General features: G+C 38.8%; 3 protein-coding genes, 1 non-coding gene and 1 pseudogene across 5 annotated transcripts; 2 read left to right on the forward strand and 3 right to left on the reverse strand.

The window, feature by feature from the left end:
- Positions 1–12,331: 12,331 nt before the first annotated feature.
- On the reverse strand, positions 12,332–13,882 carry LOC107786511 (zinc finger protein ZAT9-like). The gene has a single exon (XM_016608000.2). The coding sequence runs from the start codon at positions 13,768–13,770 to the stop codon at positions 12,460–12,462; it is 1,311 nt and encodes a 436-aa protein (XP_016463486.1). The 5' UTR covers positions 13,771–13,882; the 3' UTR covers positions 12,332–12,459.
- A 4,022-nt stretch (positions 13,883–17,904) lies between these two features.
- LOC142162154 (uncharacterized) lies at positions 17,905–18,966 on the forward strand. The gene has a single exon (XM_075218476.1). It carries the CDS (start codon positions 17,905–17,907, stop codon positions 18,964–18,966), a length of 1,062 nt encoding a protein of 353 aa, XP_075074577.1.
- A 3,265-nt stretch (positions 18,967–22,231) lies between these two features.
- Positions 22,232–25,501, reverse strand: LOC107784155 (WAT1-related protein At5g47470-like). 2 transcript variants are annotated; one of them, XM_016605233.2, is made up of 8 exons: positions 24,804–25,501; positions 24,646–24,711; positions 24,428–24,544; positions 23,908–24,139; positions 23,591–23,752; positions 23,101–23,252; positions 22,707–22,807; positions 22,232–22,423 (listed from the first exon to the last, which is right to left on the reverse strand). In XM_016605233.2, exons 1-8 carry the CDS (start codon positions 25,001–25,003, stop codon positions 22,416–22,418), a joined length of 1,038 nt encoding a protein of 345 aa, XP_016460719.1. In that variant the 5' UTR covers positions 25,004–25,501; the 3' UTR covers positions 22,232–22,415. The 2 variants fall into 2 exon arrangements, with proteins under 2 accessions (XP_016460719.1, XP_016460718.1); XM_016605232.2 differs by lacking the exon at positions 22,232–22,423 and having other exon boundaries at positions 22,478–22,807.
- LOC142165031 (U6 spliceosomal RNA) lies at positions 23,774–23,867 on the reverse strand (annotated as a pseudogene).
- On the forward strand, positions 24,187–24,258 carry TRNAK-UUU (transfer RNA lysine (anticodon UUU)). The gene has a single exon. It is a non-coding gene; the product is annotated as a tRNA-Lys (tRNA).
- Positions 25,502–52,847: the final 27,346 nt, after the last annotated feature.

A 52,847-nucleotide genomic window follows, 5' to 3' on the forward strand; every position in this document is an offset into this window, starting at 1 on the left:
AATTTAATTTCTGGTTTCCATGAATTAAAGAATTTCATTGTGAAAAAATCTTCAATCTTCTCTTATAATTTTATTAATTCTCATGAAATGCGAAAAACTATTCCTTTTTATCTAGTTAAAAATTGGATGTTTTGGTAAATTTTAATAGTAGAAAAAGAAGTAAGACAATTTTGGAAAGGCAAGAGACGAAATGGAAGGTTTAATTTCTGCTATTCTTTGAATTCTTTATCATGAGTTTTGATGGATTTTTTTAAGCTACAAGGAGAAGAGACGACACAAAGGGAAATTTGGGGAAGACAAGTGAGGAAAGGGGTGGGGAGGAGGACCTGGTAGTTTTGGGAAGATGGCATATTTTCATTTGATAAAAAGGAAAAATAAGAAAAATGTTATTACTTTGACACGTGGCACTAAATACGGAATTAGACAAAATATTTTTCAAATTTTACGTGCTCAATCTTTTTGTTAAGCACGCACGTGCCACGTAGTAAAAGTGGTGTGTACTAGATACAATTTTGAAAGGTTGCTTGTGTAAAGTGATATTGGTCCTCAGAAAGTGTGTAACAGGGATTTGGTGTATAGTTTGGGTGGCTACTTATGTATTTTGCCTTCTATTTATATGTTGAAGTGCAGAATCATGTTTCTTTCTTGATTGATATTGATTTCCTCAATCTCATGACTAATTGCAAAAGGTTCCCTTATAAACCCTAAATTTTTTACTCATTTGTTTAAATTAATTGATTCCTCTCCTTTACTGTGATGTTTGATCTTGCTGAACCCTTTCCCAAAACTAAGCATATTTTGTACTTAGTCTCAATTATTTACTTCATACTTTTACTGCCCCCCTTATATGGCAATAATCAATCTGTCCCAAAACTAATTTCTTTCCTTAATTAACCCTATTAGTATCCGTTAAGCAGAATTCCTTAATTAAAGGGAATCACTTGTGTTAATTGATTCTGATTGTGATTATTTTCCATGTTTGTGTTAAGATTTTACTTATTACCTTATTCTTCACTCGTTTTCAAAACTATAAATACCCTACCCCCTCTTCTTTCAAAGGAACAAACAATTTGAGTTCAGAACACACTTACACTCAAAAACTCTCTCCTTCTTTACTACTACTTGTGTTATTGCTTTGTCTACCTGGCTGAAAGCCAAGGCTAGACTGTGGAATCTTGCTTGCTTTACCTTTCTACACTTTGCTTCTTTACTGGTATGTCCTAGTTAATTTTTTAAGCCTCAACAACAACTTTTAGTTGCTTCAGTTTCTTTCACTCTTGCTACTTCTGCTCATGTTTCTGCAGTAGTTACATTATTAGCATGTTGTAATATGTTCCCTTTTCCCTTAGATTAATGCTTCCCCTATGTGTGTTTTAAAGCATATTCTGTCTTATGAACCCCCAAACCCCCATATCCCCTCTATGTGTTTGTGTTCCTTTAACTGGTTTGTGGCCATGCCAGTATCAGCTATTGCTGTGCATGACCAAACCAGACCCCTGCTGCATTCATGTGCTTACAGACAAATGTATCCACAAAACCCCTTGACCCATTTGAATGACTACTGATTCTATGTAGTTTTGAGTTTTACTACTACTATTGATTTAAATCGCTTCTGTCACTAACTGCTTTCAAAATGGACTGTTAGTCCAACTTTTAAAGAATAAATCTCTTTTTCAAACTATGTTCTGCACTTCCACTATATTCTTAGAATCTAGGTTCTGCCCCTCTTGTGTGAGCCTTGCCTTGGGACCCTTGAGCTCCTTCTAAACTTGGACATATAAGGGCTGACCCTTCCACACTGCACTCATTCTGTTTGGTTATGCAAATCTGGATGTGAGCACTGCCTGGGATCCCTTGAGGTCCTTAGGGAACTCTGACACACCCAGATATGACTAAGGCTTTGGGAATAATACTGGCATTGAAGTGGTTCATTACAAAAACCAAAGAGGAAGTCAAGATCAGGCTTCCTTTGGTTGTAATTTCTTATTTCTGCATTTCTTTTGTAATTCAATCATTTGGTCTGCAATAATTTATAAACGATTATGGGGTGATTAGTGAAAAAGGGTGATGTTGTGGGTAAATTGGGTAGATAACATGCCTATAGGGTTTATTTTGATTCCAAACATGGCCTGTTAGATATCATGCATATAGGATCTATTTTGGTTTAAAATAAATTATGCATGCTTTACTTTCACAATTAGAAATCATGTATATAGGGTCTAAATGGTTTTAATAGTAGAGATCATGTCTATAGGGTTAAAAATCCGCTTTATAATTAGATATCATGCCTATAGGATGTAAAGTAATTGAAGTTCAATTTTTCATTACAGTTGTATCCAGATTCGTTTCCCTTAGAGATCATGCCTATAGGGTTAAAAATACACTTTTAATAATTAGATATCATGCCTATATGATTTAAAATCAGTTGTAATAGAAATCATGCCTATAAGGTCTTAAACCAGTTTAGTCAAAAATCAGTTTGACTCTTGTCTGTCTGAATCAGATTAAATAACCTACTCTTTTTGTGTTAATCAATATCATTAGAAAGCATGCCTATAGGATCCAAATCGCATGTTTAAAATTAACCACTACTCTACTGCATTCTTAATCAATATAGATGTCATGCTCATAGGACATCACCATTACGCCTAGGCAAGCCTTAGGTAATTACTTAAATAAAACTGGAACTGCCTTTGTTAATTACCAACTGCTACAACCAACATGCAAACCTGATTCGAACTTATTTTCTGAGTTATACAATGAATCTGGTTCTGACTCAAACTCTGCTTTAGGATTTTTTTAATTCAGATCTTAACTGTGTTTAAGTCATGCTATTTATATGAATTGTTTGAAGAGGTATATATGAGCCCTCTAATTGTTTATATGCTCCCCTCAAAATGCAGTCCTACGTGTTTTGTATGTCGCCTTAGCATTTTACTTTTAAACCTAAGAGTCAGCCTAAAATCCTCCCTCTTATAGGAATAGTAGTCCTAAATTCCTCCGGGACTGATAGGAATGGGACGGGTAATAGCATGCAATAGAGGTCGAGACCAATCCACAATTTCATACCTTAATGGGTGGGAAGGGTAGATAGGGATATGATGACCAGTGCGCTAATACCACGTGTATCCCCTTTTCTGAGGAGTGTCATACCGGGTGTTGCATTGAGGTGATCCATATTATAAACAAACCTAGGACCCCCTTTCATTTTTTACAAGCATGTCTAGCTTATAACTATTTTTCCAAAACCCTGCCTTTTAATTATTGTTTGCACTTGTGTATTTAAGCTTAAATCCCTTATTACTTGAGCCTTTTATTTGATTACTTGCTAATTGCACAAATTTACAAAAAAACTATCTGTCCGGGAACCACACTAGTGGATCCTGAGGGGTGCCTAACACATTTCCCTTAGGATAATTTCAAGCCCTTACCCAATCTCTGGTTATCAAACCTAGTTGTAAATGAATTATGTGGGTGTCCTAATGCGCCTTAAATCATTAGGTGGCGACTCTTCAAATACCCAATTCCCAAAAGGAACGAGTCATTATACCCCATAAATATCGAAACCCAGACTCCTCTCCATTGTTTACTTTGGAACTAAGTGTCCCATTTCACTCCGAACCTCACCCGAAACCAAACTAACTATCTGACAAGGCACATAACCACAATATAACATAAAAGAGGTAATAAATAGGGGAACAAGGCTAAAATACTCAAAACGATCGACCGGATCGTTACATCCCCATATTAAAACAAATGTTTGTCCTCGAACGAGTATAGAGACATACCTAAAGTGATGAAAAGGTGAGGATAAAGGCTACACATATCATGCTTGGTCTCCCAAGTCGCCTTCTTGACTGGTTGACCCCTCTACTGTGCCCTCACTGAAGCAATATTCTTTTACCTCAACTTTTGGACCTGCTTGTCCAAGATGGCCACTGGCTCCTTGACAAATTGGACTGAGCTGAAATCTAAAACATGGGCAGATCACTGTGATACTTTTGGAGCATGGAAATATAGAACACTGGATGAATTATAGATTGATTAGGTGGCAATGCAAGCTTGTAGACCACCTTACAAATCCTCCCAAGAATCTTAAAAGGTCCAATATACCTAGGGCTCAACTTTCCCTTCTTCTCGAACCTCATCACACCCTTCATGGGTGAAACTCGGAGCAAGACTCGCTCTCCAACTATGAATGCAACATCATGAACCTTCTGATCTGTATAACTCTTCTATCTAGATTGGGTTGTACAAAGCCAAACCTATATCAACTTGACCTTCTCCAGGACATCTCAAACCGAATATGTGCCTAATAACTTAGCCTCTCCGGGATCAAAACAATCTGTGCCTAACTCACATTGTATGGCCCTCCAGAAGTGTGATGTAAACTGTGTACCCTGGTTAGAGATTATAGATACTGGCACTCCATGAAGCCAGACATTCTCACAAATATAGATCTAAGCTAGTTGCTCTAAAGAATAGGTAGTCATCGCCGAAATAAAATGAGCCGACTTGGTCAACATATCCACAATCACCCATATAATATCAAACTTCTTCTGAATCTGTGGGAGCCCAAAAATGAAGTTCATGGTAACACGCTCCCATTTAAACTCGAGGATCTCAAGTTTCTAAAGCAACCCACCTGGCCTTTGATGCTCATACTTCACATGCTGACAATTTAGGCACCAAGCTACATAGTCCACTATGTCTTTCTTCATTATCCTCCACCAATAATGTTGCATCTAATCGTGTTACATCTTAGCGGCACCCAAATGAATGGAGTACCGTGAACTGTGGGCCTCCTGAAGAATCAACTCACGTAACCCATCCACACTAGGCACACATAACCAGCCCTACATCCGCAACACACTGTCATCTCCGAAAGAAACCTCCTTGACATCATTGTGTTGTATTGTGTCCTTAAGGACAAGCAAATGGGGGTCATCATATTGATGCTATCTAATGCAATCATATAAAGAGGACCGAGAATCCACACAAGATAGAACTCGAGTGGGCTCCAAAACATCCAATCTAACAAACTAGTCGGCCAAGTCCTGAACATCTAGGGCTAGCAGACTCTCTACAACTGGTAGATATGCTAAATTGCTCAATCTCTCTGTCTTTCGACTTAAGGCATCAGCTACCACATTGTCCCTCCTTCCCGGGATGATATAGAATAGTGATATCATAGTCCTTCAGTAACTCTAACTACCTCACAAGGGATAACGTATAAATAGTGTCATCAAATCTTCAAGGCATGAACAATAGTTGCCAATTCCAAGACGTGGACATGATAATTCTTCTAATGAACCTTTAGCTTCCTAGACGTGTAGTCAATCAACCTATTGTCTTGTATCAATACCGCGCCAAGGCCAACACATGACGCATCACAGTACATAGTGTAAGATCTGAACCTGTAGGCAATACCAATATTAGGGTTGTAGTTAGAGTAGTCTTAAGCTTTTGAAAGCTCTCCTCATACTCCTCAAACCATCTGAAAGGAGCACCCTTCTGGGTCAATCTGGTCATAGGTGCAGCAATGGATGAGAAACCCTCTACGAAACGATGATAATATCCGGCCAAACCAAGAAAACTCCGGATATTAGTGGCTGAAGACAGTCTAGGCCAACTCTACATTGCTTCAATCTTCTTAGGATCTACCTTGATCCCCTCACTCGACACTATATGACCCAAAAAAGCCACTGAATCAAGCCAGAATTTACACTTTGAGAATTTTACATACAACTTCTTTTCTCTCAAGGTCTGGAGAACGATCCTCACGTGTTGCTCATGATCTTTCCGACTATAGGAGTACACCAAGATATCATTAATAAACACAATGATGAATGAATCAAGATATGGCTGAAATACACTATTCATCAGATGCATAAATATTGCTGGGGCATTGGTCAGCCCAAATGACTATACCGACTCTTAAAGGTAGTCTTCGGGATATCCAAATTTCCGGCTCCCGAATCTTCAGCTGATGATACTGTGGCCGCAAATCAATCTTTGAGAACACTCTAGCACCCTTTAGCTGATCAAATAAGTCATCAATGCACGACAATGGGTACATGTTCTTCACTGTAACATTGTTCAACTATCGATAATCAATACAGATGCGCACAGAACCATCCTTTTTTTCTTCACAAACAAAACCGGAGCACCCCAAGGTGACACACTATGCCGAATGAAACCCATATCAAGTAACTCTTGCAACTACTCGTTTAACTCTTTCAACTTCACTAGGGCCATATAATATGATGGAATAGAAACGGGTTGAGTCCCCGATAACAATCCAATACCAAAATCGATATCTTTGTCGGGTGGCATGCCCGAAAGATCTGCCAAAAATACATCTAGATAGACCTACACTACTGGAACCGACTCAATGGTAGGAATATCAACACTGACATCTCTCACAAAGGATAGGTATGCATCACACCCCAACCATCCATTGTGCCTTAGGGAAGGACACAACCCTGCTAGGAATATAATCCAATACCCTTCCACTGCAACCGCGGTAAACCTGGCATAGCTAATGTCACTGTCTTGTTATGACAATCAAGAATTGAATGATAGGGTGACAACTAGTCCATGCCTAAGATAACATCAAAGTCTACTATATTGAGCAGCAATATATTAACTCTGATTTCAAAACTACCAATAATAACTAAACACGACCGATATACACGGTCAACAATAATAGAATCTCTCACAAGTGTGGACATATAAACAAGAGAACTCAAAAAATCATGAGATATACCTAAATACGGAGCAAAGTAAGATGATACATATGAGTAAGTGGAACCTGATCAAATAAGACTGTTGCATCTCTATGACAAATCGGAACAATACATAAGATAACTGCGTTTGATGTAACTGCCTTCGTCCTACCTGGAAAAGCATAACATTTGGCCTGACCTCTCCCTCTAGGGCGACCCCTTCCCGCCTGACCTCCACCCCTAGATGATTGTGCAGGTGGACCGGCAACTGGAGCATAACCATGGCCTAAGAAGTGTGCGGACCCCGTGAAATATGTGGAGACTAAGTAGTTGGTGGAGGTGCACCGTTCCTGAGTCTAGGGCAGTCCCTCACCATATGACAGGTATCACCATACTCAAAATGAGCTCTCGATAGTCATGGATGCTAAAACTAGCTCGAGCTTGATCAGTTGGACTGATCGCTAAAAGCACCCCGTGCAGGAGGTGCACTAGACAGTGGCGATGCATAATTGGCTACCTGAAACCTGGAAGTAGCCGAAGTACTACTAGAAGTTGGAAGTGTCGAATGAATTGGATAGATCACATAGCCTCTACCATGATGGGCTGCTATAAGGGCACGGGTACCACTATATCCACTAGAATTTTGGGGTCTCTTGGCCTCTCTGTCATCTCTCTTATGGCCCTGCATACCCTCCAATCTTTGTGCGATCTCTACCACCTACTAATAAAGAGTATCTATCTCCAACTCTCAAGCCATGCTGAATCTAATACCATTGTGGATCTCCTCGATAAATCGACGGACCCACTCTCTGACTGTGGAAGATATCAAGGCAGATGCATGTCTGGACAACTCACTAAATTCGACAGCATATTCTAACACTATCATAGTATCCTGGCGCAACTGCTCAAACTCCGCACGCCATGCATCCTAAAGGCTTTGGGGAATAAACGCTCTCAAGAATATCTCTAAAAATGATCATATGTGAGTGAAGCTGCATCGGCTGGGCTACCCTCCTCATAAGCCCGCCACCACTGATATGATGGTACCGACAGCTAAAATGTAGTAAAACTAATCCTGCTCGTCTTCGCAATACCCATGGTACGGAGAATACAATGAGATTTCTCTAGAAAACCTGGTGCATCCTATATATCTAGGCCACTAAAAATAGGAGGATGGTACTTCCTGTACCTCTCAAGTTTAAGCTACTCCTCCTCAGATGTTGTTGCCCTGACCTCAAGGTGGTATGAGTGGAATCAACCCCGCCTAAGCCAGAGTACCAAACATACTCAAGAACTGTGTGAGGGTTTCCTGAAATGCAGGGATAGAAACAGGCACCTCAGGTGTCTGCCCCCCAGCTGCATCTACTGGTGGCTCCCGTGTCGCAGCTCGGGCAGGTGCTCTAGCTGCACCACGTGCGCCTCCTTGACCTCTACCCCGACCTTGACTTCTCGCAGCTCTAGCAAGGGGCGCGGGTTTCATATCATCGAATCCAGCAATACGTGTCCTTACCATTTGAGAGAGACTAGAAAGACAAAGTTTTAGAATTTTGAAGTCAACAAATTCGCACGATAAGGAATCAAAGAAGTGAAGTTTCCTAATAGTTCCATAGCCTCTCGAAGATAAGTACCAACGTCTCCGTACCGATCCGCAAGACTCTACTAAACTTGTTTATGACTCGTAACTCCTATGAACCTAGAGTTCTGGTACCAACTTGTCACGACCCCAATCTCCCTCCGTAGGATGTCGTGATGGAACCTGGTTTCTAAGACTAGGTAAGCTTAACATACATAAAGAAATAACAAAAATAATAATAAAACTTCAAATTTAAACAAACCAGCTATCATAAAAGAACCCACAATACAGCTGACAATAACTCCCAAATCTGGTTAGACTGAGTCATAAACTCTACACGAATAAACTGAACCAATCTCTAATACATCAGTGTCTAAGTAAAGAGTAAGCAGTAGAAACGAAACAAGGACAGAGGATGTCTGTGAGGCTTGTGAACGCCGACATGTATACCTTCAAGTCTCTGATCTGAATGCGCTACTCATTGGTGTCTAGCCTGATATGAGGTAGTTGGATCCGTACAAAAAGATAGACAGAAGCGTAGTATGAGTACACTACAATAGTACCTAGTGAGTATCAAGCCTAACCTCGGTAGAGTGGTGACGAGGTCAGGTCAAGACACCTACCAGGATAAGAATAAGAAATTGAACAAATATAATACAGTCTAAGAATGTACGCGCAGAAAAATAAAGAAATATAAAAAGATAGAATACAACTAAATGTAAAGTAAAAATGCAACAAGAAAGGATCACATAATAAGAACATCAAAGAAACAATGCAAACAAAATGCAAGTGAGTTTAATAAGAGATAACAACAAGAATCATAACTGATGTACTGCCTCATATTCTCATTTCACAATTACAATCACAATCTTTCTTATATCACCGCGAGAGCCTTACCTTTTTTCGAAAATTATTTTTTCCGAAATAGCTTTCCGCGTTTTAGACCACCTTATCACACCGTGTGGCTTCAAGTAGTTTCCCTGCTAGAAACACACGTATCAAACCCACCTTATTTTACCGCATGTGTATCAACCCCTATTCTTATACCACCACACACGTATCATTATCACAACTCGCACCTCAAGTACCCAAATAACACAACTTGCTAAAAGAATCAACAATAATGTTATTTTACAACAAATAGCCCATGGCTCTACCAACATATGTGCAAGTATCTCAATAATAGCAACTAAAATTGAATAGATTAACAAGAATAGTATTTCAACAATTTACAACTCCTCCTCAATGTGATCCCAGCTTTTACACCTTCAACACTAAAACTTAACGATAAGATATTCCAAGAAATAACAATTTCAAGTAAGGTAACTCAACAGTCAAATAATTAACAAGGCAATAAGGAAACAGTAACTTCAACTAAGCATGTAAGGGCAGATAACAAGTATAAGATGGTACAAGTATTAACAATGTCAAATAAAGCATGTATAGATTAACGATGATGCATATAAAATGTTATAATAATTCGATTAAAGGTATGAAAATAATCTGCATGCTTAAACCGGTCAACTGCCACATATAACCCATGTACCCACTCGTTACCTTGCGTAAACAGCTTTCACATACCACAAATGACACAAAACAACTCCAATCCTAAGGGGTAATTCCCCCACTTAAAGTTAGGTAAGACATTTTCCTCCAACACGCTAACTCAATTCACTAGTAAGTTTTTCGTGAATATCTTACTCCGAACGGCTCTAATCTAGCCAAATAACTTTATACCATAAATACAAACCATAGAAAACTATTCCGGATAATAAAGTTGCAATCTTTAAGGAAAATTAAAAAGTCAACTCAAAAGGTTAACTTTGAGCCCACGTCTCGAAACCCGATCAAACTTATAAAATCCGAACATCCATTTAATAACAAGTACAGCCATACTAAAATTATTCAATTCCGACCTTCAAATCCTCAAAATATAGCTTATGAAGTTTTTCCCAATTTATCCAGCTCAAAACACTAATTAAATGGTAAAAACAATGATGGATTCATGTAAAATAATCAAATTCAAGTCAAAATCACTTACCATGATTATCTCCTTGAAAAACTCACTCAAAATCGCCCAAAATCGAGGTCTCTAACTCAAAAATGAAGAATGGGAACAAACCCTCTATCTGCCCCCTTTTAACCCAGTGGTTCTGCTTCTGCAGACCAATAACAGCATCTACGGCTCCGCACCTACGAAAAATCCATCGCACGTGCGGCTTTTCATTAAGCCAGGGAATATCGCATCTACGGACTATCGAGTGTATGTGTGCTTGCGCTTCTACGGAACCCAGCCGCTTTTGCACATCCACTTCTGTGGAGAAACGACCGCTACTACGGTCACAACTTGCCAGTCCAACCCTTGCTTCTGCAGCTCACAAGTGCGCAAGTGCGATTGCACCAGAACCTTAGCTGCAAAGAATTCTTCCAAGTAAAAAATAATTTCCAGATTCAATCTGAATCACATCTAGGGGCCCCGGGACCCCGTTCAAGCATACTATCAAGTTCTAAAACACATAAAGAACCTACTCGAGACCTAAAATCACATCAAACAATATCAATTCGACGAATCGCATCCCAATTCAAACCTATTGAAACCATGAAAATCCAACTTCCAAAACTAACGTCGATTCATACCAAACAAAGTTCGATTGACCTCAAATTTTGCACACAAGTCATAAATGATACAGCGAACCTATTCCAACTTTTAAAATTAGAATCCGACCCCAATATCAATAAAGTCAACTCCCGGTAAAACTTCTCAACCTTCCAAACCTTCAACTTTCTAACTTTCGCCAATTCAAGCCAAAACAACCTGCGGACCTCCAAATCAATATCCGAACACACTCCTAAGTCCAAAATCACCATACAAAATTATCAGAACCGTCAAAACTCTATTCCCGAGTCGTCTACACAAATGTCAAAATCTGGTCAACTCTTTCAACTTAAGCTTCTAACTTTGGAACTAAGAATTCCACTTTACTCTGAACCTCACCCAAAATCAAACTAACTACCTCGACAAGTCACATAACTATAATATAACATAGAGGAAGCAATAAATAGAAGAACGGGGCTAAAGTACTCAAAACGGCCAGCCGGATCGTTACACTAAACTTTTCCAATTTCAACATCCGTCGACATAACTTCATTGCCTCCAATTAAATTTCCGTGTTTACTTACACCAACTAAATACACATAAATCTATATTAGCACAGCTTGTAGTATAAAATATGTAATTACTTAATTTTGAAAAGTAAAGTACGAATTTTTTGAGAGAGAAATTAAAGTTACTTCATTTTTGCTTCTTCTAGAAGCCTTGTGAACACCCAATAAATTAAGGAACAAAAAGGAAAAAGAAAAAAAAATATGTGAACTTATTCTGATTATGTCAAATAGACAGTCCATTTACTAGATATAAAAGAGCTTCAAGGCTTTATTTAAGACATGGGAATAGCTTAAAGAGTAGGGAACTCTTGTAGGATCCATTGACTAGCTAGAAAATGTAAAGAAAATTATTATTTGGAATTTTGGGTCATTATTTCCTGCTTTTTGTGTTCATTATTTCTAACGTAACATTCATCTAGTATATTTCCTCTCTTATGATGCTTGTAAAAATTTAGCAAGCCTAGGTAATCAAAGTGTCCTATGCAACACTAACTATAAAAGTCATGTACTGCATGTTCTTTAACCTTTAATATATATATTTCCTGTTTGCTCAAAAACAAATAGTATGTTATGAAAAATGTAACATCACATTTGACATCGTTAACACCCAGAAAATAAAATAAAAAAGAGGAAGAGTCACTAAGACAAGAAAGCTAACGATTCAACCTTCATGCAGGCGAGTTGCAGCCTGAAATTCGTTGTGGACAGATTTTTTTTTTTTTTAATTTAGCTCAATCAAAAGAATACTACTTAAGCCGATCATTAATGACTAACAAGCGCATGTGGTGCAGGACACAGGAGCATGGGGGATAAATTCAGTTGCAAGATCGTGAATCAATAATATTATAAAAGATGTATAGGGTATTATTATTAGTGTAAATATTTTAAACATTTTGGGACATCCCACAGGAAAAAATTGTCTATAAATTGGGACTGAGTGTATAATATATTAACTATTTTGTAGCTTACAAAACAATGACTATGATACTAACCTTAGAGGGTTGCTACTATATCTGGAGTTGGACCAATTCCAACTTGTAACCAAGAAGATCCTCCATCCAAATTCACATCTTTAAGGTTACTCAACTTTGCTTCCTTAGCCTTATAATTTTCTTCCCTACTCAAATCTTCTGTTGAAACTTTGGACTTCTGATTTAGACTCAGATTTAGATTATTAGTATCAACTTCTTGGTCTGTCCATAGCTGGAGATAGCTTCTTGGGCCTTCATGTTCAAATGGATTGCATTGCTGCCCAACTTCAGCAGCATTGCCTAGTTGTGCTGGGAAATTTAGGTCTAGTGGTTGATCAGAGTTGGTAAACATTGGCTTGTTGAATAGTTGTTCTTGGTTGTGATATTGGATTTCTTGAAAAGTTGGTATGAATGTAGTCTCTGGCAAACTTGATGTTAGCCAGTGACATCTTTTGTGTCCGCCCAAGGCTTGTCCAGATGAAAAAACTCGATGACAAATCGAGCATTGATGAACCCTTGATCTCTTTCTTGAAAACGAGCCCGATGATGATGGAAAGTGGGATTGAAAAGAGTTAGATTCTTGATGTAAAATTAAATCAGTAGGAGAGATTGAGTCTTCATCGATATCAGTATCATTATTGTTGTTGTTATTATTGTCGTCAAGTTTAGCAGCATAACATCCTTTAACTTTCTTGTGACTCGCTCTATGTCCTCCCAAAGCTTGGTGGGAATTAAAGATTTTCATACATGCTTTACATTGGAATAACCCTTTTTCAACTTCTTTAGCCTTGTTTTTGACCTCCTTGTTGTTATCGGACAAATCATAAGATTTGTTCGACAACATGACCAAACAATTCGCTAGATCTTCATCTTCATCTTCTCTCAAATCACATTGATCCTTATCATGACCATAGTACTCCGATTTTGCATTATATGATAGAACATTTCTTTCAACATCTGATGATCCAGGCGATGACATTGGTGATAAAGTTAAAGTTTCATCTGTGACATATTTCCCACGATCATTAGGAGGCCACATCGAGGACTTTCTATCACGATCTTCACTAGCTCGATTACCAAATAATCGATTAGAATTAGCACGAAGATTATACGAATGTTTTTGTCCCTCTTGTTTATTATCCCTTCTAAAGTTGTTGTTGATCATAAATCTTTGTTCACTAATGTCTTCCCCATAGTTTCTACTAGTATCCCCTACTCCATGAGATCTCATGTGCCCACCAAGAGCTCCAGCAGAACTAAACCCCCTCTTACATACTCTACAATAATGTACAACACTTGATATTGTTTCATTTTTCTCACTATTGTCCACCATTTTCACTCTCTAAAAAGTAATAAAAGAAAATTTTAAAGAATGAAAAGTTTACTATGGGAGTATGTTTTGTAGTATAGTTGAAGATAGGGTTGGTATATATAAAGAATTAGATAGTGACAGTAGTGAAGGTTGTGGTGTATAAGTAAATGGATTATTGTAGCAAATTAAAGTGAGGGAAGTCCTAGTTTTTAGTTGAAGTTAGTTGATTGTGGATGAGAGGAAGAGAGAGTTTGTTATGAGTAAAGGGAGGGGAGTGAAAATGAGTGTATGACAAGTGGAAGGTTCAGTTTATGTGGTTGGCAGACTATTTCTAACTCTCGTGGTTATAGCAATGTTTTTCATCAGTCAAATCTACTGACACAAAATCGTATATATTGTACGTAATGTTGTACTAAGAAATTTGTAAAGGTTGGTGGACTACTTTACTTGTGACTTCTATCTAAATACTGTACTTATAGTCTAACAGAAAATAATTAAACAAAGTAAACACATGCACGTACAGTAAGTGGCATTATTAGTTTTACGAATATAGTAGACTTAAGACACTAGTTTCTATTTCTTTGTTGATTAAATTCTCATCGCATGCTCTTTAATTCTGTGTCCTTTACAAGGGCTCTTATAATTTCTCTATCAACTTCTTATTGGGGAGAGGTGATCAGGCAAGACATGATATGGCTTCAGATTTTCGAGAACATGGTTGATAGGAAGTTATGGAGGTCGAGTATTATGGTTGTAGGGTAGGGTCGTAACTATGTGAGGCTAGTCTTATAAAACTTTTGTCTTAGACTGCTAATGGTTAATATTGTGTTCTCACTCCTCTTGTCGTTTTGTAGTGTCGGGTCTATTTATAGGTTATTGCTATTGTTTTCATCTATTTTCTGGTTTTTATGATGTTGTTATTATTCCTTTAGTTCCTGTTGATGGTACTAATATATTATCTATTTTCGTCTTCTTGAGCTGACGGTCTTTCGGAAACAACTTTTCTACTCCCTCGAGGTAGAAGTGAGATCTACGTACACACTACCCTCTTCAGACCCCACTAATGAAATTTAACTGAGTCGTTGTTATTATTGTCTTCTTAAATAGTTAAGCCACTTAAGGATGCAACAGAATTTAACTTCGTAGGACTAGGAGGTAACTGAATACTAGATGGTTATACTGAAAATATCCACTTGAGGAGGAGATCTAAACCTTAGCTTCAATAACAATAATAACATACTCAGTGTATTCCTACAAGTAGAGTTTGGGAAGGGTAGAGTATACATAGACCTTGCTCCTGCCTTTAAAAGGCAGAGAGGTTATTTCATTTCAATGATATAATCTAACTTAGATGTGTACAAAGAAAATCGATAAACAGCACCAAACTGATAATCCGAGTCAAACTGGAAAAAAAATCCGATTATGATTTGGTTTGGTATTGGAAAAAAAATTCCGGCCATAACTGGTTTGATTTGTTTTAACTAAAAAAAGTCAAATCGAAACCAAACCAGCCCGACATTATATTTATACAATTTTTAAATATAATTTTAAGTATATATATATTGTAATATAATTTATAAATATTTCTTAAACTTGTTCACAATTTTATCTTTAAACGTATTTTTTAAGGGAATTTTTACATTTCCATACACTATATGAAATTATATTACCCTCTCTACTCAAGTTTTACTATAATTACATTTTATATACCCAATTACCATTTATGTACATTTTAAGGGAATTAATGATAATAATTAGTGTCTTAAAATCACTCTAACGTATCTTCCACTCCCCCCCCGTTTCTCTCTCCATATCCCACCCCCCTTCCCCAATGTATCTTGCACAAGAGAGCAGCAATTCTACCATTGACAACCATTAAAAAGCTTTGAAGCTTTGAATTCGAATTTGGATTTTCAAAAAATATCATTTGTTTGAATTAGATGTTGTTGCAAAGAATTGAGAATTTTCTCTACATCTCTCTCTATCTCTCAATCCCTAATTTCAGTAATGTAAAGCAAAGGAAAATAGAGCAGCAATTCCACCATTGACGCCATTAAAAAACTTTGAAGCTTTGAATTCGAATTTGGGTTTTCAAAAATCATTATTTGTTTGGATTGGGTGTTGTTGCAAACAATTGGGAATATAATTTGGAGTTTATATCTCAATTTTGAGGGGTTTTGGTGAAGATTAGACTTGGTTTTGGCTGAATTTCAGATTGAAATTCGAAGAAGAAGACGACGTGATATACATTATATTTACGAAATTGTAGTAAAATTGTAAAAAAATTATAGAAAATTTATATTCTGTTGTTTATATATTTTTCTTTTATTTATTTAACTATTATATGAAAGTTTAGCAACATTATATAAAAATTATATTTAAGTTGTATGATATTGTAGTTGTATATAATTGAGTAGAAATAATGTATGAAAATTGTAGATAAGTTGTATAATATATAATTAGTTGTATAAAATTTATTTTTACTATGTATAAATCAGATACCAAATATACAAAAGACATATTGTATAAAATTTATATTTAAGTTGTATGTTATTGTAGTTGTATTTAACTAGGTAGAAATAATGTGTGAAAGTTGTAGATAAATTGTATAATATATAATTAGTTGTATGAAATTTGTTTTTACTATGTATAAATCAGATATATAATATAGAAAAGACGTATTGTATAAAATTTGTATAAAATTTGCATTCAAGTTGTATGTTATTGTAGTTGTATTTAACTGGATATCTTTAAAAACTTGCATAGAAACACTTTTCCCTTAGGAAAAACTTCTACTGTACAAATTGATTGGATCACCAAAATTCGGATTTTCACCAAAATTTAGAGAAGTAAACACACAAAGAAGTCTAGGCAATTCAACACATATAGTATATTTACATTAAAGACAGTGAAATTTGGACATAAGTTTAAAATAGTTGAACTAGAGACACTAAACTTGGCAGTACAAACTGTTTCACCATTATTTTTATACCAAGTATGTCTTCTTCTTATGTTCCTCATCATGTCTTTCTCCACCACCAAACTTCCTCTTCATATTTTTCATTGTAATTCGTTGTTCAGTATATCAAAATTAGGCAGAAAATAGCTGAAGTTAATTAAAAGCTTCTATATATCGTCGTCAACACAATACAACCAAGAGATTAGGGGATACAATAGTCTAATAACCTGTTTGACTGAACTTTTCAAATCTTATAAGCACTTTGTTATTTAAAAAAAAAGTACTTTTTCTTGAAATTGAACTGTTTAGCCAAACTTTTGGAAGAAAAAAAATGTTTTTGAGGAGAAGTAGAAGTAGTTTTGGAGAAGCAGAAAAAAATAGTTTTTTTCCAAAACCACTTTTGAGAAATGCTTTTTAAATTAATTAGTCAAACACAAATTGCTTCTCTACAAAAATACTTTTGAAAAAAATATTTTTGAGAAAAAGTACTTCTCAAAATAAGCGTATAGCTTGGCCAAATATGCTGTAAAGAGATACGGAAAAGTGGACCTTGCTTTAGAACCAATGATGTTATATTTGGAAGAAGACTAGAAATGCATCGAAAGAAGAAGTGCAACAGTCGAAGCAGAGCAGAATGACTAAAATTTAAATATGGTGTAAACTATGAGTATATTTTAATTGAAGACACTAATAATGGATTAAAAGCCTTTTAAGGTGGAATGTATATATTTTGTAAATAAAACTTGTGTAGGTAGGGTAATTTACTAAATATGAACATTTAGGGTAATAAAGTTTCCAATAGTGTATAGGAATGAAAAAATTTCTTTTTTAAGTTTGGACTTAACATTCAATGGTCCAATTAATTTTATAGCCCATAAAGGCAGTAAGCACCCAGAGGGTGTAATACTGGAGGATACAAATATTGAAACTAATAATGGTTTTACACCATTGGCTGAACACACTCTTCAACAGATGATACAAGCAGTTTTGGCTGTGGTGGAAAAGGGACAATGTAGTAAGAGTAGGGTGGTGAAAGAACCTTATCTCTGAGTTAGATCTAAACGATAATAGTTACATGGAATGTTAGGGGGCTGAATAAGTTGTATAAGTAAAAGGAGTTGAGGAGATTAATAACGAAGGAAAGCTTGACAATTCTAGCTATTATTGAACATAGAGTTAAGAAACAAAACACTGCAATGATTATCAATAAAATTGTTCCAGGATGGAATTGGTATGACAATACTTGTCTTAATAGTAAAGGAAGAATTTGGCTGGTTTGGAATCCAAGGGTGTTGATGTTACAGTCTTCTTTACAATGTATTCATTGTTGTGTTAGAGATCCTGCTAAAAATATGAAGTTCAAATTTACTGCAGTTTATGGACTTCACACTGTAGATGATAGAAAAGGATTGTGGGATGATTTGAAATCACTTGAAACTGGCATTCAAGATCCCTGGCTAGTTATGGGGAATTTTAATGCAGTACTCAAACTGGAAGATAGGAAAAATGGCAGCCAAATTCAAGATGGGGAAGTAAGGGATTTTGAAAATTTCCTAAATAGCACGAGCTTAGCTGAAATGAAATATGTGGGGAGGAATTATACATGGACCAATAATCATGTATATAGCAAGATCGATAGGGCACTTGTTAATCACGTGTGGTTATCATTGTGGCCCCATCTAGAGGTTGTTGTGAGGGATCCATACTTCTCAAATCATGCCCTATTGTGTATTACTTTGACAGAACAACAGAATAAGTGCGTTGAGCCTTTTAAATTCCTAAACTACTTAGCAGATCATCATGAGTTCTTGCAAATTGTTGAGAGGACATGGAACACACCTGTACAAGGTATCCCCATGGAGAGATTATGGTTAAAATTGAAGATGATGAAGCAACAAATGAAGATGTTGAATGCAACAAATTTCTCCAAAGTTGATGTGAGAGTGCAGATAGCTAGGCAACAACTAACTGAATTACAGGAGCAAATGAGAGACAGTTTACCAGCACATGAGTTGTACATCAAGGAAAAAGAGCTTAAGGAAAATCTAGAGAAATGGATATTGGTTGAAGAAAGCATATTGAGGCAGAAATCTAGAGTACAATGGTTAAAACTAGGAGACACAAATTTTGCTTACTTTCATGCTAATATAAAAAATATAATAACTCAGAATAAGATCAGAAGCTTAGTATCAGACAGGGGTGAGATGATACAGTCCGAAAAAGGTATTGAAGATGAAATTTTAGGTTTCTATAAGTAATTGTTGGGTGTCAATGCCACACAGTTGCCCCCCATCCATCCTAGCATAATGGCAGAAGGCCCTATACTAAATAGAGAATAACAAATCCAACTTATTGAACCTATTACAAAGGAGGAGATCTGTCAAGCTTTGAAGAGTATCTCTGACTTAAAGGCCCCAGGTTGTGATGGGTTCAATGCATGCTTCTTTAAAAAAAAAGCTTGGTCCATCATTGGTGATGAATTTTCCGATGCGATCCAGCAGTTCTTTAGCTCAACAAAAATGTTCAAAGCTATCAATTGCACCATTGTCACATTGATACCAAAGGTACAACTCCCCTCTTCAATTAAGGAATTCAGGCCTATTTCCTGTTGTACTATGCTCTATAAGTTGATATCAAAAGTAATTACAAGGAGGCTACAAAAAGTAATGGACACCTTGGTTGATACAAGCCAAGCAGCTTTTGTTCCTGGGAGGGTGATAACTGATAACATCTTACTGAGTCATGAATTAGTAAAGGGGTATGGTAGAAAAGGAATCTCTCCTAGATGCATGCTAAGAATTGATATGCAGAAAGCCTATGACTCAGTTGAGTGGGTTTTCTAGAGCAAATTCTAGTTAGTCCAAATTTTCCGGATATTTTTGTAAAATGGATTATGGGGTGTGTTAGAACTATTTCTTATTCTGTACTCATTAATGGGAAGCCTACTAAACCGTTTGAGGCTAGGAAGGGATTGAGGCAAGGAGATATCCTTTTTCCTTTCTTATTTGTCATGGCAATGGAATATCTCAGTAGGCTACTCAAGCAATTAGGAAAACTGTCTGATTTCAATTTCCATCCTAAATGTGCTAAAATGAATCTGATCCAGTTGGGTTTGCAGATGATTTACTCTTATTTTGTAGAGGGGATGTTATGTCTGTTCATATGCTATTTGATAGGTTTCAAAGTTTTTCTAAGGCCTCTGTTTTGGTTGCAAATTTGAGCAAAACCTCTGTTTACTGTGGAGGTATTATACATGAGGTCCAAAATGAAATCCATAATCTCTTGGGATTTAGCAAAGGGGAACTCCATATTAGATACTTAGGGATCCTTCTAAGCACCAAGAGAGTATCTGGTGTTCAATGCCAACCTCTTTTGGATAAAATATTGGGAAGGATTAAATCCTAGACTACTAGATTCTTATCCTATGCTGGTAGATCCCAATTGATAAAGTCAGTGTTGTTCTCTATACAAATCTTCTGGGCGCAGATTTTCATCTTGCCTAAGAAAGTTGTTAAAGTCATTGAAGCTACTTGTAGAAATTTCCTTTGGTCTGGTGGTACTGAGTTGTCAAAAAAGCGTTGTTAGCTTGGGATAGGTTCTGTTATCCAAGGTCGGCAGGTGGTTTAAATATTCTAGACATTGCAGTTTGGAATAAAAACGGCAATTAGTAAACTGTTGTTGAATATTTGTAGGAAAAAAGATAAACTTTGGGTGAAGTGGATTCATTGCTACTATGGGAGACACAAAAATATGTTTGAAGATGTCCCGAAGCAAGCATCTTGGATTGTTCAGAAGATTTTGAAAGCCACAAAATACTTTAATGAAGCAGGCTATATATTGAATGAGGTACAGAGCATGGAGAAGTTCTCTACAAAGCAATTTTACTTGAAGTTAAAAGGTACATTCCAGAAAGTAGCATGGAGGAAGCTTGTGTGTAACAACCAAGGTCTACCCAAATGGATTTTCATATTGAGATTGGCTGCACTTAGGAGATTATATACAAGAGATAGATTATTCAAGTGGGGTGTGACTCAAGATCAATTTTGTCCCTTATGTGAGCAAGATCATGAAAGCTTTTCCCATTTGTTCTTTACTTGTGAGACCACTGCACAACTCTGGAAGAAGATGCTCAACTGGATAGGTGTCACTATAAATCCAATGGCCTGGGAAGATGAACTACAGTGGGCAATACAAGATGCTAGTGGGAGCACTCCAAGAGCTGAGGTATACAGAATGCTACTAGCGGTTGTTGTTTACCATGTGTGGATGGAAAGAAATTATAGAGTGTTTCAAGGCAAACAACAGAGTATTGAGGTACTGGCTAGACTGATAGTTCAGGAAATCCACTTTAGATGTTCAATGAAGGTGAAGATTGCAAAGTGACGGGAGAACTTAAATTACTTCCCAGCCTAATTACTTTTGTTATTGAGATGATCTTTTTGCTATTTAGTTTCTAAGCTTAGACTGAAGGTTGGGACTTGATGTCCAATATAAAGTGTTTGTATTTTGTACATAACTCCAATTTTGGTAATAAAAATCTAACTAATTACCAAAAAAAAAAAGGTAGTGAGTCAAATAAAGCTCAATGTTAATAAAGGAAATTCAATTCATCACTAGGAATGACAATAGTGTTAGATATCTATTTTTTTTTGTTTTACATTGGTTTATAATGAAAATGTATAACCTAATTTATCTTTTTCTTTAGTGCTTAGTTCTATAATTAATAAATTATCTAAGGGTGTCAAATGAGTTGATTAGACAAAATCTAGACGAGTTAAAATCAATGAATAGGTTAGATCATAATTCGTCCATACTTAATTTGGATCAAGATAGGCCGATCCATTTTATGTTTGATACGTATTTCTATTGGTAAATATGGACTACATAGGTTATTCGAAGAGGGATTTTCATAAAGCACTATAGTTTAGTGCTTAATTATCATTCGTAGCTACAATTTGCCTAATTATCATTTGTAGTTAATCAATTTTGATACATCAACACATACAGTCGCGCTGGATAAAGTCATGGTAAATTATATGCGTTCGATCAATTTTGATGGGCTAACTTAAGTTAGGCGCAATTGACCGTCAATGGAATATATATATATGCCCAACATAGTTCCGGGGCAAGTGCACAAACAACCATTTTTAGGGTTGTTATTTAGAAATTAGCCAGTATTTATTTTGACCTTAAAACTTGAACTAAAAATCTTAACTTCAGGTCAATTCAGGACATTTGGGTCCCGAAATATTGAACTGAAAAATTAAAATTCAGGACACACTAGCTAATTCATAAATATCAACCCATTAGAGCAGCTACGTGGTGTCATTTCTACTATATTTCCATAGGCTAAATTTGACACCACCTATATCATAATCTAAACGAGAAAAAACAATCCTAGTATTGAAGCAATATGATTTAGTATGTATTTCTGCCATAAGAGAGCTAAAGGCACTAGGTGCTTGGGAATTCTCAAACCACAAATTCAAAAGGAAGAACAAAAATGTATTACTACATGATTGTGAGCTTATGGTCATTAATTCAATCCCCTTTTCCAGAGGTTATATTATATATATAATTTTAAGTTTTTACAAAAAAGATCATTTGCATATGTGGTCTAAATCTTAAATCTTAACTCTTTCTGCTTCCAAAAGTGAATGAAAACAAAACGCCAGAAATACAGCAACATGTTGATTCCCATATTCCATCATGCTACTGCAAAAATAAAACACATTACTAGGATTGTAACTTGCAAATTTTTTTTAATCGTCTTTCTTTTTCTTTTCTTTTTTTCTATTTTGATTTTTATATATTTTGAGCTCCAAGTCTAGATTAATGAGTACATATTATCTATTTATACTACTATAAATTACAACTTACAAGCTCGCTCTTTGTCTAAGTTGGTTTCAAATTATATGTACAAACTAATTAATCTACAAAATACAAGGAGAATAGGAATAAATTTAATGTAAAAGAGGCTTCTCCACATCGTACTCACTTTCTGAAGAGTTGATATCATCGTTATTAAGAAATCCTTCTTTCCTTTTTGCCCATAGCACGAAATACAGACCCGTAAACATCAAAAACATACCAGCAAGGCTGCAAAAAAAAAAAATTATAACATTTAAAAGATAATTACATATAATCGTCTATAAAAAAAAAAGTGAGATTAATAGCCTCGAAAATAGTAAAAGGCATCCCGCTGCACTAAGCTCCCGCTATGCGCGGGATTCAAGGTAGGGCCGGACCACAAGAATTTATTGTACGTAGTCTTACCCTGCATACCCCTGACCTTCTGGTCACATTGCAGTAACTTTACTAGTTACGCCAAGGCTGAAGGAAAATAGTGTATAAATTAAATCCAAGTGAAAATAGATAAGGTGTTTAATTACCTTCCCATAGTAATTGTGTCACTCAAGGTGACAGCAGAAAGAACCACAGTTAACACAGTGCCAACAGGACTAAATACAGAAACCAAAACTGGCCCTCTTTTCTTCATTGCCCAATTATTGAAGCTTACACATGCTCCACTAACAATACCTGCCTATGATCATAACCACAAACAGTAGACAAAACTCAAAAAATTGAAACTTTAAAAGAATTTTCCATTGCTAATAAGCTCTTCCGGTCCACTTTTATTGGTTTTTAGTATTTTTTTTGTGATCCACAATATTTAATTTTCCAGATATCAAGAAGGAATTAATTTCTTTAGCCAAAGTTGTCATCGAAGTAAAGAGCCTTAGAGTATTTATTATTTTTTCAGTTAACAAATTAAGGTTCCATTATCAATTAATGCTAAAAGGTGAATTCTTTAATATAAGTGAAAACAGCCAAAAAATCAATTAAAGTGCACCGGAGAGATTAAGTGATTTGATGAATTACCAATAAGGAGTAGCCAATCAAGTCGCGGATATTTAATAGGGGCAATCCAATCTCCAAACTCCCTTGTTGTATCAATTGTATAATTCCAGTCAATACCATTCCTATAAGTGAAGTTATAGCACATAAGGAAATTGGTGCTGGAAAATCTCCTAGGGTTGCTGCCTGCAAGTTAAATATTTGATCAAAACTCGGTACTATGTATCGACTTATATGTATCATTCTAGTGTAGTTATCTTCTCTGTATCGTTTTAATTTTATCAAATGCCCCTGACGGGACATAGTAAAGTTGGTACGATTAGTTAATACTAGACTTGTACCTGCAAGACGATATTGCTTGATAACACGACGATAGCTGCCATGAGATACATTGAACCTTTGATTTTTTCTGGATCAAAAAAGTTTTCTTTGTGATCAGGAGGTGAAGAAGGCATCTCTTTAGGATTTGAGCTACTTTGCATTAGGCTCATAAGTATAGCCCCTGTAACACACAATAATGTTCCTGCTATTTTAGCTCTGCTGTATTTGCATCTTAACTCCACTTTCTCTAATCTGCACATCACATACTTAGATATCAGAACACACACAAAGTTGTACAAGCCGTCTTAGCTCAGTGGTAGAGCGCGTGGCTTTTAACCACGTGGTCGTGGGTTCGATCCCCACAGACGGCGTATAATGAAGCTATAAGATATGTTTTTTTACTAGGTCTGCGTACACACTACGCTCCCCAAATCCCAGCTTCTTTCTTTATTCTATTTCATATATATTTTGTTATACTACTATTTCCAAGAGAAAAATCATCTCTCAAAGAGAAAAAAACGAAATTGGAAGGTATAATACCCAAAAGCCCAAGCAATGAGAAAGATAAGTCCTGGGGCAAGGTTTGGCATGGCTGTTGCCATTGCAGGTGAAGTAAGTTTGATTCCCTTCATGAACAAAGATTGGAACAATGTAACCCTGCCAAATAAGCAAAAAATTTAAAGAAGTATTTAATATTTAGCCATACTAAAACTTTGAAATAATCTAAATTACTAGCTCATAAAATCATCTTTACTTACCCTCCAAATGAAATTAAAAAAAGTTGAACCAATAACTTCAAACTCATGCCCCTAGGCCATTGACTCCTGCAAGATCAACATGCAAACATATATATAAGAAACTTCCAATAAATTAAATAATCAATGAACAATAGAAATATTAAGAGAAAGAAAATTACCTTTCAAACATAAAGGAAAATGGAGAAAGGATGAGAAATGTGGCCAAGGAAGACAAAATTATGAGAGATGAAGGCTTGAAACCTAACATCATAAGATAACTAGAAACTACTGAATTTCCTGCATACATAAATTGTACCCCTATCAACCCTCCTATTATTGCAAAATCCTCAATAATTTCCCTCTTTCTATTTCCCATCATATTTAATTTTCTCTTCTAGCAATAAAAAGAATCAAAAGAAATCCGCTCCCTCGGGCTTAATTTGTCCTTCTTTATTGCTCTATCTATTCTCCCTCAGTCGTAATTTGTCCTTTTTAATGCCTCTACCTATTCTCCGGGAGGCTTAATTTGTCCTTCTTTATTCCGCTACCTATTCATTCATGCATGCAAAAGAGATCCATTTTTTTTTCTTCTCCAAATATTTTTCCAAACTCAATCAAATTCTCTTGAAAGCTATTATTTTCCTTTCAGCTACCATTCAACGGATGCACAACGATTCTTTCCTTCCTATTTATCTATCTACCTGTCAAATTCTTGTCATAAATATAAGTGATTTCCCTATATAGGGAACTTTGTATTTGACAATTAAAAAGTAATGTCTACTTTTTAATCCTATTTTCTGCAGATTCTTTTTGCACAGAAATTCTCTGGCTATTGATTATTCAAAAGGGACGTATCATTTATTATCTGTTTGGGGAAGAAAACTATAGTATAGAAATTTAGTGTAAAGCTAAGCTCCTTTTGTAGGTGCGCCCGGTTTTTCTTCAACTATTTCTGGAGGAAATTTGTTCTCCTTACCCTTCTAATTTTAATACTTTAGCTATATTTAGTATTATTTTTTTAAAATTTAGAATTACTTTAAAATTTAAGTAAAGCCAAAAAAAGATTTCTCTTGAGTAATTATTAGCGACACAATAGTCAATCTACTGTAGCTCTCCTTTTTTCGATTTAGATTATTTATATAGTGGATTTAAACCTACAACAACAATAACAACAACGACCCAGTATAATCCCACAAGTGGGGTCTGGGGAGGATAATATGTACGCAGACCTTACCCTAACCCGAAGGGTAGAGAAGCTGTTTCCAGGAGACCCTCGGCTAAAAAAAAAACAACAGGAGCCGATATATTAGTACCATAAAAATGCATAATAAAATAACAACAATATAAGAGATATGAAATACAGAATACGAAATACGAAATAGATGGCTGGTATAATAAAACTAGCAGGTAAAGCCCTGCATCAATAGACGACCAATGATATTCCTAGTCTAACTCCTAACTGGCTAGTCTCACTCTATTATGCTGTAGAAATATTCACACTTTCCCCAAACCTACAACCTTAATGCTCGACCTCCATAATTCCCTGTCAAGGGTCATGTCCTCAGTAATCCTAAATCGCGTCATGTCCTCTCTAATCACTTCTCCCCAATACTTCCTAGGTTGCCCTCTACCTCTCCGCGTGCCCACTACAGTCAGTCGTTCACACCTCCTCACCGGTGCATCAGTTCTCCTCCTCTGAATGTGCCCGAACCATCTGAGTCTTACTTCCCGCATCTTGTCCTCCATGGGGGCCACGCCCACCTTCTCTCGAATATCTTCATTCTTAATTTTATCCATCTTCGTATGCCCGCACATCCACCTCAACATCCTCATCTCTACTACTTTCATCTTCTGGATGTGTGAGTTCTTTACCGGCCAATATTCAGTTCCATATAACATGGCAGGCCTAACCACTGCTCTATAAAACTTACCTTTTAGTAACGGTGGCACTTTCTTGTCACACAAGACTCCCGACGCTAACCTCCACTTCATCCACCCCACCCATATACGGTGTGTGACATCCTCGTCAATCTCTCTAATCCCATGAATAACCGATCCAAGGTACTTGAAACTACCCCTCTTGGGAATGACTTGAGAGTCAAGCCTCACTTCAACTCCCGCTTCCGACGGCTCAACTCCAAATTTGCACTCGAGGTATTCCGTCTTCGTCCTACTCAACTTGAAACCTTTAGAATCAAGAGCATGTCTCCAAATCTCTAGCCTCTCGTTGACGCCTCCTCGTGTCTCGTCAATTAGAATAATGTCATCAGCAAATAGCATGCACCATGGCACCTCCCCTTGAATATGATGAGTCAGTGCATCCATCACCAGGGCAAATAGGAATGGGTTGAGCGCAGACCCTTGGTGCAACCCCGTAATAACTGGAAAGTGTTCAGAGTCGCCTCCTACTGTCCTAACCCGAGTCTTAGCTCCAGCATACATGTCTTTAATCACCCTAATATAGTCAACCGGGACCCCTTTATCCTCTAAGCAGCTCCATAAGACCTCCCTAGGAACCCTATCGTACGCTTTCTCCAGATCAATAAACACCATGTGGAGATCCTTCTTCCTATCCCTGTACTGTTCCACCATCCTCCTAATAAGGTGGATAGATTCTGTGGTAGATCGCCCCGGCATGAACCCGAACTGGTTGTCTGAAATAGACACCGACCTTCGCACTCTCATTTCTACCACTCTCTCCCAAACTTTCATGGTATGACTTAGTAATTTGATGCCCCTATAGTTGTTACAGCTCTGGACATTACCTTTGTTCTTATACAACGGGACCATTGTACTCCACCTCCACTCTTCAGGCATCCTATTAGTCTTGAATATAATACTAAACAATGCAGTAAGTCATTCCAAGCCTGCTCTACCCACACACCTCCACAGTTCAACCGGAATTTCGTCTGGCCCGGTAGCTCTGCCCCTTCTCATCTTACGCATTGCCTCCATGACTTCGTCGATCTCAATGTCCCTACAATTACTTAATTCATGATGACTGTCGGCAATGCGTAAGATGAGAATTAAAAAAAGGTGGGATTGGACGGAATTTTGTATCTAATTAAATGTACACGACAATTCAAATATTTAATTAGGATGGGCGTGCAATCATAACAAGATCAGACATGATCAGATATGACCACACAGATCGAGTGCCTAACAGCTTGCTTGGATGGTTGTTACATGTTGTATTGTATCGTATTATTACTTTAAATATGATGTTTGATTTGATTGTTACTTAAATTTTATTATATCGTATTGTTAAATTCGTCGTTACGTAGCGACGAAATATGTCACTTTATATAACGACCAATTTGGTGTGGTCGCATCGTTATCTTGTCTTTTTCGCTCATTTCACCCTTCATTATTATTAAATAATTTTATCTTATCATTTACACTACTTTTTTTGTATAATAATTTTATCACGTATTATAATTTTTCTTTATAGTATTGCAAGTCTATTCTTCATATTGTTGGTGTATGATATCATGAAACGACAACAAACAATACAATCTATCCAAATATTGTATTTATCAAACGATACAGTACAATACAATACGATACGTTACATAATGAAATAGTATGTAACAACCATCCAAACATGTTGTAAATAGCACACATAGAAGATAAGAGAAATTAGGTCACTTAAGATGCTTAAAAGGGACGACGCAAACCTAAAATCAGATTGCAATGCTAGTTAAAGGAATAAATTGTCATTTTAATCAACAAATATCCAACTTTCTTCTTTTTATTTTTAAATTTTTTTCTCATTTGTGATTTGTTGTAGGATGAATATTGGAGGCACCGTCTTTTCAGCCTTACAAATGTTAAAGATCAAATTGAATGAACCGCAGAAAATACTTCATTGAAATCTTATTTTCCTTAAATTCTGGTAAAGACATGATTTGAGACTTTGCGTGACCAATATTTAGTCTACCAAAACCACGTTTCTGCCAATATTAACGGTAATTGAATTTTTATGACTTGTCATTTAAATCTCAAACGTCAAATTCTCATTTTAACATATTGAAGTCATAAATATTTTACTCCCCGTGACCCAAGATTTTTTCACTTTAAGCATTCCCCAGTCTTTTTCTTATAGTTACTATTATTGTGGAACGAAATACAATTAAAGATGGATCTAGCATTTAAATTTGATGAGTCGACTTTTAAAGGTTCTTAGAACTAAACTTTTTATAATCTAATATTTTTTTCCGAGGAGCTGCTTCCATTATACAATTTGTAATTTTTTTTTCTTTCTTTCTTTGAGAATATTATTTTCATTAATAAATCTCTACAGACATAAGTTTCTCTCTAATGGTCAACTGCAGAGGCGGGCTATATTTGGAGAAGAGAGGCCACCGAACCCTGTTAACTTCGGTAAAAATTTTGAATATGTATATATGTTGAAAACGGTCATATTTGAAACTCTCATGATCAAAAAGTCTGAAGGGGGCACTAGACTAACTGAGCAGTTTGCTAACGTGCACCCGCTACTTCCAAATCCTGGGTCCCTCTCTGGTCAATTGAACCCTCTAGAAATAGAACTTCACCAAAATGTAATTTATTGTTTAATTAGGACCTCTTGCTTTGAGAATAAGAACCGCTAAGAGTAAAATTCAAGAAAAGTAACCAATTATATAGCAGATTGTCACGTCCTTAGTTGTTAACTAAGTACACGTGCGGCACTTGACAACTCGCTCACGATCTTGTACAACTTGCTCACGTTCTTGCTATGTCAAGTCAGTCTTACTACACTCAAGATCGCTAAGAGAATGGAAGGAAGAACACAAGATAATTGTTAAAGGAAGCTTTGTATTAGAGAGAACATGAATTGTTTGCTTGGTGAATTACAAATGAGTGGCCCCCTTTATATACTAGTCTCCTAGGGGCTTGTGTGTAAATATTAATTATTATACAAGTCCTTGATATTTACAAGATAAGGGCTTTCTCTAGAATTCTCAACAAGCTTAGAAAATTCCAAGGACTTTCTTAGCAAATCCATAAGGATCTAGTTTCTTACGAAGGAAATGTCCATACCTCTCTAGAATCTTCTCACAAATGCTAGCCTTCTTCTTATATAAGCCTCCACATGGCATTAATATATTCTAAATGGCGCCTATGTGGCATGATGACATGGAGGGTCATCACACTCTCCCCTACCCAATATTGTGACGACCGCGGGGCAATGCTGCTGCATAAACTCTCGGATCTTATCTTTGAATTACCACAAGTCTTCATATCGTTCCCACGTGGCCTCCTCCGGTGATTGCCCTTTCCAATGGATGAGGAATATAGCGGTGGCTTTTTGCCCTTGTTTTCGCCTGGCCTGATAATCTATGATAGCCTCAATCTCCCGATCATGCGAGGCGGTGATAGTCATTGGCGCTCAACTTGATTGGCCCTTACTCGGATCATCCTTATCTTCATGATATGGCTTAAGTATGCTGGCATGGAAGACAGGGTAGATCTTAAGATACGATGGCATGTCAAGTTTGTATGAGATCTTGCCTACCTTGGTGACGATCTTAAATGGCCCCTCATACTTGTGAATCAGATTCTGATGCATGCCCCGTAGTGCCTTGAACTATCTTGGGCTAAACTTTACCATGACCATGTCCCCAACTCTATAGTATGTGGGATGACACTTACGGTCCGCAAACTTCTTCATCTTCTTAGCTGCCTTATCCAAGTAGGACTTAGTAGTGTCGAGCTGCTCCTCCCATCCTTTGGCGATATGATAAGCCCCCAAACTCTTTCCCTCGAACGCAACTGGTAATGAATGTGGAGTTTGTGGTTGTTGGCTTGTGGCTAGCTCAAATGGTGTCCGCCTAGTGGACTCACTCCGCTGCAAGTTATAAGAGAATTGGGCGATGTCTAGGAGCTTTGCCCAATCTTTCTGATGCGCGCTTACATAATGCCTCAAGTAGCATTCTAGTAAGGCATTGGCCCATTTTGTTTATCCATCCGTATGTGGGTGGAAACTAGTAGAAAAGTGCAGTTCCATGCCAAGTATGTCGAACAAGTCTCTCCAAAAGTTCCCAGTGAAGCGGGGGTCTTGATCACTAATGATATGCCTTGGTAAGACCCAATACTTTACCACGTTCTTAAAGAATAGCTTGGCAGCTTCCTTAACTATGCAACCCGGTGAGGCGGGCATGAAGGTGGAATATTTGGAAAATCTATCCATGGCCACCATAATAGTACCATAACCGTCGGACTTCGATAGGCAAGTGATAAAGTCCATAGTCACGCTCTCCCATGGACGCTCTGCAACCGGTAGTGGCTCCAAAAGTCCTCCGGGCTATTGTTGTTCAACCTTGTCCTATTGACAAACAAGACAAGTCTGCGCATAGAACTCTATGTCATCTCGCATGTGTAGCCAATAGTAGACTGACTCAACCAAGGCCCTAGTGCGACGTTGACCTGGATGACCAGCCCACATTGTGTCATGACTCTCCCTTATGATCTGTCGTCTAATGTCTCCAAACATAGGAACGTAGACCCGCCGACCTGTGGTAAGTTGTAGTCCGTCTTCTATCCAAAACCATCTCATCTTGCCTTTGTTAGCTAACTCGATAAGTTGTCTGGATGCTGGATCATGCTGCATGCCTTCTTTTATAGCCTCCCAAATGTCCCATCTCGCTGAAGTGATTGCAGCAAGCTCGGCTTTCTGGATCAAGGTATCAGCTACAACATTAGCTTTTTCTGGCTTATACTCCAGCGCATAATCAAACTCGGCTAAGAAATCCTGCCACCTAGCCTGCTTTGGTGTGATCTTCTTATGTGTCTGAAAGTAGCTTGTAGCCACATTATCAGTCATGACCACGAACCTCGACCTGAGCAGATAATGTCTCCATGTACGAAGGCAATGCACAATGGCAGTCATTTCCTTATCTTACACCGTATAATGCCGCTCCATCTCATTTAACATGTGGCTCTCAAATGATATGGGATGTTTATCCTGCATCAGGACACCCCCAATGGCGAAGTCTGAGGCATCTGTGTGCACCTCAAATGTCTTGGCAAAGTCAGGTAATGCCAAGACTGGCTCCTCTATTACAGCTGCCTTAAGGCATTCAAACACCTTTTGACAATGCTCCGTCCAAATCCATGGCTTGTTCTTATTTAGCAACTTAGTCAATGGTGCGGCCTTTGCTGAGTATCCACTGATGAACCGACGATAGTAGTTAACAAGGCCAAGGAAGGATCTCAACTCAGTTACCTTGACATAGTTACGTATATATATCCTCAAGATCGCTAAGAGAATGGAAGAATAGTCAAGATTAGGCAAACTCTTCCATACCTAGATTGTTTCTAAGTACACGTGCGGCACTTGACAACTAAGTACACGTGCAGCACTTGACAACTCGTCCATACCTAGATTGTATATATATATATCCTCTGCGCCACTGTCTCTTGAAAATTCTTGTCTTCATCTAGACTTGCAATGGTTGCCACAAACGTTGGCTCCCCCTTCTTGATCCCCTTGACAACCTGCATAGCTGAGAGTTGTGCTTGGATCTATCCATGTGGCATAGTCACTGTAGGTACCATGCAAGCTCCTTCTCGCTCCATAACCAAGAGACGTTGGAGGTAGGGGTCGATCAAAGTATGACAATGTCTAAAGAACTCTTGCCCCAATATGATGTCAAAGATATCCATAGCGGTTACGGTAAAGTTTGTCATACCTATCCAAGTTCCCAATTTGAGACCAACTCCATTAGCTACCCCACGAGCATTCTGTATCTCGACATTCACGGTCTTGACACGAGAGTTGGTTGGAGCAAGCTTCAATTCTAGTCTCTTTGCGGCAGCCTCAGTCACAAAATTATGAGTTGCTCCAGTATCCACCATTGCACGAGCGGTCTTGTTGTTGATGGTGAGATCCACGTACTGATTGCCATTCTCGGTAGGTTGGATAGCTTGCTTTGTGACAGCACCACATAATTCGATCATACCCAACTGTACGGTTCCCAAACTCTCTCCTTGTGGCTGCTCCTTCCGCTCACGTACCATGGCACTGAGGCTCCTGAGGTCAGGACTATTCCTGAAGCCATGTGGACCTCCACATATATAGCATCCCTTCTTCTCGACCTACGCCTTCTTCTCGGTATAGCCCTGACGGCCACTCGACTTTTTGAAATCTTTATTCTTGGAGTATTGTTGTTGTATCTCCTTGACTTTGCCACGGTCTCCCCCACCTTTGACTACTTGCCATTCCTTTGTCGTGCTTGTCATGCCTGAAATCCATCAATGATTCGGCCTCCACTATGGCTTAGTCTATATTAGTGACTTGTCGGCGTTTCAACTCCTGCTTAGCCCAATTTTGCAACCCATCCATGAAGTGGAACAATAAGTCATCATTGGTCAGGTTGGGGATTTGAAGCATAAGGGTAGTGAACTCCTTGACATAGTTATGTATGCTCCCTGTTTGCTTCAATTCCCTAAGCTTGCACCTTGCCTCGTACAAGACATTATTTGGAAAGAAAGTATGATGACCCGCCATGTCATCATGCCACATAGGCACCATTTGGTATATATTAATACCATGTGGAAGCTTACATAAGAAGAAGGCTAGCATTTTGAGAAGATTTTAGAGAGTTATGGACATTTACTTAGGAAGAACCTAGATCCTTATGGATTTGCTAAGAAAGTCCTTGAAATCTTCTAAACTTGTAGAGAATTCTAGAAAAAGCCATTATCTTGTAAATATCAAGGACTTGTATATTAATTAATATTTACACACTAGCCCCTAGGAGACTAGTAATATACACACTAGCCCCTAGGAGACTAGTATATAAAGGGGGCCACTCATTTGTAATTCACCAAGCAAACAATTCAAGTTCTCTCTAATACAAAGCTTCCTTTAACAATTCTCTTGTGTTCTTTCTTCCATTCTCATAGCGATCTTGAGTGTAGTAAGACTGACTTGACATAGCAAGAACGTGAGCAAGTTGTGCAAGATCGTGAGCGAGTTGTCAAGTGCCGCACGTGTACTTAGTTAACCACTAAGGACGTGACAACGTGGTATCAGAGCGAAGGATTTAACTATGGGAATGGCGAACAATAGAGAAATTAACGCTGCCAACACCCAAGCCAACGTCATCCAGGATTCTGCTGGCAAGAGCGACCGTAGCAAAAAGATGAATGCCACCAACAAGAGCCAGAAGGTGCCACCTGAGGTTGTGTCAAATGAAGGACTTACATCCCAAGAACCATCTGCCACTGAGGCAGGTGAGGATGAAGTGGAGGTCCCTCTAGAGGATGTCTCGCTCGGTAAAGAGTGGGTGATGAAGATGAATGAGGGGATGGACCCCGTGGAGATCTTTGGCCAACACTTGGGAAAGGTGAAAGGCAACCTTAATGTTCTTGAGGGGCACACTCTTAAAGAGATTGAGAGTATCCGAAATGACTTGGAGGGACGTACACAGATTGAGATAGAACTAAGGCAAACCATCACTGCCTTAGAGTGTAGACTCATGGAGGCTTTGAGTACTATCGATGCTATGAAGGCAAAGATAGAGTCACTTGAGGAGCATGTCAATGCTAGCGTGACCGAGGTAGCCAGCAATGTTGTGGTGATGAGGGAGGCCAAGATCGAGGCTCCCAAACCCTCGGTGTTCAAAGGTGTTTGTGATGCACAATAAGTGGAAAACTTCCTTTGGCACTTGGAGAACTACATCAGGCATGGCAAATTGAGGGACGAAGAGGCCAAGATCAACATTGCGGTATTGTACCTCTCAGAGACTGCCATGCTATGGTGGATAAGGAAGATGAACGACATGGATAAAGGTCTATGTACTATTAGCACATGCGAACAATTCAAAGCGGAGTTCAAGCGACAGTTCTTTCCAAACAATGTCTTGTATGAGGCAAGGCGCAAGCTTAAGGAATTGAAGCAAACAGGGATCATATGTAACTATGTCAAGGAATTCACTACCCTTATGCATCAAATCCCCAACATGACCAATGATGACTTGTTGTTCCACTTCATGGACGGGTTGCAAAATTGGGCTAAGCAGGAGTTGCAACGCCGACAAGTCACTGAAATAGACCAAGCCATAGTGGAGGCCGAATCATTGATGGATTTCAGGCATGGCAAGCACGACAAAGGCAATGACAAGGAGTCTAAGGTTAACAATGTAAAAGGTACAACAACAATACTCAAAGACTCAAGATTTCAAAAAGTCGAGTGGTCGTCAGGGCTACGTCGAGAAGAAGGCGCAGGTCGAGAAGAAGGGATGTTATATATGCGGAGGGCCACATGGCTTCAGGAATTGTCCTGATCTCAAGAGCCTCAGTGCCATGGTACGTGTGAGGAAGAGCAGCCACAAAGAGAGAGTTTGGGAACCGTACAGTTGGGTATGATCGGATAATGTGGTGCTGTCACAAAGCAAGCTATCCAACCTACCGAGAATGGCAATCAGTACGTGGATCTCACCATCAACAACAAGACCGCTCGTGCAATGGTGGATACTGGAGCAACTCATAATTTTGTGACTGAGGCTGCCGCAAAGAGACTAGAATTGAAGCTTGCTCCAACCAACTCTCGTGTCAAGACCGTAAATGTCGAGATACAGAATGCTCGTGGGGTAGCTAATAGAGTTGATGTCAAATTGGGAACTTGGAAAGGTATGACAAACTTTACCGTAACTGCTATGGATATCTTTGATATCATACTGGGGCAAGAGTTCTTTAGACATTGGCATACTTTAATCGACCCCTACCTCCAACATCTCTTGGTTATGGAGCGAGAAGGAGCTTGCATGGTACCTACAGTGACTATGCCACACGGACAGATCCAAGCACAACTTTCAGCTATGCAGGTTGTCAAGGGGATCAAGAAGGGGGAGTCGACGTTCGTGGCAACCATTGCAAGTCTAGAGGAAGACAAGAATTTTCAAGAGACAGTGCCTCCATGCATAGAGAAGTTGCTTGAGGAGAACAAAGATGTCATGCCCGAGGAGTTACCTAAGCACTTGCCACCTAGGCGAGAAGTGGATCACAAGATTGAGTTGGAGCCAGGGGCTAAGCCACCCGCATTTGCCCCATATCGTATGGTACCGCCCGAGCGGGAGGAGCTCAAGAATCAATTGAAAGAGTTGATGGATGTTGGTCACATTCGCCCATCAAAGGCACCTTTCGGCGCACCAGTATTGTTCCAGAAGAAGAAGGATGGATCGTTGCGCTTGTGCATAGACTACCGAGCACTTAATAAGGTTACAATGAAGAATAAGTACCCGATCCACTCATTACTGATTTGTTCGATAGGCTTGGGCAAGCCAAGTACTTTACCAATGTGGATCTTCGAAAAGGCTACTACCAAGTTCGCATTGCGGAAGGGGATGAGCCAAAGACAGCATGTATAACGAGATATGAAGCCTTTGAGTGGTTGGTGATGCCCTTCGGCTTAACCAATGCACCGTGCACATTTTGCACCCTTATGAACAAGATTTTCCATCCCTACCTTGATCAGTTCGTGGTAGTTTACCTAGATGACATAGTCATCTATAGCAACACCATGGAGGAACACATGGAGCACTTAAGGAAGGTTTTCCAAGTCTTTAAGGAAACGAGTTATACATCAAGAGAGAGAAGTGCGAGTTTGCACAATTAAAGGTGCACTTCTTGGTCCATGTCATTAGAAATGGCGAGCTACGCATGGACGAGGCTAAGGTACATGCTATCCAGGAGTAGGAGGCACCCATAAAGGTAACTGAGTTGAGATCCTTCCTTGGCCTTGTTAACTACTATCGCCGGTTCATCAGTGGATACTTAGCAAAGGTCGCACCATTGACTAAGTTGCTAAAGAAGAACAAGCCATGGGTTTGGACGGAGCATTGTCAAAAGGCGTTTGAATGCCTTAAGGCAGCTGTAATAGAGGAGTCAGTCTTGGCATTACCTAACTTTGCCAAGACATTTGAGGTACACACAGATGCCTCAAACTTCTCCATTGGGGGTGTCCTGATGCAGGATAAGCATCTCATAGCATTTGAGAGCCGCAAGTTAAATGAGACGGAGCGGCATTACACGGTGCAAGAGAAGGAAATGACTGCCATTGTACATTGCCTTCGTACATGGAGACATTATCTACTCGGGTTGAACTGCTCCCATGTCTCAATGTTGTCACGTCCTTAGTTGTTAACTAAGTACACGTGCGACACTTGACAACTCGCTCACGATCTTGCATAACTTGCTCACATTCTTGCTATGTCATGTCAGCCTTACTACACTCAAGATCGCTATGAGAATGGAAGAAAGAACACAAGAGAATTGTTAAAGGAAGCTTTGTATTAGAGAGAACTTGAATTGTTTGTTTGGTGAATTACAAATGAATGACCCCCTTTATATACTAGTCTCCTAGGGGCTAGTGTGTAAATATTAATTATTATACAAGTCCTTGATATTTACAAGATAAGGTCTTTCTCTAGAATTCTCTACAATCCTAGAAGATTCCAAGGACTTTCTTAGCAAATCCATAAGGATCTAGGTTCTTCCTAAGGAAATGTCCATACCTCTCTAGAACCTTCTCTCAAATGCTAGCCTTCTTCTTATGTAAGCTTCCACATGGCAATAATATATGTCAAATGGCGCCTATGTGGTATGATGGCATGGCGAGTCATCACACTCTCCCCCACCCAATATTGCGACGACTGCGGCGCAATGATGCTGCATAAACTCTCGGATCTTATCTTTGAATTGCCACAAGTCTTCATATCGTTCCCATGTGACCTCCTCCGGTGATTTCCCTTTCCAATGGACGAGGAACATAGCGGTGGCTCTTCTAATATTTTCTCCTTTTCTTATTTCAATATGGGAATAACATGAAATTTGAGAGCTTATAGGAAAAGTGATCTCATTGTTCGAATGTACATGATAGGCGATAAGTATTATATGTATGATGGGAATTGCTGGTTATTTGGACTTAGGCAATAAGGATTAGAGATATGAATATTGGGCTCATACTCAATTGTATTTTAATTTTACTCATTATCTACATGTCTACGAGTCTCAGGCTCTAAATCAATCAGTCCTCGCACCAAGTTGTTCAATAATCTCTGAATATTAATCATCTCTTTTTACTTTCCTATTATTGAGTTATCAATTTCATATTCATTGGCATTGCTTAGTTATTTTTGGATTGAATCGCTTCCTTGTGCACTTTCTACTATAAATTTAATTGTTTAATGTAAATAGTGCAAATTTTAAGTTAAAACACTTTGGCTCTCATCGTGAAGTTTTAGCAATTCAGCTATTCATCCAAGAATACTAATTTCTCTATTTATCTTTTTTGTCACTTTGAACTTTCATTTTGTTTGGATAATCACCAAACAAGATGGTAGAAAACCAAGTTGACGATAGTTCTTGGTAGAAACTAAGGGTCCACCAAATAATATAGAGAACCGTATTCTCTACAAGTTCCCACAGTAAGCGGTAGTAAATAAAATACACACAATATTTACGTGAAAAACTCCCAACTCACGAAGTTAAAAACCACGAGCTTTTTTGGTTTCTAGCAAAATGCAAATGTGTTGTTGTATTGTTGTGCGATGATCTAAGGACCTGATCCTATATGTTGCCTCCGTTTTTTCCTTATCTGTTTTCTCTGATAGTTAAACCAGACAACAAAGTATGTTGCAAAGAGCACAAGGGAACTGATTGTATCTGATTCCTATCTGGTTCATCCATGAAGTTTGACAAATCATCAAAACCATACTCGCATAACTTATCAATTTCTTTGTTTTTAATGATGACAAACTTAGAGTTGATATTCTCTTCAAAGAACTAGATTTTCACATGTTTCTCTTACGAATCAGACATCTTCCCCCTGAGAACCAGTTTCCTGCTCTTCAACTTTTTTTTGCTTTTGGCATCATTAACAAAAAAGACAGGCATATACCAAAAGAAGTCCAACAACATTAACTCATGCCACTTGTGTGCACACAATATGGCTAAAAATAGAACATAAGAGACTAACAAAATAGAGAGTTATGCCCATTAATTATAAGAGAGAGAAAAAATATAGGAGTAGCAGTATCATGCACACAAATATTACAAATTTAAAAGCTAAAGTACCACAGTCAAAAAATAAGAGAAACAAAAGGACATGATTAGGAAGGGACTGGGAAGGGTGCAAAAACAAGAGACACTGGATAGGGGATAAGAAGGATTAGGGAGCAAGAGCCTTGATGAGACTATCAATCTCCCGATCATGCGAGGTGGTGATAGTTATTGGCGCTCGACTTGATTGGCCCCTACTCGGATCATCCTTATCTTCATGATATGGCTTAAGCATGCTGGCATGGAAGATATGGTAGATCTTAAGATATGACGACATGTCAAGCTTGTATGAGATCTTGCCTACCTTGGCGACGATCTTAAATGGCCCATCATACTTGCGAATTAGATTATGATGCATGCCTCGTAGTGCCTTGAACTGTCTTAAGTTAAACTTCACCATGACCATGTCCCCAACTCTATAGTATGTAGGACGCCGCTTACGGTCCGCAAACTTCTTCATCTTCTTAGCTTCCTTATCCAAGTAGGACTTAACAGTGTCAAGCTGTTCCTCCCATCCTTTGTCCATATGATAAGCCCCCAAACTCTTTCCCTCGAATGCGGCTGGTAATGAATGTGGAATTTGTGGTTGTTGGCCCGTGGATAGCTCAAATGGTGTCCGCCCAGTGGACTCACTCTGCTGCAAGTTATAAGAGAATTGGGCGATGTCTAGGAGCTTTGCCCAATCTTTATGATGCGCGCTCACATAATGCCTCAAGTAGCATTCTAATAAGGCATTGACCCGTTCCGTTTGTCCATCCGTCTGTGGGTGGAAACTAGTAGAAAAGTGCAGTTCCTTGCCAAGTATGTCGAACAACTCTCTCCAAAAGTTCCTAGTGAAGCAGGGGTCTCGATCACTGATGATATGCCTTGGTAAGCCCCAATACTTTACCATGTTCTTAAAGAGTAGCTTGGCGGCTTCCTCAGCTGTGCAAGTCAGTGAGGCAGGCATAAAGGTGGCATATTTGGAAAATCTATCCACGACCATCATAATAGTACCATAACTGTCATACTTCGGTAGGCAAGTGATAAAGTCCATAGTCATGCTCTCCCATAGACACTCTCCAACTGGTAGTGGCTCTCAAATGCTATGGGATGCTTATCCAGCATCAGGACACCCCCAATGGCGAAGTCTGAGGCATCTGTGTGCACCTCAAATGTCTTGGCAAAGTTAGGTAATGCCAAGACTGGCTCCTTTGTTACAGCTGCCTTAAGGCATTCAAACGCCTTTTGATAATGCTCCATCCAAACCCATGGCTTGTTCTTCTTTATCAACTTAGTCAATGGTGCGACCTTTGCTAAGTATCCACTGATGTACCGGCGATAGTAGTTAACAAGGCCAAGGAAGGATCTCAACTTAGTTACCTTTATGGGTGCCTCACACTCCTGGATAGCATGTACCTTAGCCTCGTCCATGCGTAGCTCGCCATTTCTAATGACATGGCCCAAGAAGTGCACCTTTGATTGTGCAAACTCGCACTTCTCTCTCTTGATGTATAGCTCGTTCTCCCATAAGACTTGGAAAACCTTTCTTAAGTGCTCCATGTGTTCCTCCATGGTGTTGTTGTAGATGACTATGTCATCTAGGTAAACTACCACGAACTGATCAAGGTAGGGATGAAAAATATTGTTCACAAGGGTGCAAAATGTGGCCGGTGCATTGGTTAAGCCGAAGGGCATCACCAACCACTCAAAGGCTCTATATCTCGTCACACATGCTATCTTTGGCTCATCCCCTTCCGCAATGCGAACCTGGTAGTAGCCCTTTCGAAGATCCACCTTGGTAAAGTACTTGGCTTGCCCAAGTCTATTGAACAAATCAGCAATGAGCGGGATCGGGTACTTATTCTTCATTGTAACCTTATTAAGTGTTCCGTAGTCTGTGCACAAGCGCAGCGATCCATCCTTCTTCTTCTGGAACAATATTGGTGTGCCGAAAGGTGCCTTTGATGGGCGAATGTGTCCAGCATCCAGAAACTCTTTCAATTTTTTCTTGAGCTCCTCCAGCTCGGGCGGTGCCATACGATATGGGGAAAATGCGGGTTGCTTAGCCCCTGGCTCCAACTCAATCTTGTGATCCACCTTTCGCCTAGGAGGCAAGTGCTTAGGTAACTCCTCGGGCATGACATCTTTGTTTTCCTCAAGAAACTTCTCTATGCATGGCGGCACTATCTCTTGAAAATTCTTGTCTTCCTCTAGACTTGCAACGGTTGCCACGAACGTAGGCCCCCCCTTCTTGACCCCCTTGACAACCTGCATAGCTGAGAGTTGTGCTTGGATCTGTCCGTGTGGCATAGTCACTGTAGGTACTGTCACACCTCCTCTTTACACGCACCTACCCCGAGGGATAAAAGCACAAGGGAGTTTTTCCAATTTAAGTGACAATATTCGAAATGGACTTATTCAATTATTTCAGAGTATCCACTTGGGAGATTTATGGTGTCCCAAGTCACCGGTTGAATCCCGAATCGAGGAAAAGAATGGCTCTGTATTACAGTCCGCGCACCAGAAATCCGAGTAAGGAATTCTGTTAACCCGGGAGAAGGTGTTAGGCATTCCCGAGTTCCGTGGTTCTAGCACGGTCGCTCAACTGTTATCTTTGGCGTAAATTATCTGATTTTAACAATTATGAGTCTATGTGCAAATTTTAACTTTTAGTCGCTTTTATTATTGTTGTGTTAAAAGAGAATTTCAACGTCGTGAAAACACGTCTTGAATCACGTCACATAAATGCACCCGTGGTTGTTGACACATTTCGACTTCATTGGGATTTGGATTTGAGACACATAAATGTGCACCCGAGTTTATGAAGGTAATGTTATTAAAATACGCGCCTAAAGAGACTAATGCGTTATTATTTTGGGGAAGGCCGTGAAATTCACTAAAATGGCCCATCCCGAAGTCTAAAAACTAGTACAATATTTATTGAGGGCCCCGCAAATTATAGTTTATTCGGTGCGGCTCATCTTATTTTTATTTTAAAAGGGCAAACCTAAAGTAACTATGATTTTCTATTTTTATTTGTCTCTAAAATAAGGAAAATCCTACTTGGTTAATATCATTGATCTAATGCAAGCTAAATGATGGTCTAAACTAAACATGTCATTAGGCCCCAAGGGAAGCCCAAAGAGTAAGAATCACTAGCCAATCTATAACCAAAATCAACCGTATGTAGGCTTTGGCCCAGGCCCAAACGAGAAGGAATTCAGCACAAGACCCGGGCCCGCACTAAATCACTAAGGCCCCAAATCAGCAAAACGAGGCTGTATGGCCTGGAATTTCAGCAGACTTATACCAACGACATTTTAAAATTGCTATGGCCCAAACTCGATCTAAAGTGTTCCCAAATTCACTTATTGCTTTTGTGATAGAATAGACACTGTTCAAATTGATAACATGCTAATCGCTTGAATTTCAATTCCCTACTTATATCATTTTCTATTATGGTTCCTGATGAGTTATTGTATGTCACTAAGATGAACACAGACTGGGGAGTGATTGAACTTAACAGTATTGATCCTAAACGTCAGCCTCACATGAATAAGCTAATCAATTGGACTAGGTAATTTTTATTTACATTACATGTGAACTACTCAATAGCCTGAACTTAAAATACCCTATTGATTTTAGGACAGTTCAATCTAGCATTACTGAATTATTATTCAAGCAGTTCATGATTAAAAAAAATGGATCACTGAAAGTAGCACATCAAAACCAAACCATTTGACTTGTTTTTCTTGCAATTAATGAGAAACAAATCAAGTTACCTCACATTATACTACACAACACCAGCATATATCTAAGTCAAATTAACGTTGCCAATTATGAAGTTCATAAGCTTATCAGCAAGAGTTCAACGGTCCATAAACTTAAACAGTCCAAAGCTAATATTGTCTATGAGCGAACTAACAAACGATATAATTCTATCTAAACATGATAAAGCCACTAAAATTGCAAGGCAACAACAGAGGTTCAGCCTCAATTTCATTTTTTCATTTCCAGCAAGAGATCTACATAGAATCAGGCTCAAATGTGTACCTGGAAATGTGAAATGTAAGAAGAAGAAGAGGAGGTCAGTGGAGCAGTGATGATCAACAGCACTTTGAGATAACCAAACGGCAACAGTACACAGCCCAAAAATCAAAACATAGCCCAGAAGAAAATTTGCAACCAGACAAAAGAAAAATCGACTTGAATCAATTTCGAAACAGGCCAAATAACCTTGACAATTACCCAGCAAATACTCAACACTTCCAGTCAAACCCAAACTCAATTGAAATCTAGCTCAATTGGACCTAAATACATTCGAAATCAGTATATATGTCTCTGAAACCAGAACTTAGGAAAAACTGGAAATTAAACTGAAAATTCCAGTTGAATATATGTCTCCACTCTTACTGATTCTTTTAAGAGTTAAAAAACAGTCTTTTCTTTTTTCTTTTTAGCTCTCAATACTCTCTCCTTTTGAATTGTCCCCTCTTCCCTTTTTATACAACCTGCCCCCTTTCAAACTTAGTGCCCGACCCCCTTTTCCACTAAATCAGAATTTTCCACTAAATCTCCACTAAGTCTGAATTTTCCACTTAATCAGCCCCCCATTTCCTTTTGTTCCCCATTAGTGTATTAATTAATACTCCACTAACAAAGCACTAACACTAAAATATATTCCTAACTATTTCATTCTTAAATCACCCCTGAAACCCTACTGTTATCACTTCATTACCCTAAGCTTTACAAGTCTGAAGTTACATTTATGTAAGTTCAAACCTGAAACTCATTTGGTTAAATACCTAAATAACTTCAGTTATATCCAATTCACAATCCTATTCAGACACAAAGATTTAGGGCAGAAGAACAGAAGAAAATCGAAATGGTATTAATCAGGGCAATGAGATAAATGAGTAATCTAATAAACAAGACTGAAAACAACAGGTTCAATTCATTATACATTTAACACAGAAGACAAAAGAAATGGTAAACCTACTGGATATCATGTTTTCTCTAATTTTTCAAGCAAGTTACTTGACGACACTTGATTAATCGATTATACAGGCCATAATGTACAACAATTATCGACAATCAATCAGGAAAAAAAACAACAACATGTGATTCCAGTAGCATTTGACAGAAACAGGAAGTTGTAATACAACCAACTAATCGACGAAACTAATCATATTGATTATACAAATTATAACATATAACAATTATAGCAAACAGAAGCAAATGACAGATTTGGACCAAAAAAAAGGTCTATTGAAGATGAAACAGAATTAATTAAAAGAAAAGTAGAAAAATCACACAAACTACTAAAATGGGCAACGAGATACACATAGAATACATGAACAGAAAGAAGGAAAGGAAAAATACCTCTGAATCTTAAAAAAAATGAAATGACCCAGTCTCGAACCGGACTTGACCTCTTTGAGGTCGAACGGACTTTAATCGAAGTATTCTCAACTGAGAATACCTCGATTAAGGTCTATTAGACCCCCAACCCTTCATTTAATCGGACAGACCCCAAGGTTCTGGATTTTTTTTTTAGGGTTCATACAGTCGATTTGGGGCTTGAAGGTTTCTGGTCAGATTCGAAGGGAACCAGTGGTGGTTTAGGGGTGAGGGAGGCCCGAGGGTCACCTGGTATGAATTTGGAATGGATCTGGGTAAGTTCATGTTTGGCTCGAATCTTTAAAAGAAGATTTGAGGAGTTTCAGGAAGATTCGAAGCCAACGGGTACTGGATCTGTAATGAGGGTGGTCAGATGGCTCAGGGGTGTTAAAGTGGTGGCCGGCGGCGTAATTGCCACCGGGTTTCAGGCGAAGGGGAGCTAGGGCAGCTAGGGTTTGGGGGGCATCGTCTCAGAGACGATGATGAACAGGAAGACGGGGGGTGTTTGGTTAGGGGGCTGGGTTAAGAGGTTGAGTTTATATAGGGGAGGGGTGGTTTGATCTTGGTCGTTGGATCAATCACGATCCACGGCCTGGATCAATTCACTTAAAGGGGACGACACCGTTTGGTTTAAGTTGGGGAATGGGTTGGCCCGGGGGTGAAGTGGATCGGGTCGTGGTTAGGCCTTGAGGCTGTTGGATCAAAGAAAAATGGATGGCTTGGATTGAACATTTGAAACGGTGTCATTTCAACTATGCAGGGGCTGAACTGGATCGTTCGATCCAGTTTGATCAACGGCTTAGATTTGAGACGCCAATACGGCATCGTTTGGGGTTATCTGAAACCAGGCAATGGATTGGGTCATGCATTGGTATTGATTTGGGCCCAATTTCATTTTAAACCTTGTGGCCCAATCCGAATTTTATTCATTTTTGAACTCTTTTCCTTTTCTTTCTTTAATTCCTAATTTTAACACAATTTCTAATTAAATTATAAAATCCAAATACAACTACACAAATATTAATTAATACTTACAACAATTAACACACAAATTAAACCCTTAAAATAAAATCACACAATGACAACAAATAAAATAAAACGCATATTTTTGTGATTTTTTTTAGAGCCAACTGACGGTTTTAATTAATTCCTAAATGCATAATTAAATCCTAAATATGCATACAACATGTATTTTTATATTATTTGTTTTTTTGTATTTTTCAATTAACTACAACAAGGTAAACATTGACGGACAAAAACACAAATAATTATCCAAAAATGTCATGCAAATCCCAAAAAAATTGCACCCCAAGAGAATTTTGTTTTATTTTTGATTTCTTTTGGAGTAGTTTTCGTGAAGCAAAATCATGTGCTCACAGCTGCCCCACTTTGTCCGAAAATACGAAGGGTTCTCGTGCAAAGATAAAGTGAGCGGATACGGGCGATTTTTGCCCGTTGGAATACTCCGTGTAAAGCATTTTTTTGAAAAGGTTTAACCGAACCTTTGCTTCAAAGGTTTCCTACATATCCCTGGCTAAAAGGGAATCAGGTTAATGTAGTTCGGAAAGTTTTGGTAGCTGGAACTACCATGGGACTGCTTTTTGTTGTTACTGCTGCTGTATGCTGTTACTACTGCTTACCGATCTCCTTATTACACCGTGTCAAAAGAAAATGAGAAGTTAGACTAAACTAGGAATTACAAAATCTTATCTATCTTCCACGCGCTTTGGTTGCTTTTGCTTTCTTGTCGGCTTGTGTTTCCTCGGGTGCCTTTCTTTCGAAAACTACTGGGGATGACACTGGCCTTTTGCTTTTCTGAATACAAGTTTTATTATTCCGTTCTGTCTATTGGGGACACTGCTTCCTACATTAAAGCTTGTTATACTGGGGATTTTTGTTGTACCCCTCCTCATTACTGACTTTTGTTTGATCTTGAAATGTATTCCTCTATTCTGCAGGCGGGCTCCTGACTCCAATCTTGACCTGTGAAAGATGACACAACCTCCATTCTCCAGGCGGGCTCCTGACTTCAACAACTTTGAAAATAATTCGGCCTCCGTTCTCCAGGCGGGCTCCTGACTTCAATAACAACTTAAAAATAACACCTCCATTCTCCAGGCGGGCTCCTAACTTCTTCAACCTTTTAAATGTAACACCTCCATTCTCCAGGCGGGCTCCTGACTTCAATAACAACTTAAAAATAATATCTCCATTCTCCAGGCGGGCTCCTGATTCCAACTTAAAATTTAACAACCTCCATTCTCCAGGCGGGCTCCTGACTTCAACTTAAAATTTAACAACCTCCATTCTACAGGTGGGCTCCTGACTTCTCCAACTTAAAATAAACAACCTCCGTTCTACAGGCGTGCTCCTGACTTCAACAACTTCTTAAAAATAATTCAGCCTTTATTCTCCAGGCGGGCTCCTGACTTCAACAACTTCTCAAAAATAATTCAGCCTCCATTCTCCAGGCGGGCTCCTGACTTCTTCAACTTTTTTAAATGTAACACCTCCATTCTCCAGGCGGACTACTGATTCCAACAACTTTTTCAAAATAATTCAGCCTCCATTCTCCAGGCGGGCTCCTGACTTCAACAAACTTCTTCCTTCAAAACTGGTGTTTTATTCCTCTGCGAACTCCTGGGATAACACCGATATTTTATTTCACCAATATGTCATTTTCCTTCTTCCACGACTATTTCCTTTAAAGCTGGTGCTTTCCTTCCACTGGAATTACTTCTCTCCGACTGGTGTTTTCACTTCTCTAAAACCTGCCGGGAATAACATTGCTGGGGAATTATCTTCCTCTTTTTAATAATGGTGGGGGATGATATTGATTCAAAGGCCATTACTTTTAAAACTTTAGGTTATCTTGCTTCTTCCAAGATTGCTTTTCTTTTAAAACTTGTATCTCCCTTCTCATATACTGCTGGGGATTTTACTTCCTTCAAAAACTTGTGTTATCTTCTCTCTTTCCCAAATGACTATCTGATTTTAAGAAAATTTTCGTAATGAGAGAAAATTTTCTGCCCCAGTTTGATAATCTTCTTTGTGACCCTGTCTTCCTGCTGTCAATAATATTTCCTTTCCCTGCTTTAAATCAAAGAAAAATTTGTTAGTTTAAGACGGGGCGAGTGGTCGTGCCACTTTTGCTGGGGATGGTTTTTCCCTTTTCTTTTCCCTGCTTTGCTATAAAACTTGCTGGGGATGATACTGTTTGTTGGGGCTGCTATTCCTGTTGGGGATAGTTTTTCGTTTCTCTTCCTTCCCCGCTCTGTGTTGTCCGACCATTGTGGAGTTTGGTCGAGAATCTGTCGGAGTTGTTCTTGTATCTCGCAAATCTGCTGGGTATCCTCTTGGAATTTGATCCATAACTTTTTAACTGTCATTTCTCTGTTTTTCTCCAACTTCCCCTAGAAATTTTGTCCTCTTGGGCTCTAGACCCATTCATTATCTGGTCTTGCGGCCAACCTCTTTTTGCTTTGTTGCCTTATCCTTGGCCTGTCCTATTTGCATTTTGTTTTGCACCATTTTGGCAATTGGCATTAAGCTCTGAAAATCCTTTTCCAAAGACAAACTGCTAAGGAGGTAAAGTCTTTAAACCAAGAAATGATAAAGTGATGATTTCAAAAATAGAAAAAGAAGAAGTCTTTCTGAACAAATGCTGGGGAAAAAGAAAGAAAAGAACTTATCCGAATGATATAACCGATCCCAACGATCATGTCGTGCATTCCAGATTAATCAACCCAGTCTATTCGTATCAATCAATCTTTCGGACGGCCTCATCTTGCTGGGGATAAACAAACACTCGACTTTTTGCCAAACGCAGACCCTTTCCGTCAATCTTGCCTTGTCACCTCATAGTGCCCTTCGAGAGGTTTTCACTACTAAGACTCTCTCATTTCTCTCAGCTCTCATCGCCTTATGGTGCCTGTGAAGATTTTCACCGATAAGACTCTCTCGTTTTATTTCTCTCATCTTTCGTCGCCTTATGGTGCCTGTGAAGGTTTTCACCGATAAGACTCTCTCATTTTATTTTATTTTTCAGCTGGGGATTGTAGTGTTGCCGATATGACTCTCTCTGCTGGGGATTCTTTCAGCTATCAATTCATTTCCAACTTATGATCTTGTTCTTTGCTGGGGATCAAAGTGTTATTCCCGAATTCCATTTGCATTGATTTAGCACTTCTCGGATACTGATCGGGAGGTCTTTTTTGGACATCAATATGGGTTTTTGTGTATGGTTAAAAGAAAATGGGTAACAAGAGGTTCAAAATAATTTTGATGGGTAAAATACTACAACTCTTGGAATCAACTTTCTTTCCCAAAATTGTAAACACAAACTTTTGCCCCAGTTTTTCTTGCTTGAGGAATTTTTATTTTTGTTACACTATGACCGAGCCGTGAGGTGCCTACATATCCTTCTTTGAGGAATCAGGTCAAACGTAGTTCCCAATTCCTTTGTTTTTCTTGTGACTTTTCTTTTGTCTTTATTATCATTATCTTTCTCCCTTTTTTTCATTTTAATTTATTGATTCCAAAAGAGGGATATGAAAGAATAAATAAGGCTTAAAAGGGGAAGCAAAGGATAAAGTATTTGTATATAAGAAAGAATTGTCTCCGTCACTTCATTCTCCGATAAATGCCAACCACAAACAAACAACAATTACAATCAAAAGAAATCATACATAATATCTCTTAACTGCGTCGGAATTGATAGCCATGTCGACGCATTTCCCGTCGATATCTGTTAAACATAAAGCGCCATTGGACAATACTCTGGTTATAATAAACGGCCCTTGCCAATTCGGGGCGAACTTGCCTTTTGCTTCGGCCTGATATGGCAGGATTCATTTCAACACCTGTTGTCCCACCTCAAATTTTCTGGGGCGCACCTTCTTGTTGTAGGCTCTCGCCATTCTCCTTGATATAACTGGCCATGACACACCTTCTTGTTGTAGGCTGCCAATCTTTTTTCATCAATCAGGTTCAACTGCTCCAATCGGGTTTTGATCCACTCGTCATCATCAATCTCAGCCTCAGCGACAATCCGAAGGGATGGAATTTCAACTTCTGCTGGTATTACTGCTTCAGTTCCATATACCAACAAATAAGGGGTTGCACCTACTGAAGTCCGGACAGTGGTGCGATAACCCAACAATGCAAATGGTAATTTTTCATGCCATTGTCTGGATCCTTCTACCATCTTCCTCAGTATTTTCTTGATGTTCTTGTTGGCTGCTTCAACTGCTCCATTCGCCTTGGGACAATATGGTGTGGAATTACGGTGGGTAATCTTAAACTGTTGACATACTTCTTTCATCAAATTGTTGTTAAGATTAGCACCATTATCCGTGATGATCACCTTTGGGACCCCAAATCTACAGATGATATGGGAGTGAACAAAATCCACCACTGCCTTCTTGGTTACTGATTTGAAAGTTTTAGCTTCCATCCACTTAGTAAAATAGTCGATGGCCACCAGAATGAACCTATGACCGTTGGTAGCTGCCAGCTCAATAGGTCCAATGACATCCATGCCCCATGCAACAAATGGCCATGGCGCTAACATTGTATGCAATTTTGTCGGTGGAGAATGAATCAAATCTCCGTGTATCTAACATTGATGCCATTTCCGCACGAAATTGATACAATCACGCTCCATAGTGAGCCAATAATACCCTACTCGAAGAATCTTCTTCGCCAATACATATCCGCTCATATGTGGCCCACAAACTCCAGTATATACCTCTGTCATAACTGTCGTGGCTTGACTGGCGTCTATACATCTCAGCAATCCCAAATCCGGGGTTCTTTTATACAACACTCCTCCACTGAGGAAGAAACCACTTGACAATCACCGAATGGCTCTTTTTTGATCTCCGGTGGCCTGCTCCGGGTATATCCCCATCCTGAGGTACTCCTTGACGTCATAAAACCATGGCTCACCATCCACTTCTTCTATCATGTAGCAATAGGCATGCTGATCACGAACCTGGATGTGCAACGGGTCAACATGAATTTTGTCTAGGTGGTGCAACATCGATGCTAAAGTGGCCAATGAATCGGCAACCTCATTATGAACTCTTGGGATGTGTCTGAACTCCACCGATCGAAATCGCTTGCTCAGATCGTGCAAACATTGTCGATATGGTATGAGTTTCAAATCCCGTATTTCCCATTCACCCTGAATCTGATGCACCAGGAGGTCCGAGTCTCCCAAGACCAAAACGTCCTGGACATCCATGTCTGCAGCTAGTCGCAGACCCAAAATGCATGCCTCATACTCAACCATATTATTGGTACAATAGAAACGCAGTTGAGCTGTAACAGGATAATGACGTCCTGTTTCAGAAATAAGTACCGCTCATATTCCAACACCCTTCGCATTTGTGGCTCCATCAAAGAAAAGCTTCCAACCTGGTTCCTCAGGTAATTCCAACTCATCTATATGCATTACTTCCTCGTCAGGAAAATAAGTCCTCAACGGCTCATATTCTGCATCAACAGGATTCTCAGCCAAGTGATATGCCAACGCTTGGGCCTTCATGGTTGTCTTTGTCACATAGACGATGTCAAACTCCGTGAGTAATATTTGCCATTTCGCTAACCTTCCTATGGGCATAGGCTTCTGAAAAATATACTTTAGCGGATCCAAGCGGGAAATGAGATAAGTAGTATATGAGGACAAATAATGCTTCAATTTCTGGGCCACCCAAGTTAGGGCGCAACATGTCTTCTCGAGTTGAGTGTACTTAACCTCATATACTGTAAACTTCTTGCTGAGATAATAGATGGCTTGCTCCTTTCTTCCTGTAATGTCGTGTTGCCCCAACACGCAGCCAAACGAATTCTCCAAGACCGTTAGATAAAGAATTAACGGTCTCCCCGGCTCAGGTGGAACCAATACAGGTGGATTTGATAAATATCCTTTGATCTGGTCAAATGCCTCCTGGCATTCCGCCGTCCATTCTACCGCGGTATCCTTCTTCAATAGCCGAAAGATGGGTTCATAGGTTGTTGTGAGTTGTGCAATAAATCTGCTGATGTAATTCAACCTTCCCAACAGACTCATTACTTCTGTCTTATTCTTCGGCGGTGGCAAATCTTGGATAGATTTGATCTTTGACGGGTCCAGTTCAATACCTCGCCGACTGACGATAAATCCCAACAGCTTTCCAGATGGAACACCAAAAGCACATTTGGCCGGGTTGAGCTTAATATCATACCTTCGAAGTCTTTGAAAAAACTTCCTTAAGTCTGCTACATGGTCTTCCTGATGCTTGGACTTTATGATCACATCGTCCACGTACACCTCAATCTCTTTGTGGATCATGTCATGAAACACAGTGGTCATTGCTCTCATGTACGTTGCCCCAGCATTCTTCAAACCAAATGGCATTACCCGATAGCAATAAGTCTCCCATGGCGTGATGAATGCCGTCTTTTCCGCATCTTCTTCATCCATCAGAATCTGATGATACCCAGCATAGCAATCTACAAAAGATCCAATCTCACGTCTGGCGCAATTGTCGATCAAGATATGGATGTTGGGTAAAGGAAAGTTGTCCTTTGGGCTTGCCGTGTTCAGATTGCGGTAATCGACACACATCCTAATCTTCCCATCTTTCTTCGGCACCGGCACCACATTAGCCAACCAATCAGGATATCGAGTGACACGAATAACCTTTGCTTGCAGCTGCTTGGTTACTTCCTCTTTAATCTTCACACTCATATCCATTTTGAACTTCCTCAATTTTTGCTTGATGGGAGGGAATGCCGGGTCAGTGGGCAATTTATGAACCACTAAATTTGTGCTTAACCTCAGCATGTCATCATATGACCATGCAAAAACATCTTTGAACTCAATAAGTGTTTTGATCAATTCCTCCCTGATATTTGGTGCAATGTGGATGCTTATTTTAGTTTCTCTGATATTGCCGGCATCCCCTAAATTGATGGCTTCTGTGTCATTTAAGTTAGGCTTGGATTTTTCTTCGAACTGGCTTAACTCCCTGTTTATTTCCTCGAATGCTTCATCCTCATCGTATTCTGATTCATTATCATAATCGATCTCTTGTATAGTTAGTTCGGAATCAAATTGATCTTTTAGACTAGGTTGAAGATCCGTTGTGCATGCCATGTTGTTAAGACCAATATGAAAAGAACTGTTCAAGAAAAAAGAAAAGAAAGAAACAAGAATTAAAAATAAAAATAAAATAAAGAATGAAGAAGAAACTTTTCATTTTATTGAATTATGGGTTAACAAGGTTTCACACACAATAAAAAGAAATCTGGATTACAACCCTGGAATAATCCAGAAAACAGAAAAGGAAAATCAGATCCAACTACCAGGACTCCCTCCAAGTAGGAAGAGGAGTAGCTGTCCAATTGTTGACATTGGCCCTAGGCCCCACAAATTGTATGTCTGCCTTACTGGAACCCTCTCCAGCTTCTATCATGTTGACATCTGCAAACATTCTTTCAAATCCCTCATTCAAATCTCCATCTGGCCCGATCAAGGGTCCAAGAACTTCCGGGACTGGTAACTTTCTGCACCCTGCTTTGACAAATGATCTAGACAGGCGTGGGATTGGTTTAGGAAGGACCCAGACTCTTTTATTCAACTTGCGGGCCCGCTTTACATCCGTTGTGGTAGGTTTGAATCCCAATCCAAAAGTATCCAAGTTCTTAGGCAAGGAAACTGGCTGGATCATTCCCTGCAGATCAATCCCCAGACCTTTCCCTGGTACAAACCCGCTGTTCAACATCTC

This window comes from Nicotiana tabacum, chromosome 1 (assembly GCF_000715075.1).
Source record: "Nicotiana tabacum cultivar K326 chromosome 1, ASM71507v2, whole genome shotgun sequence".
Lineage (NCBI taxonomy): Eukaryota > Viridiplantae > Streptophyta > Magnoliopsida > Solanales > Solanaceae > Nicotiana > Nicotiana tabacum.

Excerpts from the sequence above, each read along its gene's own strand:
- LOC107784155 (XM_016605232.2), bottom strand. The coding sequence starts at position 25,003 with ATGATGGGAAATAGAAAGAGGGAAATTATTGAGGATTTTGCAATAATA. Across the intron at positions 24,712-24,803 it reads TTTTCCTTTATGTTTGAAAG|GAGTCAATGGCCTAGGGGCA; the intron begins GTAATTTTCTTT and ends TTGATCTTGCAG. Across the intron at positions 24,545-24,645 it reads TTTTTAATTTCATTTGGAGG|GGTTACATTGTTCCAATCTT; the intron begins GTAAGTAAAGAT and ends CTTATTTGGCAG.
- LOC142162154 (XM_075218476.1), top strand. The coding sequence starts at position 17,905 with ATGATTATCAATAAAATTGTTCCAGGATGGAATTGGTATGACAATACT.
- LOC107786511 (XM_016608000.2), bottom strand. The coding sequence starts at position 13,770 with ATGGTGGACAATAGTGAGAAAAATGAAACAATATCAAGTGTTGTACAT.